The 72,089-nt window shown below is 34.7% G+C and overlaps 5 protein-coding genes across 7 annotated transcripts; 3 read left to right on the forward strand and 2 right to left on the reverse strand.

Moving 5' to 3' along the window:
* The first annotated feature begins 9,364 nt into the window (after positions 1-9,364).
* LOC108342934 (E3 ubiquitin-protein ligase AIRP2) lies at positions 9,365-11,752 on the forward strand. The gene is made up of 5 exons (XM_017580849.2): positions 9,365-9,751; positions 10,193-10,355; positions 10,770-10,836; positions 10,967-11,207; positions 11,284-11,752. The coding sequence occupies exons 1-5, from the start codon at positions 9,663-9,665 to the stop codon at positions 11,492-11,494; spliced, it is 771 nt and encodes a 256-aa protein (XP_017436338.1). The 5' UTR covers positions 9,365-9,662; the 3' UTR covers positions 11,495-11,752.
* A 5,383-nt stretch (positions 11,753-17,135) lies between these two features.
* LOC108342938 (probable mediator of RNA polymerase II transcription subunit 19b) lies at positions 17,136-22,827 on the forward strand. 3 transcript variants are annotated; one of them, XM_017580865.2, is made up of 5 exons: positions 17,136-17,242; positions 17,572-17,685; positions 21,486-21,772; positions 21,889-22,089; positions 22,630-22,827. In XM_017580865.2, the coding sequence occupies exons 2-5, from the start codon at positions 17,655-17,657 to the stop codon at positions 22,675-22,677; spliced, it is 567 nt and encodes a 188-aa protein (XP_017436354.1). In that variant the 5' UTR covers positions 17,136-17,242; positions 17,572-17,654; the 3' UTR covers positions 22,678-22,827. The 3 variants fall into 3 exon arrangements, with proteins under 3 accessions (XP_017436354.1, XP_017436364.1, XP_052727593.1); XM_017580875.2 differs by having other exon boundaries at positions 17,142-17,242; positions 17,618-17,685; XM_052871633.1 differs by lacking the exon at positions 17,136-17,242 and adding an exon at positions 17,320-17,338 and having other exon boundaries at positions 17,618-17,685.
* Positions 22,828-30,545: 7,718 nt separating this feature from the next.
* LOC128195025 (uncharacterized) lies at positions 30,546-32,826 on the forward strand. The gene is made up of 3 exons (XM_052871869.1): positions 30,546-31,817; positions 31,925-32,335; positions 32,398-32,826. Exons 1-3 carry the CDS (start codon positions 30,546-30,548, stop codon positions 32,824-32,826), a joined length of 2,112 nt encoding a protein of 703 aa, XP_052727829.1.
* Positions 32,827-39,465: 6,639 nt separating this feature from the next.
* Positions 39,466-39,783, reverse strand: LOC128195027 (uncharacterized). The gene has a single exon (XM_052871879.1). The coding sequence runs from the start codon at positions 39,781-39,783 to the stop codon at positions 39,466-39,468; it is 318 nt and encodes a 105-aa protein (XP_052727839.1).
* A 4,770-nt stretch (positions 39,784-44,553) lies between these two features.
* Positions 44,554-54,785, reverse strand: LOC108342925 (hydroxyproline O-galactosyltransferase GALT2). Its single transcript, XM_017580836.2, has 7 exons — positions 53,470-54,785; positions 52,771-53,003; positions 52,105-52,395; positions 46,081-46,209; positions 45,777-45,950; positions 45,058-45,165; positions 44,554-44,945 (listed from the first exon to the last, which is right to left on the reverse strand). The coding sequence occupies exons 1-7, from the start codon at positions 54,374-54,376 to the stop codon at positions 44,736-44,738; spliced, it is 2,052 nt and encodes a 683-aa protein (XP_017436325.2). The 5' UTR covers positions 54,377-54,785; the 3' UTR covers positions 44,554-44,735.
* Positions 54,786-72,089: the final 17,304 nt, after the last annotated feature.

The following is a 72,089-nucleotide window of genomic DNA, read 5'->3' on the forward strand; positions in this document are numbered from 1 at the left end:
AAATTTGAATTAATGTGTGATGCTAGTGATTATGCAATAGGAGTCGTGCTTGGTCAGAGAAAAGAGAAGGTGTTTCACACAATCTATTACGCTAGCAAAGTTTTGAATGATGCTCAGTTGAATTATGCTACTACTGAAAAGGAGTTCCTAGCTATAGTGTATGCTTTGGAGAAATTTAGACCTTATCTCACTGGGTCTAAGGTGATTATCTACACAGATCATGCAGCTATAAAATATTTGTTGACAAAGCCATATTCTAACACGTCTGATTAGATGGGTACTCCTATTGCAAGAATTTGATGTTGAAATCCGTGATAAAAAGGGGAGTGAGAATATGATTGCTGATCATTTATCTCGGTTGGTTAACAATGAGGTTACTAGCAAAGAAGCAGAAATCTGGGAATCTTTTTCAGATGAAACACTCATGTACATTCAAAAGAGGTCGTGGTTTGCTGATATGGCCAATTTTAAAGCTGCAGGAGTAATTCCAGAAGATCTTAATTGGCAACAAAGAAAGAAATTTTTGTATGATGCCAAGCAGTTTATTTGGGATGATCCTTATTTGTTCAAAATTGGAGCAGATAATCTTTTGAGGCAGTATGTGACCAATGAAGAAGCAGAAGGAATTCTCTGGCACTGTCATGACTCACCTTATGGAGGACATTTCAATGGGGTAAGAATAGTAGGAAAAGTTCTCCAGTCAGGTTTTCATTGGCCTACTTTATTTAAAGATGCTCATAATCATGCTAGGAATTGTGATAGGTGTCAAAGAACTAGGACTATTTCAAGACGTCATGAGATGTCATTACAAGGCATTTTAGAGGTTGAAGTCTTTGATTGTTGGGGTATTGATTTTGTAGGACCTTTTCCATCATCTTTCAACAATGAATACATATTGGCGGCAGTGGACTATGTGAGTAAATGGGTGGAAGCATTGGCGTGTCCCAAAAATGATGTCAGCACTGTGATTAAATTTCTAAAGAGGCAGATCTTCTCACGCTTTGGAACTCCAAGAGTACTTATTAGTGATGGAGGTTCTCATTTTTGTAATTATCAGCTAGCAAAAGTACTCAAACATTATGGTGTGAGACATAAGGTAGCTTCACCTTATCATCCACAAACCAATGGGCAAGCTGAGGTGTCTAACAGAGAGATCAAGAGAATCTTAGAGAAAACAGTTGTTGCATCAACAAAGGACTGGTCACAGAAACTGGATGATGCTCTCTGGGCATACAAGACTGCAATGAAGACATCTATGGGTTTATCACCTTATCAGCTACTCTATGGGAAAGCATGTCATTTGCTAGTGAAGATGGAGCATAAAGCTTTGTGGGCTCTTAAATTTTTGAATTTTGATTCTTCTGAAACTCAAAACAAGCGCAGAAGGCAGATGCTGGAGCTGGAAGAGATGCGGTTGCATGCATATGATTCATCCAAGAGTTACAAAGAAAAGGTAAAATTCTATCATGACATGAAATTGATAAAAAAAGTCTTTAATTCAAGGCAGCAGGTGCTATTGTTCAATTCAAGATTGAAACTTTTTCTTGGAAAGTTGAAGTCAAAATGGTCAGGACCATTCATAGTGAAAAGTGTGCGTCCACATGGAGCAATTGAATTGGTTTATCCATCTGCTAGTGATCAACATAGAAGCTGGATGGTGAATGGTCAACGTCTCAAGCATTATTTGGGAGGAGAAGTAGAGCGGTTGTCCACAGTGATGAAGTTGGTTGATCCTTGAACTTTATTGGGTCAAGCTAGTGACGTTAAAAAAGCGCTTGCTGGGAGGCAACCCAGTGATTTAAGAACTTTTATTTTTGGTTTGGTGATGTAATTATGAACTTTTGGTATTTTTTTTAGTTATAAACTTGTTATAGGGTTTACATCTACTGAAGGATGTTAGGTGGAAGAGTATCTACTAAAGGATACTATGTTCGTTTACACCTATTGATGGGTGTTGGTAAGAAAAGATTTGCACTTACTGATGAGTGTTGGAGGATTTTGGGTCAGGCTCGTGACGTTAAACAAGTGCTTACTGGGAGGCACCCTAGTGTTCTAAATTTTGTTGAACTTATTTGCTTCTGTTTTTAGAATAGGGTGAGATGTACTCAGTTTGAAAATTTATCTGCTATGATGGTTTGCTTGTGACTTATGCATGATGAGTAATGCTTGATGATGCTTGGATATTGATTGATGTTGAGATTGTGGACATTATATGTTGAATTACAGGTGGTGGTTCATGAGCTATGTAAACAGATGCATGATATTGTGATTGTGATTATGATGCTAAGCAGGATGTGTATGTGGAATGTTGAATGAGCCTATATGTGAGGTTTTGAACTCCAGAGTTTTTGTGAATGAATGCTATTACATTGAAAGCATGAATGACTTTGCCCAGGTTTCTATGATTGAATCACTTGCTTGTATGTATCATATGATCAAGGCCATCTGTTGTTACCCTTTATTAGCCAAATGATTTTAGCCCAATAAAAGAGAGCACAATGTGTTTTATCCTTTGAACCCTTAGCTTTGAACATGATGGAAAACCTTTTTTTTGAAAAGCTTTACCTTAAGTTGAGTGTAAGATATCTTGTGGTATTGATAAATGTTCAAGTTTGGGGTTGTTGGGTGGTTTAAAAAGGGGAATATGAAAAGCATTGAGCTAAGTATGTGAAAAGTAAAGATGAAAAGGGAAGAAAAGAAAAAAAAAAGAGAAAGGCTCAATGCAAAAGAAAGTTGGGAAGAAGGAAGAATGGTTGTGTTTAGATGATTCACTTAACTCAAGGATTTTGTGATCTAGAAAAACCAATTTTCTTGTTAGCCCAGCCACATTATAAGCCATGGAAAAGTCCTTGTGATGATACTTGCTTGTGAATGTGTTTGATTATGGTTAAATGAAAGGCAAAGTTAATTCATGTGACATTGTGATAGTAGAGTGAAGGAGTGACCTCTTATACACTTGTGTGTTTGAGTGAAACACTTTATCTAGTGAGGAAAGATTCCATGAGCACATGTTTACATCTATGCTTAGTTGATTGATCATTCATAAGAATAGAATTTATTGAATATTATGTGATTATGTGAACACTAAAGCATGTGTGCATCTTGACTGAATTCTTTGTGTTGAGCTGATTTGAGTAATTATTTATCTTGAAAGAAGGAGTTTTAATGTGGTGAACCATTGTATGGATTGGTGGAAGATTGAGTTACATTTTGTTTGCTTGAGGACAAGCAAAGTTCTAAGTTTGGGGCTGTGATAATAGTTGAAAAACTGTTATTTTTAGACTTAATTTTGACCTTAAAGACAACCTTTATGACTTAGAAACTAGCTTGTAATCATGTTTTTTCTTATGTTTTGGAAATAAGAGAGTTGGACGGGTTTTCTGCTTGGTTTTCCTTGTTTTTGCATGTTTTAAGATGAATTGAATGGAAGAAGTGAAGTAGTCATAAGTTGGAGTCAGAAAAGGAAGAAAAAGTGCATAAAAGAAGAGTCGCAAGTATCGCTCAGCGGAAATTACCGCTGAGCGGCACTCTGAAGTCTCGCATTCACCGTTGAGGGCCAAAACTGCAGCTGAGCGTCAAATAGAAGAACCGCACTTACTGCTAAGCGGTAATTACCGCTGAGCGCCATTTTAATGGGCCTTGGGCCACTTTTCTGTAATCTTTAGGAGTCTATATAAGGTTTTAGTCGACCTAGGGTTAGTTTCTTTTGGCATAACGAAGCAAAATCACACTTTCTTCACCCCTTGGAGGAGGATTTTGGATGCTCAAGCTCCACACTTCAAATTCTAGGGTTCTATCTTTCATTCTTTCATTATTTTTCATCTAGTTTCACCATGATTATGGTGAACTAAACCTTCATTGTTGTTGGAGAATCAATGTAATCCTTTGAAGCTCTCATGTATTGAATTGGTTCTTTAATCCATATGCTTTCTTTCATTAATTGTTAGGGTTTTTCTTCTATACTCTATGCATGCTTTGTTTAACTCATTCAATTGCATGATCATTGATTTTATTTGTATGGACACATATAGATAAATCTAGACATGAAGAAATTCTCCCAATAGTAATATTGCCTAGACATAGGGATAGGAGGATTGGTTGCCTTTAAGCTTCTGTGCGAATGTAATGCATGAATAATTGCTAGGAAGACAAGACAATATAAACTAGTGATTAGGAGTAGGCTTTCTTCACCAAGACATTGGGTTTAAGGTAAATTAGAAAGTGGCATTAACATTAATGAAGAAGATGAATTCTTGAATACGAGTGGATAGGATGAATTGAAAACCCCAAACAACATTATCATTCCATATATTTCAATCATGTTTTGCTTCTTTTGTTCAATTGATCAATACATGCATTCATATTTACTTTTTAGTATTTGCATTTAAATCTACAAGAATTCTTTCACAAGTCTAATTTAATCAACAAATCACATGATTGTTTAGGTTGTGAGTCATTTGGGAAATGATACTTGGTCTTACCATTTATTATTACTTGATACGATTCGGTTACACTTGCCGAGGGTTAACAGTCACTGGTAATTGTTACTAATTCGTCCTCAACAGTTTCTTGTAGTTCTCTTATGTTCATTGCATAAAAAACCTCACACTTTGGCAATGAAAAGTACACTAATATTATAAGTTTTTTAATAATTTATTTTTTGTGTACACATAACTGATTTTACTAAGTTCCTTAGGACTCATTTCAATGTACATTTAACATTATAGAGTGGTTGAGGCATATTCAAGGTTTCAGGGAACACATATCGTTTCTAGAAAGAAGTTGTAGTTCATTGCACCAACTGTAAGTAGTTAATCTTTCAAACTATAAATACAATTATAAATTTTATGATACTTTATAAATTTAACTTGTAGTGCTCACGTTAACCGAGAAGCTTTTAGTGCAAATATTATGTCATGAGGCACATGCAGAAAATTATATCTGCAAATGTCGTTGACTCATGGAAATTGGTAACGTAAACATTTTATAACTAAGATCTTAAGCCATTAATATTATAACTTGACTCAAACTATGTAGATATTTGATGACACATCTCCAATGGAGCAACATGTCATAAAGGATGTTCGGGAGCAGTGGGCTACATTTCTTTTAACCATTTGTAAATGATTAAATGTTTCAATATTACATTTTGAGTTTAGAACTATTTTATGTGTAACTATGTTAAGTAACTATGTTAGGTAAATATATTTAGGAACTTTGTTAGGTAAATATTACATTTTCATGTGTTAATAGAAACAATATTGATTATTTTAGTCGTTATTGATTATTTAAACAGTATTCTAGGATTGAATTTTATGCAGGTCTGAATATGAATAGTAACACATACAAATCAAATAATTTAAAAAAAAACTCACTTTTTATACTGGTAAAAAGCCTCATTAGGTATAAAAAGTCTTGTTTTCCACATCGGTTATAATACCATAAGACATAAAAGTAAAATTCTTTTATACTTATTATAGCAGCAACAGGTATAAAAAGAGAGTTTTTTGCTCTAGCAACAAGATGGGACTTTTATACCTATTCCCACAGTACCAGATATAAATATAAGACTTTTATACTTGTTACAAACAGATCAGGTATAAAAAATAAAACTTTCTACACTGGATGTAGATCAAGTATAAAAATTCGAAAACTTTCTATACCGTTTACTTATCTACCTTCTTAGAAATATGTATAAAAAGTCATTTTTAACAGGTATAAAAAACATTTTTTGACATAGTGATAAGTAGGAATTAAAAGCATTGAGAGCCGAGTATGAAATCATTCAGTAAAAGAAGGATGGTAAATGTCTTATGTCATCCACCTCAACTCTCCTAGGACCAACTAAACAACCTCGAGAGGGGTTAGACCGAACAATCGAAGCTAGTAGCTCTATTGCAAGCAAGGACCATCGCCACTTCTTTACAATGGTTAACATGACCGACATTCTATCATTCATTGCAAGGGTTATAAAGACCTATTTACCTATGCTGTCATTTTGTGCACACAACCTCTTCTAAGGTCACCCTAGGCTAGAGCAACCCAAATAACCTTCTCTAGCAACCTTCCTCCAAGAGTTGACCCAACCTCTCTTAAAGAACCCTAAACACTTCATCCTTCACCATTCAATACACAAAAATTGTGAACCTTCTACCTTCATCCACCACCATTCCACAAATCTCCATGAAACGATGAGCTCCTTCGTCTTTTGGCTTGGTTACTTCTAGGTTTGGCTTGTCCTAGCTAGAGCATTGCCATCAAGGTAGCAATGCCAAGTTGAAGGCTTGATATGCGAGATAAACTGCCTTGAGAGAACATGTTTTTTAGGTCATTCCAGATCTCTAAAGCTTGTTTTGATATAAAGTGAACGAGCCATGAGACAACCATATTGTTTCCCCAATTCCAAGAAACATGTTTAGGCTTTTCTTTTTTAGGTGGACGGACATTGTCAAGCACAAATTCAATCTTGATTTTGCCATTCAGGGCAATCAACAATGAACGACTCCAAGAATAATAGTTTGTATCGTCAAGGGCCGACGAAACTAGAGCAACATTGAAAAGAAATGTCTACAAAACTGTCTTTTATCATGACAAAAACAAGAACAAAAACAAAGAAACAACCAAGTTAAAGAGAAGAGGATAAAGAAAGTAGAGTTACACATAGTAGAGCTCTTCAAAAGAAGAATAATAGCATATGTAGTTTACAATATCAAGCATGTTCACAAAATTGACAATGAAAACCATATGATAAAAACAAAAAAAAAAGGTAAAAGTGTGAAAAAATAATGGCAAGAACCAAGTAATAAGACGTAGAGAGAAATCAGTATGATGGAATATGAAAAGAGAGAGAAGCGTATGTGTTCAGAAACCTATGTGATAAAAGGGGATAAAAGAAAAATAAAGCAAAAGGAGAAAAAAATAAGTTAGTCGAACTTCCTTGTGCAGACCAAGATATATGAATTGTCAATCTATGAAAACATAAATCCTGAAAAAAGTATCTTCGCCAACTCATTTTCCTTCATATTTGAAAGGTTTTGTTAAAAACAATATATGAAAATAATGAATTATAAGTTTTTGTTCTAAATCAAAAGTCATTCGCTACAAAACAAAATAATATAACCTTAACTTTATACTATAGAGAGTTGATTGACATTTTTAGAGAATTAGATAATCATGAATTTATAATCAATCCTGTCTATATTTATTTTATTTTATATTTCAGCTTGATGGAAGGAAAATACACTTTTATTTGTCTAGCAAATACGTTACGTTTCTTGTATATAAATATTGCTGTCGATAGATTGTAGAGCAATTATTTTTATTATACAGAATCTTCATTGGTGATTCGATCATATTTTGACGAATTGTGTAATAAAGCACGTAATGTGAATAATGCAATAATAATGGCATTTTGTCAAAAAGAAAATATTTAATGATTTGCTTCAGAGGTGATAACATATTGAGGCACCTCTGAGAAGAAAATCAGGATAAGATATATGATTTAAAAAAATCAAGAAAAGGATGTATTTAATATTTCTTCATCTTAACTAATTTACAGAAACAAGTTGAACTCCATAATATTTTTTTAAACGAATTTGTATAATATATACTTTAAATATTCACCTCATGTGTTACATGTGCATATCTTAATAAGACAGGGTTTGACTGCTATTATCTAACTCCCTCTACCAATTAAAATCAAAAAACTAATTCAAACTGGGAGAGAGGCAAAGAGAATGACTAATTCTTAAGAAGATATTTCTTAATTTATTTAAATAAAATGGTTAAATAGCCTTTTCTTTTTCTTTTTATTAGGAATTGTGTTTTAATACTGCTCTATTTTTAAATATTTTTAATTTAGTTTTATTTATTTTTTAAAATGTGTCAATTTAGATCTTCTATTTATCAAATTGACAGTAATGATATACGTAATACAAGTAATAAAAGTTGCTAGTAATATATTTATCATAAATATTGATGATAAATACTACTTTGACTATTTTTTAAATAAAATGAGATTAAAATATTGAAATTAATGAAAGGAAATTACAAAAATTATCATGGTAGAAAAATATTAAACTTAACAAATTATATGATGGATTTTCGTAAACTCCAGAAAAAAATTAAAATGAAGTTTTTTATAAATTAAAATTAACTTATTAATTAGTTAATTTCTAGAAATTTTATAATATAACTTTTTATTGTTTTAATATAAGTCAATTTTAAGTTATAAATAAGTTAGTTTTATTTTTTTCTAATTTTTATTTTTAAACAGCTTACAAGGAAGTTTACCCTTAATGAGCATAGAATACTCTACTTGTTTTTCTTAATATATATTATTATAGTATATTGCATATTATCGATACTTTTTTTTGTTTTCATGTATCATTTAATGTAATAATACGCATTAATAAAAACAATTAATATGTTTTATTTATGGTATAAAATTTATAATTTCTGAATATATTCTTCGTATGTTTTGGTTTTGCTCAGATATTATTTTTCCTAAATTAAAAATAAAAATTAATAGTACATCCAAATTTGATAAACGTTAAATGATTGGCCATAAAGTAAATTTCCTTTAAAGTGGGATTGACATTTGAATATATTTTATCCTTTTAAGTTCACTAAAAGATTCTGATGCGTTATTAATTTAATCAAAATCAAGGAATTTATGACCAAGAAAACTCACTCATGACTGTTTGGTAGTAAAAGTCAAATGTTTAGTTTCTCAAGACTAACAAAAAACTTATTTTTCATTTTTGGTTTAGTTTTTTAAAAATATTTTTTGAAATCATTTTATCATGTTTTTGACAAAAGTATTCTCACAAGAGCTTTGTGAAATTCCTTTTGTAAAATAAAATAAAACATCTAGAAAAAAATACTTTCGTTAGTTATTTAATATGATAACAATGTAAAAGAAAATAGTAAAAAAGCACACAAAAAACAATGTATATGTTTGAGACCTATAATGTTCTTGTTCAAGTCTTATCCGTAGATATAAATTTAAAATATGAATTTTGTAAGATTTTTTTCGTCAAAATAAAATGTCACTGTTTAAAATTTTAAATAACAATACGAATTTTGTAAGATTTTAAAATATTTTGTAAAATTTTAAATAAAAAAGCAACTGTCTTATAAAATAAAAAATTAAATAAAATGTTAATTAAAAGTTAGATTATAAACTCTTTCATTAAAATAAGATACAATATAAATCTCGTATAATTGATTTTACTATGAAATTAAAATGTAGGTATGAAAATGAAACAAGCCTGTGTGTCCAGTTACATCATATGACTCAGCATTCCACATAATCGTAGAACACAAGAAAACGCAACACCTCACAACGTCATACGACAATCTGTTTGGTCGTTTCCTATTCATTCTTCCTCCACTTTCCTTTTCTCTGTTAAACTCTGTCACCACCACAAAAACGTGTAGGGAAAATTCAACAAACTGCCAAATCAAAAGCCTTTTTTCTGCTCCATCATCCTCAGCAATTGGATTCAGATTACCGGGGCCCTTCAAAACAGGAGATTCTTCATTATCCACACACAGAGGGCCAAACAATACTGGGGCTGAAGGAAGTGAGGAGTTTTTACTCTTTACTCTGACCCTTTTGATTTTTAGTTTCTCCTCTGCACAAGAAATTGGGAAGAAAGATGGAAGTGATGGCATACCAGTTTTCTCGGTTACCATACTCAGATTCCCTCAAACTGCTAGAGGCTGATATACAACAAGCAAATGCTTTGTTAGTTTCTTTTTCTCTTCACCTCTCCTCTATCTGCTCATTTTAACATCTTTCGCTCTTCTAATTATGTGTGGTTAAATTTTATTTTATGGAAACTGAAAAAAAGAAAATGGGGTTGTGTAGAGAAAGAGTTTTGACTTGATCAAATGCTTTGCGACTTGAAATGGGGGGTCATAATCATTTGATAAGCATCTGTCTCTTACTGATTGGGATTGATCATCTTTAATTGTTATCTAGTGGTTAATGAAGTGGGAAAAAATATGTGCTTTTTCGTCGAGTTTGTGTCATGGTTTTTGATGATTAACTTGATTGTGAAATTCCTTATTTTGGACTATGAAATACTATTTGTTTTGTGTGTGGAAATGGAGTGGTGTGTGTTTCCTTTCTTACTTTCGTGTTGTGTAGCCCTCTAAATTTCAATACTGGGTCTGTGCTTTATAGGGCTGCTGAAATAACCAGGACAAAGGGTGGGACTCTTCTCCAAATGAAATTGGCTTACAACCATTTGGCTCCTCTCTTTCTATTGTTGCTACAGTGGATGGATTTTTCTTGTACATGCTTACTACTCAGATATCTTGACCTCTTTCACATAGTTGTATCCAAGGTAAAACACCTATTCTTGGAAATATTCGTTTGGTTGCTATAGTTGTCTCTATTTAAAGCTTTAGTTCTCTTCCGAAGAAATTGTCAATTTAGTCTCTAAACATACAATGAAGTTAAATTTTGGTCTCGGGTGCTAATACCAGAGAAGAGTTTCTAGTAGTGTAAACTGTAAAACCGCTATAAAACTTTCTGATGGTGAGAAAGCACAACTAAAATTTACTGTTTTTTTGGACAGAGACTAGAACTTAAAAAGGGACAACTATAGAGACCAAGTGAATCCTTCAACCTTGTAATAAGCTTTCGATTGCACAAATTTTATTTTGTTTTGGTATAGGATTCTAAAGTTTCTTCACAAATGACCGTTGTTTTCATTTGTAATTGTTGTTTCTCTTCTATTTTTTGTTCTTTACCAAAGGTACACAACGATGGTAGATCAAATATGACTCCTCCTGGAAGAAAAGCAACCATCAGGGAGTTTTATGGTGCGTGAATCTTTGAATTTCAGAAAGCAACTTTTATTTTAGTTCTTTCGGCCTAGGAAAATACTCACTTTTATGGCTGGTTTTACTAATTATTTCTCACTGTTTTCTGGTGTCAATAAATGAATTGTAGCTATTATTCTGCCATCTCTTCAAAGACTTCATGGTAGCATGGAGAAGTTAAACATTTGTAAGAGCGGACATTCTAGCATAGAAAGCTCAAGTTATGGCAAGAAACTGATTGAAGGAGATGCAAAACCAATCCATGTGGATTTGGAAAGAGAAGATGAATGTGGGATATGCTTAGAGCCTTGCACCAAAATGGTTTTACCTAATTGCTGTCATGCCATGTGTATCAAATGCTACCGCAAGTGGTATGTATTTACATTAATGTTCACATTGGTTTATAATGAATTGTAACACTCTTATGTTGGTCTTTCCAACCTGTAGGAACAAATTGTCAGAGTCTTGCCCTTTTTGCCGTGGTACCTTAAGGAGAGTTAATTCTGAGGATCTGTGGGTACTAACTTGTAATGAAGATGTTGTTGATGCTGAAACAGTTTCCAAGGAGGACTTGTTACGTTTCAACCTTTATATCAACAACCTACCAAAAGATCACCCGGATGCACTTTTCTTAATGTATTATGAGTATCTGATTTGATAAATATATTTCAGTGTACATATAGGGAAATCCAGACTGCAATTGTAAATAGAGTCTCGTAAGAAATATTTCTGATCATGTAAGGCACAACATTGCAGAGATATATGTGGAATTGTTGTCCAGAATGTAGAGTACTATTACAACCTACTTCGAACCAGTTGTTTGAGTTCAAGTTACACTTTTTCTAAGAAGCTAATTAAGATGTACTGATCCATTAACTGAAGATTTCTATTAAACTATTTATGATGTATTGATTCATTATCCTCTTTAGTCTACATGTACGTTACTTAAGTTGAAAAAAATTATGGAAACTGGGAGACGAGAAGATTATTAGGAATACAAGAGTGAATGTGAATATAAGTTTCATATCATATAAAAATGAGAAAGTTGAGTAATATAGAAAGGAGACTTGTAAATTTATTATTTTAAGATTGTGGATTGGAATAGATGTTGATTTTGATGGAGTTAAATATGTTTTTATTCTTTAACTTTCAATAAAAATTGGAATTAGTTTTTTTCTGAAATTATAATAAATGCGTGAATTTAGTTATTTTCATTTAAATTGTTATTTTTATTTGACGTTTCAAATGCATTTCATGACATTATTTGAGTTGTTTACACTGTTTGACATGTTGAAATGTCAAATAAACTTAACAAAACTAATTCTAATTCTCAATAAAAATTGGAATTAGTTTTTTTTCGAAATCATAAGAAATGCGTGAATTTAGTTATTTTCATTTAAATTTTTTGTATTTGAGTTGTTTACACTGTTTGACATGTTGAGATGTCAAATAAACTTAACAAAACTAATTCTAATTCTCAGTTAAAGTTAAGGACCAAAAACATATTTAACCCTTATTTATTTAAGTTGGACTTATATTTTAATAGTATTGTGTCCCAATGAAACAAACTTGTGTCACTTTCCATTACTCTCCCAAGAGCAGCGACGAAGTTCACTTTCGGTATAACTATGCAGTGTTACTCTTCACCACATTTTCGTTGAGTCACCACACACAAGGATACATTTATGTTTCCAAACAAGTACATAGTAACATGTCATTACAATCTTACTAAATAACATCTACTCCATAATTTAGACTCGTAAAATAATACATCACATACAAACACAAGAAGGCAAGAAAGAAAACAAGTAAACAAGAATGTAAGTTCCATCTACCTCTTACTCTTCACTTCTTCTTTCTTCCTTGACTTCCAAGTGTTTTTATTAAAGCGCTCCCTCTAAGCTTAATATGTTTAAGAGAAATACAATATTTTATTCTCAATTATTATTATCTAATATCTCAAGATATCTTTTAATTTGTAACAATATAAAAATATCCAATAATATTAACTAATATCTAACAATATCTTTTATAGTTAAATAATTATTCACTAAATCTTATTTCTTAGTGTTTCGGTTTAATTGGGGTCTAAGGTTGTCCGTCTTCAATCCTAGCCTCTTCTGCCTGCAAAAAATACTCTGACGCTCAAGTCAGAAAAAAATGCCCCTTATGTATTCTGATAGTCATTTTGAATAAGATAATTTTACCTGAACATTAATATTGTATTTTTTGGCCTCATAATTGTCCAGCCCATTAATTATATTAATTATTCATTAATACAATATATTTATGCAATATAATTTGTCAAACACTCATAAATACCATATATTTGCCTTTGATATGGTCATTAAATATATTAACTGGTCATTAATAACATCCGTCTTACCTGACTCGCGATCATTGGATTACCGGTCGGTGCGGATAACACTCCCCTCGAACGGTCGGCTACCCGGGTATAGTACACTTAGAAAATCTTTTAAAATAAAATAAATATTTTAAATTATAACTAGTATTTAGTTTCATCTTTTACTTAAAATATTTAACCACATTTGTATATTTTTCTAATTATTAAAATTTCTAGGATTTCATAGTTTTCAAGAGAGGTATGGTTTCATTCCTTATGGTTTATCATTCTTTGAGTCTTTGTAGAGAATGTGAGTTTTTATCTTGAATATGATTTTTTATGTTTCACTTAGAATTAGTGGATGTAATATCAAATTCAATATAGTAATTTGTGATGACTTTATTTGAAGTAATTATAATTGAATGTGAAATTTGTTTTGATTTGAACCAAACGTGTGACTTTCTCTATTTCTTATTCTCTTTATTCCATTATTTTTGAGAAAAAAAATAACTTTTTAGGCATTTTCTAGAAAATTAATATTCTAATATTTATTACTATATTTTGATATAAGCTTAAAATTTATTAAACAATTTCATCTTTTACTTAAAATATTTAATCATATTTGTATATTTTTCTAATTATTAAAAATTCTAGGATTTCATATTTTTCAAGAAAGGTATGGTTTCATTCTTTATGGTATTTTAAGGAATGTATTTTCATCCCTTGTGGTTATTCAAGAAAGGTGATTTATCATTCTCCCGGTCTTTGTAGAGAATGTGAGTTTGTATCTTGACTATGATTTTTCATGTTTCATTTGGGTTGAGTGGTTGTAATATCAAATTCAAAATAGTAATTTGTCCTCACTTTATTTAAAGTAATTACAATTGAATGTAAATTTTTTTTTGATTTGAATTAAGTGTGTGTGACTTTCTCTATTTCTTATTTTCTTTATTTCGTTGCTTTTGAGAAAAATAACTTTTTTTATGCATTTTGTAGAAGATTAATACTCTAATATTTATTTTATTACTACATCTTGATATAGGCTTAAAATTTATTAAACGCAAATTTTGAATAGTTAAAAATTTTTAAAAATTGAAACTATAACTTCAAACCAATTCACTCTCTTCTGTTTTGTGCAACCTCCTCTTTTATTCTAAACCAGTGTCATCACATCTTTTTCTAAGTGATAAAGATCAATTGTCATTAAAAGGATAAAAGAGAAAGAGTGAAGGCGTTCTCGCTCATGCCAAAAGAGCTCACACTTTAAAGGATGTTAATTGTCTACCTTGAAAAATATAGTAGTAAATCATGACTCTATATATTCTAATCTAAAGAGAAAAGCTTGACAAGCAACTACTTATAGGCAATAAAGATCCCAACCTCCCTCCCATACCAATTAATAAAATATGTCTTAGCCATAACTTTTATTGCAAAGACTATCAATGGATTGGTTTTGTGACTATTATTCATATTTCAATAATTTTACTATAAAGTCATTTCTCATAGTAGAATTGAGTGATCCATAATGCATCAACTAAAAGTGATGACCATGATTCCACAAATGATTTCAACCGCCCAAAATTCATAAACCAAAACATTGGTTTAATGTTTCGGTAGTGTTTTTTTTCGTCCAGAATCTTAAATAGGTCCTTACTTATTAGTTGTCTCGAGTTCTTATTTTTGAAAAATTGAAACAAATAGAGGCTTGCCATCAAATTGGACAAACGTCATTTAAGAGGCCATTACGTGGCATGCTGATTGTATTGTTTTAAATGATGTGGCAGTGGCATGCTAATTATATTGTTTTAAATGATGTGGCAGTAAATGCATTATTGTACGTGTATTTTGTAATTTATGAATTAAAAAATTGAGGGCAAATTGAGAAAAAGAAATTAAAGGCAGTCTCTTTCTCTACAATTGAAAAATGCGAAATTAGGGTTCGTGGGAAAAAACATTTTTTTCGATTGTGAAATTAGGATTCGTGGGTGAAAAACACTAGATTTCGAAAGGAATCAAAATTAACCAAACCCTAGATTTAAGATACACGGAGATTTAAGTGTATGAGTTCTTTAATGAACCTATTTTATCACACATCCTCTTTCTCATTCATTCAAAATTTCAAAATTTTCACTCCTCTCTCTTATTTTGCGCGCTGCCCCAACATTTCTTTTCAAATCTTCATCTATGTAAAATAACTTTTTTTGCCCTATGTCAATAGCAACTTCCAATTTCTCTCAATTTCTCTCTTCGAATCTTCATCGCTTTCAATTGGTAATGAGTTTTCCTTTGTTCTCTTTGGTTTTTGAAATTTTCTTCACTTTCCCGTTAATTTCTTACTTTGCCCTTTTTAATGTTTGTTTCTGTGAAGAGATTTCTTCTCAGACGCTGCGTTTTCCCAAATTTGCGGTGCGTTTGAGACCAACTGCTTTCCGGATTCAATGACTCTATCCTTGCGTCGTAGGTTTGGTGCTTCGAGTGTTCGTCGTTGTATAGTAGGTTCCGATGTCAGCTTCCATGGTGTCCATCACCGTTGCGAACCCGGGGGCACGTCGGAGGCTGCGTTAGAGGCTGATGCTCGATGTCAAGAGGAAAACCGCAACCAACATCGAGCTCCTCGCCAACGACGTCGCCGCCTCCCCTGCAGTCACGACTTCCGACAAAGGTGCCACGGGTGCTGGGCGCGACCTTAGCCACCACAAACCCTAATACGAAGCTCCACTCACACTGTCTCTAATCTGTTTTTACATTTCTCAATGGCAAAGAAAGAGTCTGTCTTTACAAATTTGGCTAATTTGCCCTCAACTTTTTAATTCAGAAATTACAAAATATACGTGACAATAATGTATTTACTGTGACATTATTTAAAACAATACTATCAGCATGTCACGTAATGATTTTTTAAAAGATGTTTGTCCAACAACAAGCTTCTATTTATTTCAATTTTTAAAAAATAAGAACTTAAATGAGACAGATAATAAGTAGAACCTAAGATTCTGAAAAAAAAATTTTTTACCGAAACATTAATCCCCACAACATTCAAACTCAACACATTATCTCATTATTTCAGTACTATGACTTATGGTAAAATATTCTGAAAACCCAAATTTCATCACTTCAATCGAAGTAATAATTCATTTCAATGGCTATGCACACGTGCTACCATTAGTGATAATCTTAATGGTTACGATATCAAATACATCCATTTTCAATTATGAAAAATGTACTCAAACATGTATCTTGATTGACCTATTCTAAAAGGTCACAGAAGTACTTAATTATTTAGATATCAAAGAAGTTACCAAAATAAAATACTAATGTTCGGTTTGAATTTACAATGCTAAAGTTTACATAAAATAATTCACTAAAAAATTGATGATAATATAACCCAAATATTCCACTCTTCGTACATAACACAAAACTTTATTGTATAAAAAAAACACAATACATAACATCCATGTTTTAATTATTGATAAAAGATTATTAAGTTCTTTTGAAAATAATGAATTAGAAAAATTACATTGATAACAATACATTTGAATATTAAAAACATATTATTAATGATAATTTATATAAATTTTTTATAACAAAACATATTAAAATTTAATTTTTTATATGAATAATTAATAGTTGTTATTACTCAAATTTATTTTATATTATTAATAATAATAAATTTTATTCACAAAGAAATTTAACAATAACATTTAATAACATTTTAATATTTTTTTATATTATTAAAAATTTAATAATTTATAGATAAGTAAAATTGAATTAATGATACTAATTATTAATATTAATAGTGATTAACTTCTTTTCAATTTATAAACTTATTAATAATAAAAAATAATTAGTATTTAATTAATTTAATTTAATAACTTATGTAAAATCATCAAATAAATCATTTAAAAAAATAAATATTTCTTCATTCTCTGCTCTCGAAAGAAATTAAGAAAATGAAGCAAAACAAAATTCAAGCTGAAAAAAAAAATAGTATCCTTCCTTTGCAACCAATAACCATACACCATCTCCGAACCCTAGCACTTTCTCTCTCTGCTTTGTTCTCAGGTATTTTTCCCTGTTCATTTCCCGAGCTTTGTTTGGGGAAGGTGTTTGATCGGGTTTACGTCTGTTGCCCTTTCATTTTTAATACACTCTGACCGTGTAAAGTTTTTAACTTTATTACATGATAATGCATTTAGGTATTGGGGCGATCTTTTTTGAGATGGAAAGACCGTTTTCTCGATGGGTTTATTGTTTGAGATATTTGATGCATTCTTTTACATACTTCAAGATGTCATGTATGTGTTAGATAGGGTGCTATAGTCTCAGATTTTGTTAAGAGTGTACAATTTCAGTGCTTTGAAACTTCCTCTCTTGTCCATATTTTCTGCCAGTAACTTCCAGTTGGTGGTTGATGTATTTGTTAATTATGACTGGCAGATGCACTTGAGGTGCATGTTGTGAGGTTACTCGAAAGATGGATATTGCAGACAAAAGTTATGGAAGGGGTAAGAACTTGAGATGTAGCTCATTGATGGTTTGTTTTTCTACTTTTATTGATAATGTGGATGTGAAAACTAACTGAAAACTGGATCTTTCTGTTGTTGTTGTGATTACCTTCTTAGAATAGATGAGCTAGAAACCTGTGAAAGCATATGGTTTACTGTGGAGCATATGCACTAATTGGCTTATTCACGGAATGAAAATTAGTTTTCTTTTATAATTCCTATTAAACCAAAGGATTTTTAGAAACAGAAGATTGGCAGTTACCAGAGTTTTCTGCGGCACAGAAAATGTTTACAGCAGAACTTTCCTGATTTCATTGTTCACTGTTTATTGGAGCCTTACGAATAGAGAATTTCGTGAGGTTTAAAGTCAGTGATATAGCAAATAGAGCTTATTGGATCTTGTGATCATGAGATGGTCATGTGTAAAATCCCTGTTGAGGGCTTGCTCTAACATTTGTAAGTTTGAATGGCCCAACTTTTTTTTTTTAAATTAGGTCACTGATGGCTAGATAATGTGTGTCCATGCTCTATTATATATGCTAATTTCTTATTTATCCTCAGTGGGTTATTTGATAAACTGTTCACTATTCCCACATTCGCTTTCTTATTACTATGCATGTATGGCCGTTTGTATGAGAGCTAATATGACTTATTGTTCTTTATTTTCTAGAAAAAACTTCAGAAATGTTCAGTTGACTGGTATGATTAAAGTTTGAATGTCTTTTCCCAGCCTTCCCCTTTCAATTTATACTCCTCTTCTCAACAACTAACATCAGATTAATTTCCTTATCTTTTTAAAGATTAAATAAAAATTGTTTGAGCTGGCATTTTCCATGTCTTAAATTTGCAATGTTATTATCTTCAGGCAAGATAATTCTCTGTTAATGATTGCAGAGAGAATAAGTTACTAATATATTATTGCACACCATTGGACATATTTTCTCTATTATATTTTTCTTTCTTTCTTGAGGAGGAGCTAAATCGTGTGTGGAAATAGGCCATCTAAAACCTGGAATTAGATGTTTTGGTAAAGCGCCATAGATGTTATTTTTGTGCTGAATCTTTTGACTTGCAGACCTGTTTTAACTTGTTTTCAATAGAGTGTTTGACCTTGAGTATTCCATATTGTCATTATGTATAAAAAAACATATTACTAAATTGGAAGGAAAGAAGTACAAGAGGTTATTAAAAATCCTCCCAAGGAAATCATAAAGCTGAAAGGTAAGATTAATCATAAGAAATGAAAAAATAAATTATTGCTAAGGTTTTGGATGCGACTCACCTCATAAAACTTACATGGTAGTACCTAAAAGCAAAGTTCAAGTTAATCTATAACTGAAGTTATGTTGAAGCAGCTCATGATGAATCCCTTTCATGGAAGTATCTAAACATTTTAGTTACTTAGTAGTTAGTACCTTTAAAGACAGGGATTTGCTATTAAACATGGTAAAATGCTACATGTTGACAACTCCAAAAATGTCTGTTCTTGCATTGAAAACCATATATTGTCGCTTGAGCATTTTCATAAGTTGTGGAGCTAGAGCTTTCTCTGGACTCTGATGGATTTGATAGGCAATAAAATAATGCTAACTCCTTTTACTCACGGATGTCCTAAAAGATGATTCAATATTTGTTAGAATAAATATTAATTGTAGGTAGAAAGTAGTTATGTTGGGAACTACTACTTGCTGTACCTATGAGTTGTACCTAGTTCCATAGCTAGGTTCTTAATTCAACCTTTTGATCTTTCATTTTCTCATTGTATCAGAATTCTATCATTGTAAATATGAGATCATAAGAGGGGTCTTTGAAGCCCTCTAAAATATATTTTCTCGATTATTAATCTCAAGTTAGTATCAGAGCGGGTTGATCCCGTTTAATTGGTCTCCGTCTTCTTTGCCGTTGTTTTCATTGTTGCCATTTGCCACTACCAGATGTTGTTGTTAACCATTGTTGCTGGCCGCTGTTGCTGGCCACTGGTTGTCGGATTTGGAGATTTTTCTCAAGCGACGACTAACCACACCTGTCCTGGAGCCATTCTCTGCATCATGTGTCGCCACGCACACGAGTTCTCCTTGCCACTGCTAAGTGCATGAAGTCCACGTGTCGCCTTCCTCTCGTGGAGCATCGTCATGACTCCATGTCAACGCATGTTAGACCTCCTCCTTGCTTTTTTGGTCCTTGTTCATTCTTTTTCGATGTTGTTAACAAGTTTCTTATTCAATCCTAGGGTTTTCTTTATTACTATAAACATTGGTTGTTTCATTGTCCCTACTGGTTTCCTCAAACTCCAACTAAATGTCTATTGAACCTATCTTTCATGGTTTGCCTCGGTTGAAATGTGGTTCCTTGGCCAAGTTTACCATGATCACCTTCAATAAGATGGGAGTAATATGCCTTCTGAGCAAGCTGAACAGTGGAAGCAAATTGATTTTCAACTTTGAGCCTTACTATAGTAGTATGTGGAACCCAAATTGTTAGGTACTTTCAGATCTTTTAAGACTTGTAACTTGTTTTGGATAAAGGCTCAAAATATTTTGCAAATGATATTCAGCGACTTTATGACTATGCAAATAGACTTGTCTCTCTCAAACAAACTGATAATGACATGATGTTTTTCATGAGTGAAGCTTAATCTACGGTTGAAGAATTGAAAATGTTCTTGGAGGTTGAGTCATTGGACAATAACAAGAAGAAACTAGACAAATACTACATGGTGATGATCCTCCATGCCCTACATCTTGACTTTGATCATGTCAGACATAAACTTTTAACCGGTCATGAAGTCCCTTTTCGTAGAAAGCTTGACCACATGACTCCTTCAGGTTCCAAATCTTTGAAGCAAGGATGTTCATGAACATGTGCGACGTTCTATTGTGGTTTTCCCATGAGGAAAAGGACACAATACTAGAGGAGGACATGGTAGTCAGGGACATTTTCAATGCTGGTACTGTAAGAAAATGGGTCACATTTCCTAACAAGACAACCAATGTCTCTAAAGCTGAAGCTACAGACCCCAAATTCTCTTATGAAGAATACCTGCATTTAGGACTTTGCACATTATGTCCAATTCAATATTCATGAGAGAACTAAACAGAGATTGATTATCATTTATTTGAGAAAAATTGTTATTAAAAGAAATTTGTATTGAGTTTGTCGGATCAAATGATCGACTTGTAGATGTGTTAACCAAGTCCTTAAGAGGACCGTAGATTGAGTTTGTGTTCCAAACTTGATACACACAACTTTAGGAGGTGTTAAAATAAGTATTAAATCTGGGTAGAAAGTAGTTGTGTTGGGAACTACTACCTGTTTGTACGTATGTGTTGTACCTAGTTTTGTACCTAGCTTCTTAGTTTAGCTTTTTTTATCTTTCACCTTCTCATTGTATTAGAACTTTATCATTATAAATATGTGATCATAAGAGGGGTCTTTCAAGCCCTCTAAATTATATTTTGTCTTAAGTGTTAGGATTGTGAGTTAGCTTGTAGAATCCTTCAAACCTGTCTTAGCATGCCCAACAAGGCAATCAGGCCTGATTTCTGTGTAATAATAATCTCGCTGTAATCCTATAAGTTCTGTCCTGTTCTATCACCCACAACTGTCACACTCATGGTTGTAAAATTCTTGAATTAACTCACAGTTTTATAATTCTAGGTAGACAAAACAAGTTCATTCTCAATCAAATTCTTTTTTGGCTCTTCTGTTTCTTTTCTGCTTTTAAAAACATGCAATGGATGCATGAAAATTTATATTTCTTCAAGTATATTTTATTTAGTAAGGTTATTTCTTGGAATTAGGTAACAGAGAACTTGGAGGCACTTGTGATCTCATAAATCAATATAGACTTTGGCCCTACTATGAATTCTTTTGCAAGAAGCCACTTCCAGTGTCAATCTCCGAGACACATTATCTTCACAATGTGGTTGGTGACACAAAAGTCAGGAAAGGAGAAGGAATGGAACTGGATCAGCTCTGTCAGAACCCTGAACCAAGTGAGAAAAAAACTTCCTTATGTCCTTTTGACTTGGATGTACTGAGTGAAGCTTTCCATATGAGGGAAATGAGTCCATTCCACCTTTCTTCAGTAAGATTTTGTCTTTTTTCTGGCTACATTTGATCCTTTTATTAAAGAAAACTGAATAATTCAAAATCACGTTTCATTGTTATGACAAAAAGACATGTTATGCCAATGTGCTGTAGGGGCTCCTAAATGCAGTGCTCAAGTCAGAGAACCAATCTAGAGATCACGAGAAGAAGAAAAAAAAGGTCAAAGATAAGGGTGAAAAGTACAAGAAGCAGAAGCACAGACTACATCGAGTAAATAATGGAAGTTGTATAGAAAACATCAGAGTCAAATCCCATGATCCCCATCCCTTGCAGGTGAAGAACCAACAAAACAAGGTTTGTTCTTTATGTATTGTGTCTAATGTTAAATTTCACGCTAATTTTATCATTTACATAAATTTTACCACCTTGTTTATATGCCATAGCAAGGTATAACCAACAAAAGGAAAAGGTCTGGTGTTCTATAATATTAAAGTTTGATTATAACAATCAATTTTTAACTACGTACATCCAATTATTCTTGGTTAATTGAGATTCTACATTGACTATTTTTTACTTTTGATCTCAAATTTCAGTAATTTAGGTAAAAAAAGGTTATTTTTGAATTTGATTTGTAGGATTAATTGATATTAACTAACTTCCTTCATTGGCTTAAAAATTAGTTAATTTAGCTTATGTTTGAGTTCAAAGAAAGTAGTATATTTCATAGTATCTCTTTGAATGTGAACAGTGAATAGTTATTTCCCCAAGCCACGTTAAGACATGATATTGGTTACCATTTCTAATTGTTACTTGTGTCGTGTTTTGTTCTTTTCATGTCTTGAAGAAATAGACTTAAATTGCACTAAAATCTAATATTATCTTTATTTAACTCAGAAAAGGAAGACAGATTCAAGCAAAGATCCTTCTGCATGCAAGAGATAAAAATGCTGTAAAGAGAGGCAGAATTTGACTATTTTCTCTGTGAAATATGTGATCAATTCAGAAGCTGACAGTAAACTCTATTTTTTGTCTTATTTAACATTTTATGTGCTCTTCTCCATCCTTTAATTTCAAATATGGCTCGCCAGTAAAGTTAGGATGTCAAAATAGGTTATGGGCCACCACTCAGCCCGCATTGGCAAGTCTTGCCTAGTTTGTTGATTTTTTTTTTAAATTTAAAAATTAGTTTTTTATATTATATTATTTTAAAGATATAAATATGCAATGATATTCCAATTTAAATGATTAACACTTAGAAATTAAATTTTAATTATTAATTATAAGAGTAGTTTAATAGGTAAATATAAAAGTTATTTGAATTTATTCATTAAAGATAATAGTTAATTAAAAGTTTAGAAAATATATATGATTAAATATATTTTTAATGCATATATAAAACAATTTTAAAATTAAGTTTTTTTTAAAAAAATTGATAAGCTGACCTATTTATCATTATAAAAAAAAATCATTAAATAGCAATCAAATTCAAAGAAAAAAGTAATTAGTTATTATATTTACTAAATTACATAACATTTTATAAATTAATAGTTATTGGTACCTAGGATTGTTCCCTTTTTTGGTAAATATTTGTCATCCTTAAGTATAGAGGTTTTATATTAGATGGGTTTATAGCTATGCATGGACAATTGGCAATTTCTTCCAACACGCTACAATATAAATATAAAGGGAAATACTCAAATACACTTCATCAACGAAGAAGAGAGAAAATGTCAAAACTCATATTGGAAAGTTTTTGAAAGAAAATATTTAATTATTGACATAATTTGTATCTATTTTATGATTTTTATATTCATCACTAGTGCACTTTAGTTTTGATTGACTTTTTCTCCAAACTCTTATATGAAATATAAATACATGTTTAGATATATTATCTTTATTTTATATTTATCTTTTATCTTTAATTAGTTTGTTATTTTTTTTTGTATTTTGGCCTCAGCCTATTATAAATAGAAGACCCTATTATAAATAGAAGACCCTATGTGTATATTCAATATAAGGGAGATTAATCTTATATATAGTTTTTCACTATATTCAACATGGTATCTAAAACCAGGTTCTTTTGAGGAAAAAGTTTCTGGTGCCTCTATAGCTACATCTGTCGTGGTTGGCGGTGGCGCCATCTATTGTCGTCGTCGTTGCCGTCGTATATCGCTATCGTCTATTCACTATCGGATTTTTAGTTTCGATCGATGATCACATGGATTTGATCGTCTCGGTCAGGCAACCACCATGCCATTAACGATGCCTTCATCAGAACTCTTATGTGCTCTCAGTGCCTTTTGAAGTTATGAATTTGGCCCCTTTTCCATCGTACATGGTTGCATGTTTAGCAGCTATTCAGAACATCGATGTTGCTTTTTTTTTTTTCTTTTTTCAAGTGCCTTGATTGAAGAATCTTGGATTTTTATAATTTCTCTCTCCTATTCATCCATGACTTCTTCCACTGTTGTTTCTTCTGACCTCTCTTTTGTCACCATTGCGTTTGACCCATTCATATATGATTTTTTTTCCATGGAAAATATGGTTTTTGTTAGTTTATTTATAGTTGTGGTGGCTCTCCAACAATTACCTCTTTATCCACTGGTGACATTCCTCAAGGGCAATTTGCAAGAAGAGATTTACATGGAGCAACCTCCCAGATTTGTAGATTTGTTGCTCAGGAGGAGTCTTCTAGGTTGATATTTTGTCTTTTATGTCGTCTTGCAAATCATTAGCAATTTGGTGTCACTCGAGTGCAGAAACAAATAGTTTCACTAAGTCTTTATGAATTATATTAGTAACAAGTTTGGTACATACAATATTTATGCACTAGCCCGAGGGGTGTGTTAGATATATTATCTTTATTTTATATTTATCTTTTATCTTTAGTTAGTTTGTTATTATTTCTTATTTGTATTTTGGGCTTAGCCCATTTCTTCTATTATAAATAGAGGACCCTACGTGTATATTCAACACAAGGGAGATTAATCTTATATATAGTTTTTCACTATATTCAACAAACATAAATGCATAAATACATAAGTACATAAATACATAAATACATAAGTACATAAATACATAAGTACATAAATACATAAATACATAAGTACATAAATACATAAATACATAAATACATAAATACATAAATACATAATACATATAAATACATAAATACACAAATAAATAAATACATAGATATATAAATACATAAATACACAAATACACAAATACATAGATATATAAATACATAAATACACAAATACGTAAATACACAAATATGTAAATACAGAAATACATAAAAACATAAATACATCAATACAAAAATATATAATAAATACATAAATACATAGATAAGTAAAAGCATAAATACACAAATACATAAATACATACATAAATAAATATATACATATATCAATACATAAATACATACATGTATAAATACATAAATACATAAATACATACATAAATACATAAATAGATAATTACATAAATACATAAATAAATAAATACATCAATACACAAATATATAATAAATACATAAATAGACAAATAGACAAATACACAAATACATAGACAAGTAAAAACATAAATACACAAATACATAAATACATACAAAAATAAATACATAAATACATACATATATAAATACATAAACAGATAAAAGAACTACACTGCATCATGCTTAATAGCCCAAGAATTAAAAGAAGGACAAGGGACAACAGAGTGACTGGCAGGAATCTCTTCGAAATTGTATACCAATTACTATAAAACAACAGAGAAGCATGGGTGCACCTGATGATGTCATGGTTTAGTAAATAAAACACAAATCATATGCAGTAAGGCATGGCCAAGCCAATGACATCCTAACCCTCATACAAACACCATAGCAAGTGAATTTTATTTGAGGCTCAATTCGATTATAAATCAGGCAATGATATAACCAATGTAAAGGTATTTGTAATTTGTAATTTACCATTTGGTAAGACTCTTATAACTTATTTTGAGACTTCTAAACTTGATAAAGTAAATGTTCATTTAATTCTAATTCTAATTTTTGTTTTTGAAATTTAGTAGGACCTGCCAACTGAATTTGTGAAGTATATTCGCAAATGGAGGTTCACCAATTTCGTCCTGAATGGAAGTAATAACAAGGTCACATGCAAAATCTTCGTAAGAAATGTTCTCAAGAAGTCTACTAAGATTGATTGAGGTTGGGAGCTTTTTCTAGGATTCATGCACTCAATGAGGAAAACGCAATTATGTGTCACGTGATGTACGAAATGTATGACATTCGTGAAATTATATTCCATGTACATATTAAAATAATTTGTATTACATATGTTTGATTTGTATTACTTCATATAAAAGAAATGTGATTTAAATTTTGATTAATAACAGAACAAATCAATTTTATTTGAACATAAGTTTCTATTTGTAATATTTTAATTATGGTGAAAAATATATTCATAATTTAAAATGTTAAATCTAAAAAAAAAACAGCAAAAATATGGCAACAAAGTTTGAATAACAAGAAAACAACCAAGAGTTTCTATCCTGAAGGATAAGTTTATTTTAAAATAAAGCATCGACTAATTTGAATGAGTCATCAATATTCTTTCAATATGCCCTTCCTTAAACTGAATTGTTATTTAAGTAAATACAGTTAATTTATCTCTTCAATACTACATATTTCAAGTCTTTCTCTCAATTGCATGAACACTTCGTCTCAAGGTTTTGGTGACACTGTCAGTCAACTAATCCTTAGTACCACAATGTACTAATTCAATTTTCCTTGATTGGTCAATTCCCGAAGAAAGTGAAATCAAACATGAATATGCTTACTTCTATCATGTATAACTAGATTCTTTGAGAGTTTAATAGTTGAACTATTATAACAAATAATGCACTTATTTTGTTTAATCCCCAAACTCTCAAGTACACGCATCATCCAAATGCTTTGAATGACACATCCTACTGCAGAAATATGTTCAGGCTTAGTGGTGGATAATGATATTATAGGATGCTTCTTAGAACTTCAAGCAACTAACCTATTTGACATCTTAAAAAGATGCCTTGAGGTACTCCTTTAATCATCAAGGTCTTCCGCATAATCACTATCACAAAAGGCTACCAAATGCTCATCTCCTTTTTCTTTTCTTTTATAAAACAACCCCAATTCAGTGGTTCCTCTCAAGTAGCGTAAGACCCTTTTCATCACTTGTTGATGAACATTCGTTGGAGTACTCATGAAACGAGCCACTAGACTCAAAGCATACATCAGGAGCATACATCAGGTTTGGCCTAGTGACAGTTAAATACATAAGACTTCCCACCATTTGTTTATATGTGGTTGCATCAATCTTCAATCCTCCAGGATCTTTGGTTAGCTGACACCTTGGAACGATTGGGTTTTTTTAACTGAACAATTTTGTAAGCCGAATCTCTCCAGAATTATATTCGCATACATTCTCTGACAGATAAAGATTCCATTTGAAGTGTATATGACTTCGATGCCGATAAAATATCTCATGCATCCTAAATCAGTTGTTTTGAATCTTCATTTCATTGAGCTCTTGAATTCTTCGACCATTTTCCCATCGTTTCTTGTAAAACTAAGATAATCTACATATAAATTCATAATAAGAATATCTACTCCTCCATCTTTCTTTGTAAATAAGGTGTGATCACTGATGCTTCTTTCGAAACCTCTATTGACAAAATATCATTCTATCTTGTTGAACCATGCTCGAGGTGTCTGTCTAAGCCCATAGAGAGTTTTCTTTAATTTGTAAACTTTGTCTTCTTCACCTATCACCTCATATCCCTTTGGTTATTCCACGTATACTTCCTCCTCTAACTCTCCGTGGAGAAATGCGCTCTTGACATCGAGTTGGTAAAATTTCCACCCTCGATTAGCTACAAAGGACAGGGTTAGTCGAATGATATCCCATCTTGCAACTAGTGTGAATACCTCAGTGAAATCGATTCCAAGTTGTTGAGTATACCCTTTTGCTACAAGACGGGCCTTGCATTTGTCTACTTTTCCCTTTTTGTTTATCTTCATCTTAAAGACCCACTTAACACCAATCTTCTTTGCTCCTGTTAGTAGAGTTGTTAGTTCCCATGTTATGTTTCTCTCAGCAATCTCATTCTCCATTGCATCCTTCTATACTTGACTTCTAACTGCTTCCTCAAAAGTGGTAGGATCTGTGAGATCATATGATGCAAGCATAGCAAGTTGTTGCATCTACTAGGTGAGCTGCTCCACCTCCTGTTCCATTCCCTCTTCTTCTTCTTCTTCTTCTTCTAATAGCCCGACTCCAAACTCATAATCTCTCATCCGTGCTGGTGGCCTTCTTCTCCTTTTAGGAACCTTATTTCTTATGATTTCTGTTGTGCCGTCTTGAATTTTAGATTATAAATCCTTGTTTTTCTTAGTTTCTTCCTTTCATTCATATATAAGGTCAAGAGAATTGGTTTCTCCTTACTTCTTCCAATCTTATTTCTCCATTTTATCAAAAACTACATCTTGATTGATGATAATTTTCTTTGTCTTTGGATCATACATCCAGAAAGGTTTGGATTCTTCACTGACTCCCATGAATACGCATTTAATGTTTTCGGCATCTAGCTTCTTCCTCGTGACATCGGGAACATGTACATATCCTATACATCCAAACACCTTGAGGTGTACAATTGGTGGTTTTCTCTCATTCCAGGCTTCTTCTGGTGTCATGTTTGGCAAGGTTGAGGTGGACATCTATTTAGAACATGAGTGGCTAGGTTTGCTGCTTCTGGCCAATACTCTTTTGGAACATCTCGAGCTACAACCATGCATCTCACCATATTCATCAAGGTTTGGTTCATTCTTTCTGCAACTCCGTTCTGTTATGGTGAATAACTAGCGATGAGTTGTCTTGCAACTCCATTAGTGTTGCAGTAGTCATTAAATTCTGATGAGGTGAATTGTCTTCCTCTGTTGGTGCACAAACATGTTATGTTGTACCTTGTTTCCTTCTTAATTGATGACTTGAACCTTTTGAATGTATCAAAAGCTTCAGAATTGGTATGTAGAAAATAGGACCAAAATTTTGACTATAATCATCTATAAAAGTAATTATATACCTATAAGACTGTGGGATGTAGGAATAATCGAGCCACATATTTCTGAAGGGATGAGTTGTAGATGTCTATAAGCTCTTCAAGTGCTCTTCTTTTGAAAAGGATGACGTTGGTTCTTTCCTGTCATACATATGGTGCATAACTTGGATTGGTTCTTTGATATTGGCAAGCCTTGTACCATCTTCCTATAGGCAAGTATCTATAGTCCTTTAATGTTAAGGTGACCAACCTTTGATGCCATAAACTCGTGATATTTTCAGAGGTTACATTGAAACAATCGACATTTGATACATTGGTAGAAACAAAGGGAATTAATGCTAAAAAGACAAACATATGGTTTAGGGATATCATTGTTTGTATGATTAGTCCTTTAATATCATGATATATACTACAACATTCGCTTTTAATTTGTATAGACAAATTTTGTTCTTGAAGATGACCAATGTTGAGCAAATTTGATTTGAGATCCAGAATGTAAAATACCTCTGTGATGACTACAATTCGTCCATCTATTTGCATTCAAATGTTGCCTTTTCCCATGATTGTTAGTTTGAAATCATTTCCCAACTTAACACTGTGCTTGAATGATTGATCAAGCTCAGTGAACCATTTCTTGTCCCCACTCATGTGGTTGCTACATCCAGAATCCAAAAATCATACTCCATTTAGTGCGGCTCCTTGTATTTTCATATATGGCATAAGCAACATCTCTTCTTCTTCATTAGCATTTGTATGTTCTACATAATTTAAATAGGTGGGGCATTTGTATTGGAAGTGTCCTAGCTTGTGAGATCGATAACATTCGACCTTGGATTTGTCAAATGTTCTACCTCAACCTCTGCCTCTGTCGCCTTGATATCCATCACGCCTTCTACTTCTGTTGCTAAAATGTTCAATAGTTGCAGTTCAAAGAGCAGTGTACTATAGGATGCCTTATCCTACAGCGGTCGACCGATAACCCGGGCGACCTAACGACACATAAACCAAACGGTCGACCGATAACCCAGGTGACCTGTCGGCCGATAACCCAGGTGACCTGACGACAGATGTCGTGGATGTCTTAATGTCATATGATCACAGTTGCACATTGTCGTCGACCACTTGGTGCTCGACAACCAAAATAGTATGTCGCGACACGAAGCGCTCATACGACATGTCGCCTATCCATGTCGACACACAGAACGATCGACATGCGGCGTGCGATATTTTAGCATACGGTTTAGCGGTTGCAAATAAGCAGTTAGACATGTTAGCTAACCAACGCCGTAAATCACGGAAGCAATTGACTCAGTATCAACACACAATCTAGCAGTTACAACTTCTACACAGTCCACTTCGGTAACTGTCTGGATTTTCAGGTAACAGTTTGTTTTACTGTTTTAAATATACGAAACACAAGAGAAAAAAAGTACGTTTTTTTCCCATAGAGAAAATTAAGAAAGATTACTCCTAATCTGATTGATCATATCCCTTTCTGACTTGAGCGTCGGAGTGCCTTTGCAGGTACCCAACCCATCTTTACTCAGAGAAGCAAAGAAGAAAGAGAGAAACAGAACAGTAAAAGCAGTACAGAGAAGAAACGGTCCAGAGTTGTTAGGTTCGAATCTTGGTCTCCACATCCCTACTGAAACATTTTGGCGCCCACCGTGGGGCCCGAGATTTACTATCCCAACAACGCCACCGGAGCAATGGAAGATTTCAACACGCGTGAATTGATCAGGCAGCTGCAGGTACAAATTGAGACACAAACGCAAACTATAAAGGAGCAGCAAGAAGTCCAACGCAAACAGGCGGAAGAGATGGCGGCGTTAAGGGCACAGCTCCCGCCACCAGAATTGTCTGCCTCAAACAGACAGGAGGAGAACGAGGTCAGTCATCATGGTGAGGCTTCTCACCCCGCTGGCGGGGGTCGAAATGGGCCTACTCCCATCCGCCTCACCAACCTCCTTCCGTTCACAGAGGCCATTGTGCAAGCAAACATGCCGGACAAACCTCCCCCAACCTTAGAACGTTACAATGGTTCCGATGACCCCGACAACCATCTACGCAATTTTATAGATGCCATGGCATTCTATACTGACAACGACCCGGTAATATGCAGAGCTTTTTCTTTATCTCTTAAGGGTGAAGCTCTGGAGTGGTTCCATAACCTTCCACGGAATTCAGTAGATTGTTTCGCCACGATCGAATCCTTATTCCGCAAGCAGTATGCGGCCAACAGAAAACCTGCGGTGACCGCTGCGGAGCTTGTCCATACCAAGCAGGAGAAGGATGAGACCCTGAAAGCTTTTATGCAACGGTATATCGAGACGGCCCGGCGCGTCAAGGATATCACTCCCGCTTTCATCATCAGCAACTTATCGTCCTGCTTAAGGCCGGGGCAGTTTGCGGAACAGTTGTATGCTGATCCTCCCGCCTCCATGGAAGAATTGCAATCCACTATTGCAAAATTCATCCGCATCGAAGACCACCGTAACTCCCGAAAGAAACAACACCAGGATATCTCCAGCCAGGAGACAAGGAAACCAGTTAAGCGATCCACTAACGACTACAAACCGGACCGACCACCTCGGAAGGAGACAGGATGGATATCTAAGTACGATCGTTACACGACTCTCAATGCACCACGGGCGAGGGTGCTTGAAGAGGCCTTGCACGTCGAACTCTTGACCGTGCGACGAAAGGCCACCCCGAAAAACGCAGACAGTAACAAAACCTGCCTGTTCCATATGAACCAGGGACACGACACAGAAGAGTGCAACATGGTGAAAGATAAACTAGAGAGACTCATCAGGGCAGGTTATCTTCAGAATTACATTAAGGATAAAGTCTCCACTAGAGCTGCCACCCCTCGCCGAGGAGATCCTTCTAGGCGAAGCCCCCAACGATCACATCCTAGAGATGATCGACCCCGAAGACGATCGCGTAGTCCGCCTCGCCGGACAGAGAGGGAGCGCTCGGTCCGAGGCCGCATTGACACCATATCTGGCGGTTTCGCCGGGGGGGGGGGGGGGGGGGGGGGGGGGTGTCAGCTTCAGCAAGGAAGCGACATTTGAGACAATTGAAGTCGGTTCACATGGTCGAACGCAAATGCAGATCGATTCCTGACATCACCTTTACAAACGCCGATTTCCATGCACCCGACCCTGATCATGATGACCCTATGGTCATCACAGCTAGTATCGCTCGGTATGATGTCGGCAAGGTCCTAGTCGACCAAGGGAGTTCGGTCAACATTTTGTACTGGTCTACCTTTCAGAAAATGGACCTATCTGAGGATCTCATCGCCCCGTTTAACGAACAAATCGTAGGATTCTCAGGAGAAAGAGTGGATACCAGAGGATACCTAGACCTGCGAACTCGGCTCGGAACAAGTCGGGAAGCACCTGAACTTCGAATTCGATTCCTGCTGGTCGAGGCAAATACATCTTATAACGCCCTACTAGGACGACCTTGCCTGAATGCGTTCGGGGCAATTGTATGCACTCCTCACCTCGCCATGAGATTTCCGACAGAGCACGGTGACATTTGTACCGTAAGGGCAGATCACGAACAGCCCGACAGTGTTATGTGGCGGGGCTAAAAGTAACCCCTTTCGTTCCAACTAGAAGGACAACGGGAGCCGAGGCAGCAGCAGTCGACTTAGACCCCCGAACCAATATAGACGAGCGTCTTCTTCCGCAAGGCGAAGTCAAACTCCTCTCCTTGACAAGTGACGCATCTAAAACTACTACCATTGGCGGGGACCTCACCTCAAGCGATGAACGCGATCTAGAGCGTATACTACGGAACCATGCCGATTTATTTGCATGGACGACCGCCGACATGCCGGGAATTCACCCCGGGGTCATGGCCCACAGATTATCCATCTTCCGGGAGGCACGGCGTGTCGCCCAGAAAAAGCGACGGTTCGGGGAGGAGAAGCGCAAAGCCATTCAAGCGGAGGTCGAGAAGTTGATGAACGCCTAGTTTATCAGAGAGTTAACTTACACTACGTGGCTGTCAAACGTAGTCATGGTTAAGAAGTCAAATGGCCAGTGGAGAATGTGTGTCGACTTCACAGATCTCAATAAGGCATGTCCCAAAGACTCATATCCCCTACCTAGTATCGACCGTTTGGTAGATGGAGCTTCAGGTCATGTTATACTGAGTTTTCTCGACGCTTATTCAGGATACAACCAGATCCCAATGTACAAACCAGATCAAAACAAGACGGCCTTCATTACCGAACGCGCTAATTACTGTTATGAGGTAATGCCGTTTGGATTGAAGAATGCCGGGGCCACTTACCAGCGCCTCATGGATAAAGTATTCCATCATCAAATAGGACGATGTATGGATGTGTATGTCGACGACATGGTTGTTCGCAGCCATTCTATGGAGCAACACCTGCATGATTTGAAGGAAGTTTTTGGCCAACTTCGACGGTACAGCCTGCGCCTTAACCCTTCCAAGTGCACTTTCGGCGTTCCCGCAGGTAAGTTCTTGGGCTTCATGCTCACGCGTCGAGGCATTGAAGCAAATCCGGACAAGTGTAGAGCTGTACTCGACATGACGGCTCCGCAAACTTTAAGGGATGTGCAGCGTCTGGTGGGGCGACTTACAGCTTTGTCCCGATTCATCCCGAAGCTCGCCGAGCACATCAAACCCATCCTGAAGAATTTAAAAAAGGGCACCACCCGACACTGGGACGATGATTGTGAAGCAGCATTCGACACTGTCAAACGCATTCTCACAAGTCCTCCGATTATGGCTCGGCCGGACGATGGATCTGACTTGCAGCTGTACATTGCGGCATCCCACCACGCTGTTAGTGCTGCCTTGATACAGGAAGCACCCTCCCTTAAATTGATATACTTCGTCAGTCGTACGCTGCAGGGGGCCGAAGAGCGCTATTCTCGAATTGAGAAAATTGCCCTGGCATTGCTCACCGCTTCTCGACGCCTCCGCCCGTATTTCCAAAGTCATCAAGTGATAGTCCGCACAGACCATCTGATAGCCAAGATCCTTCGCAAGCCCGACTTGGCAGGAAGGATGGTCTCCTGGTCCGTGGAACTGTCAGAATTCGGACTCCGCTACGAGCCGCGGGGGTCCGTCAAGGGTCAACACTTAGCAGACTTTGCGGCTGAGTCGCTACCCCCCAGAGGACTCAATCACCAATTGGCTACTCAGTGTAGACAGATCCTCCGGCAAAAAGGGGGGAGGAGCCGGTATCGTTCTAGAAGGACCAGATGGACTAGTTATCGAGCAAGCCATCACCTTCAATTTCCCAGCTAGCAATAATCAGGCCGAATACGAAGCCTTGATTGCTGGCCTATCCCTAGCCAGGGAGCTCACGGTTGATCGTTTAGAATGTCGGATGGACTCGAAGTTGGTAGTCGGCCACGTGAACGGAACCTATCAAGTCAAAGATAATCAGCTATTACGTTATTTCCACAAGGCTCAATCATTACTCCGAAATTTCGTCGAGGTTAACGTCATCCATGTACCCAGGGAGCAAAACGCAAGAGCAGATCTCTTGTCTAAATTGGCTCATTCCAAGGAGCGAGCACAGCTGTCCTCAATCATTAAGATGACGCTCGATAGTCCTGTGGTGGAAGCGTTCGTCACTAATCTATCAACACCTACAACAGATTGGCGCCAGCATATTAAGGATCTTATGGAAAAACAAGACAATGGAGACAACATTTCTGTGGTTGATTCCAAGCGCATTGCACGTTTTGTGTGTATAGGTGACGACCTATACCGTCGCGGCTATGGCACTCCTCTGTTGAAGTGTATTTCAGAGGAAGAGGCAAACTACGTACTGCGCGAGTTACACACCGGGATATGCGGGTTGCACTCTGGCAAACGGACCATGAGAGCACGTGTGCTCCGCGCGGGATATTATTGGCCTACGCTCGCCACGACTGTGAAACATTCGTCAAGAGCTGTATTTCCTGTCAAGCCCATGGTCACGACATCCACGCACCTCCAGAAGATTTACACCATATCGTCTCTCCCTGGCCGTTCGCTCAGTGGGGTCTCGACATAGTTGGACCGCTGCCGATCGCCAAAGCGCAAAACAAGTTCCTCCTAGTAGCGGTCGACTACTTCACAAAATGGATAGAAGCCGAGCCGTTATCGATTATCAGTGCCCAACGAGTACAGAAGTTTATCTGGTGTCTCATCTGTCGATTCGGCCTCCCTAAGAAAATCATCACTGACAACGGTCGCCAATTCGTTGAGCGTAAACTAGAAGATTTCCTCAGCCAGTTAGGCATCCAACATGTCACCTCCTCCGTCGAACATCCTCAAACTAACGGCCAAGCAGAGGCCGCGAACAAAGCCATACTGACAGAGTTAAAGAAGCGCCTTGGTGAAGCCAAAGGTCTATGGGTGGAGGAACTACCAGAGGTTTTATGGGCGTACAGATGCACACCTCACGGCTCTACAGGGGACACCCCATTCAACCTGACTTACGGCACTGATGCCATGCTCCCCGTCGAAGTTGGCGAGCCTTCATTAAGGCGCAATATCACTGATATGTCCCTTAATGAGGAACAGTTGAGGATAAATCTCGACATCCTTCCTGAACGTCGAGAGGTTGCCGCCATTCGTGCAGCAGCGCAGAAGCGAATGCTATCTCGCCGATATAACACCAAAGTCAAACCCAGAACCTTCAAAAACGGAGATCTGGTATGGCGAAAGCGGGGAGAGGCTAGGAAGAATCGAGCACACGGTAAGCTTTCAGCCAACTGGGAAGGACCATTTCGAATTATAGAAGACATGTCGAACGGAGCATATCGCCTCCAGCTTCTTGATGGACAACCAGTTCCCAACACCTGGAATGCCACTCACCTTAAATACTATTTTAGTTAATTTTCATTTGTTATTGGTTATTCCTCCCACGTTTTCTAAACTTGTTACGAAATAAAGAGTACTTTTCATTATGATTCATACTTAATGCCGTTTATCACTTCTAGTGTCGAGTCCCAGGGTCGTCGTCTCGAACATTTCTACACACAAACGAATTGGGAGCAAGCCGCCTGGTAGATGTTCTCTCCTGAACACCCAACCTATACGGGATACACTCCCGCTGGTAGATGTTCACCCTTGAACACCCAATCCGCTTGGGATACACTCCCTATGGTAGATGTTCCCTCTGGAACATCCAGTATTTACCTCACTCGACCATCACTCTCGACGGTCGCACATCGCGTTATCTATACACTCCACATTGATACTTAGCGGTCGTCACGGCAAACAAATCGCAAAATCAGCAAATTTAAACATTCAAAACACAATACAATTCAACATTCACAATCATTTCAAAATTTCAGCTAATCCAAGTTCAAAGGTATTATATCCACAAGCATATAGCAAATCCTAATCTATTACAATATTGGGCGTGTCGCCAATAACCTCTTCGACAGTATCCGCAGCAGGTTCACTCACCTTGACCACTCCATCCTGTTCAGTGTTGGCAACCACCTCTTCTTCCTCTTCACCCTCCAGGACAACATCTTCAGGTATTTCGTCCAGAGGTTTAAGTTGATCCTCATACACGTCCTTCTACACGTCAAATGCCACTCCCTCGGTCGACACTTGGAGCAAGTGCCTGGCTTGCCTCAAAGCCTTCCGAAAACCTTTGGTATGTTCACTCATAATTGCATCCTTCAGCTCTTCTACCAGCTCATTTCTTTCCGAAGCCTCCGCCTTCAATTCGTTTCTCTCACGGGCCAGCACCACCATTGCCCTCTTGGTTTGCTCCAGCTCGCTCGCCAGCTGATCGCGTTCCTTTCGGAGAGTCGAGCCAGCCTCCCGTGTAGCGTTCAGCAATGTCTCGGCCTCTTTCAGAAGTTGCTCTGCACGCTTCTGATTGGCATCGCAAGCAGCATGAACCTCGGTGAGTTCTTGCAGCTGAGCCCGTACCTTCTCCCACTCAGCACGTACCTTCTCCAACTCAGCCCGTACCTTCTCCAACTCAGTTCGTACCCTACCTCTATCAGAAGCATAGGCTAGATGCCAAGCCAACGCCTGTGCCCGTGTTGTCATCTCCAACATGGTATCGGCAATTTCTTGCTCACTCATGTTTTCGAAAACCCTTTTCTCCGAGGCGTCCATCTGCAGGTCCACCTTATGACCCAACGTGAAAGCAGGATCCCATACCCCTTGGGGGAGGGGACGATCAGCTTCCTCGACTACCACCTTCTTCTTCTTTGAAGCTTCGCGACTGATGTCGACCGCCTTTGTCTTCCTTTTACGCACTAGCGGCACTTCAGCAGCTATTGTCTCGTCGGTCGACGCCGACAGTACCACTGGTACCGGCTCGGTTGTTACCACTGGGGGGCATGGCTGCCCAACAACCTGTACGGCAGACGGCCCTGAGCGACTAACTTCAGTCCTCTCCTTTCCGATTAAGTGAAACCAACTTTTGCCACTTCCTTTTCTCCCCATAATCTCTGCAAAAACCACAATCCATCCAGAACAGTCAATAACAACAATGCAATCTACAACGACAATAAGCAAAGACACATACCAAACACCCTCGCCTCCGCGTCGTCGAACTCGAGGCAATCTATAAGCTGACGGGAAGAAAAGGGGCGTGGTAACGCGGTCAACACACCCAACGCCTCTAGCTCTTCAATCGTCATCTTGTCCTCCGGCCAAGAAGTGAACCTCAGTGGGTCCTGTGTCCAATACAAGGGGAATCGGGGGTTCCCCTCGCCATCGAAAAAATGCCGCCGACCGGCTTCGGTAATCGACACCTTAAAAAACTTCTCTTTAAAATTCCTATATGACTGCAGGTAAAGCTCTAACAATGCATTACCCGGCTCAGATATCAATGACACCCATCCCTTCGTGGCCACCGGTCGACATCTAAAGAAATATAGAAACAAACCTACAGTGGGCCTAATTCCTAACGCCCGACACAGCAACCCGAAAGCCTGCACGTAACCCCAACTGTTAGGATGCAACTGGCTAGGAGCAACATTCAAGGTGCGCAAAACATCCATTTGGAAACCAGTAAACGGCAATCGCAAATACAAATCGTAGAACAACGCAGCGTAACAATAAAAAAATTCATCAGAAGCATTCTCCCTCCCATAGCATACCCTCTCATCGTCTCGGCAAGCTATCAACTTTATACAGGTTTGATATCCTAGGGTTCTCAACACACAACTATTCTCAATCCAGTTTGTTATCACAGCCCTACTCCTAAATTGACTTCTAAGTTCTTTAACCTCACGCGCCGCCCAGCCATACTCATCTCCGCTAATCGGAGATATTACACGTCCCCCTGGACCCTCACCGCACACATTTCCATATACAAATGCATCATCACCATAAGGTATAGTGGTAACTTCAGGGCACTCCGCCGTTGATGACGGCCCCGGAACATCGTCACGGGTATTCTGCCCCCTTTCTTCCATGGTCAACACTAAACACACTCAGACGAAGGAAATTTTGGGTTACCTGGTAAAGTCTCGTAGCAGCGTAAGCACTGATGATGGAGAGGAAACAAACTCGCTCACGATAAACTCTGTTCTTCCACTGAAGTGACAAACCCCTTTCTGAATCGTGTAGAAGAAGGCAAAGCGTTTAATCGCCCCGCGCCGTAGGATTCTTTTTAATCCAAGGGCTACCAACTCGCGTCCCCTCGCTTCCCTAAAAGAGTGGGAAAACCCTAAAAAGCGTAACGTCAAAACGGTGCGCATCACTTTCCCTATCAAACTCGCGTCCCCTCGCTTCCCTACACGAGCGAGAAACCCTAAAAAGCGTAACGTCAAAACGGTGCGCATCTGTATCCCTACCAAACCACACTCAACGTCCTTCCGTAACTTCGCCTGCTAATGCTAGGCTCAATTACTCGGACTCGGGGGGCATGTACTATAGGATGCCTTATCCTACAGCGGTCGACCGATAACCCGGGCGACCTAACGACACCTAAACCAAGCGGTCGGCCGATAACCCAGGTGACCTGACGACAGATGTCGTGGATGTCTTAATGTCATATGATCACAGTTGCACATTGTCGTCGACCACTTGGTGCTCGACAACCAAAATAGTATGTCGCGACACGAAGCGCTCATACGACATGTCGCCTATCCATGTCGACACACAGAACGATCGACATGCGGCGTGCGATATTTTAGCATACGGTTTAGCGGTTGCAAATAAGCAGTTACACATGTTAGCTAACCAACGCCGTAAATCACGGAAGCAATTGACTCAGTATCAACACACAATCTAGCAGTTACAACTTCTACACAGTCCACTTCGGTAACTGTCCGGATTTTCAGGGAACAGTTTGTTTTACTGTTTTAAATATACGAAACACAAGAGAAAAAAGGTACGTTTTTTTCCCATAGAGAAAATTAAGAAAGATTACTCCTAATCTGATTGATCATATCCCTTTCTGACTTGAGCGTCGGAGTGCCTTTGCAGGTACCCAGCCCATCTTTACTCAGAGAAGCAGAGAAGAAAGAGAGAAACAGAACAGTAAAAGCAGTACAGAGAAGAAACGGTCCAGAGTTGTTAGGTTCGAATCTTGGTCTCCACATCCCTACTGAAACAAGCAGAATTGTCTCCTGTAACCTTCAATACTTGTTCAATCATTTCTTGTCATTTTATATTGTGTTCATGTATAAGCAATGAGTTGTGCAGCTCATCTACTGTCATCTTATTGATATCCTTCAATTCTTCAATTGAGCATACGATGTAGTTGTATTTGTCGGACAATGTGCTCATAATTTTTTCAACAATATGCCCATCCTCCATTGTTTCTCCTACTCCTCTCATGTCATTTGCAAGTATCATGACTCGAGAGATATAATCATTCACGGATTCGCCATTTTGCTTTTTTGGAATTTCAAATTCCCTATGAAGCCTTTGGAGTTGTGCTCGTTGAACTCGAGCATTCTCCTGAAACTTTTGCTTCATTGAATCCCAAAGTGCATTGGAGGTAACTTTGTTGGTGATTGTTTTCAAAATATTCTTATCAATAAATTGAAACAGATAGTTCTTTGCCCACAAATCATTCAGTTTTTGCTCCTCCAAGGTTCAACGTTATACTCTTGTAAGTAATTATAGTGTTTTTGGCTCGTCATAGCCTTACTTTACTACGCTCCAGTATTCTTTTGATCGCAACAAAATTTTCATTAGCATTGACCAATGATCATAGTCTCCGTCAAACTTTGAAATACTGAAAAAGCAAGTAATTTTCACTCTATTATGCTCTCCTGTGTTTGCTAAGTATCAGACCCTTGTATGAACTCCGATACCACTGTTAAAATAAATAATATTAATACTTAATGTAGCTCTCAAACTTGTTTTATTCAATAGAATGATTTGCTTAATATAACAAATACATAAACAACAGAAAACATAAATGTAGATTCATGATTATATCATGACTATTTTTACAAAAACATAAAAGAAAACAGCTAAGATTTCTTATATATTCCTGAATGATAAGTTTATTTTAAAATAAAACATCTAACTAATTTGAATGAGTAAGCAGTATTCTTCCAATACTTTCTATATATCCTTTCTATATAAAGTTTGATTTGTGACGGTGCAGAATATAATTTGTTTGATCCAAAATTTTAAGATATGGACTGAATTCATTGATGCACTCCTCCATAAACCACTGATTACAATTTACGATGTTTTTATTTCCCGCACAATTTCTGCATGCACCTTAACAAATTTTCAATGACCATTTTACTTTCTAAAAAATATGATTTTCAGAATATATATTTCAAAAACTTTCCGGAAATTGTGAAATTTCTGGAACACAACTTTTAACATAATATTTTCAGAATAAAATTTTTGAAATAGAATTTTCGAAATCAAATTTCTGGAATGCATGGAATAAATTTTGAGAAAAAGTTTTCAAAATAAAATTTTCTATATTAACTTTTCATAATGCATATAATGCCTTCTGGAATGACTTTTTCAGAACATTCATACATAAATGCATTTTGGAAATAATTTTCCAGAATATATTCTGAAATACTTTTTCGCATTTTCCCTTTTTAGTCTGTAGTTTTCTCTTTCCTCTTCTTCTTTCTCTGCGTTGACAATGATAATAAAAGTGAAACCGGCAACAATGCTGTCATGAGTTAGTGAAGGGCGTTTGAGTTATTTTTTTTATGGTTAATAATGTTTTTATTTCCCCAATTTATATGTAAAATTGAATTTTTTTTCTTAAATATAATATGGACCAAACTTTAAAGTTAGTGAATATATTCATAGTGTTAACTTTTTTAGGATTTATTAAATGAACTCATGTTTGAGTTACAATTTATTAAAATAATATACACAACTGTCATTCTAAAACATATTTAAACATGTTGAAAAAAACTTAATATAATTGAATTATAAAGATTATAATTATTTATTTTTAAAGTTTGAAATTAAAATATATTAAAATTTAAAAGAATGAAGAGTTTTAATTTTGCATAAATTTTAAATAAATATATTTAACTGTATTTTTTTTATTATTGAGCTGCAGTGATTATTAGAGGTGTCATTTGAGCCCCTGGCCCATGGGTTGACCCTAACCCCTTCTAAAATCAAGCCCCAATTTTCTAGCCCCCTTAATAGGGGACTTTTTAAAAGCCCCAACCCCTAAAGCCCCACATAAAGTGGGTTGGGGTAGGGTTAGGATGGGGCTAGCCCCCAAACTAAATTAATTCACTTTTAATGTTTTTTTAGTTATTTCATTTATTTACTTTACAAGTTCAATAATTTTCAAAATTTACATGATATTTAATATCTTTTTAATTAAATATAAATGTATAAATATTGATTTTATAAAAACTTATTTAAAATAATTTTTTAATTATAAGTATATTTTAAATATATAATTTTATTATTTTGGAAAGTTAAAAAAGAAAATTTTTATTATTATTTTTATTTAAAAGAAAATGAAAAAAATTTCAAAAAAGAAATTATAAAAGTAACACAGTTGAAAATTTGATTTTTCAATAATCGAATTCTGATATCTATATTAATATTTGAAATATTAATTATGGATAGATTTTAAATTCAAATCTACTGATTGGATGAATTTTTAATATCGGTGTAAAATTTTTATTTTTTATAGTTTGTCATATAAAATTCTTTTGTTGAATGTTTTGTATAGATATATATACATTAAAAAATTAAACCACAAACTTTGTAAAGTTTAAAATTAATTTCACGTAATAAAATAACTAACTTTTTAGTGAAAATCCTTGTTACGCAAAATTCTTATGAATATCATATATGTTAGTATACAAGATCTAGATGTAATCCCAGTGGTTATAAAATCATATTTTTTTTTCTAACCTTTTAGATTAAATTAATATTTTAAAATCATACTTATCTTTATCCAACAAAGATCGTTTTTATTGAATTATTTATCATAATTGAGCCGATTGTAATAAAAAATAATTAAATAATAGATACAATATTTTTAAATAAATATAATATTATAATTTATAATACTAAAATTAAAATTATTATTGTATTTAATTATTAACATATAAAATAAATAAAAATTATAATAATTATAATAATAAATAAATTACATCAATGTCTCTTAATAAGAAACTAATAAAAAAGACAAATGAATATAATATAAAATATATGAAAAAGACATAAAAATATATAAATTGATGTAAATGACTAAATTATACGTTTCATAAATTTTTTTTAAAAGAATTATATAACTTTGTAAATAATAAATATTAATTTTATTAAATTTGGAAAATTAAAAAAGTTAAAAAGTTATTAAGTCAAAATTTTAACATGTTCACACCAATTAAAAATAATGTAATTTTGATCACAAATCTTAATCGAATGATATTGATTTAACCTAGTGACAAAATAGATTATCATCTATAAATAAATTCGTTAGTCCATCAAAATTTTACAAATTAAATCAATTTTTTTAACTTTTAAACCTATTTTATGTGGATATCTCTAAACTGTCAAATTTACAAACCAAAATTAAGAAACCAAAATTAAGATGAAAAAATTATCAAAACAAAATTTGGAAATTAAGGAATAATTGTATAAAAGCATTATTATTAAACTAATTAATATAGAAACAGTTATGAAGTAGAAAATTAATTTTATTGGTAAAAAAATATAATTATACATGAATCAATTATGGTTATAAGTTATTACTAACAAAGACAAAATGAAAGCTGGATAAAAAATACATATGATTTGTGATTACTTGTATGATGATATTATGTTTCTGGACTTAAATTTTGTAAAAAGGAAAGCCCATGGGTTGGTCCTGACCTATAGGGCTTTAGGAATTTTTAGTCCTGTGGGCTTTTTTAATAAAGAGTTATTTTGGCCCTGTGAACTTTTTTGGCCCCAACCCACATGGGCTAAGGCTAAATCTTATTAAAGAAGCTCATTTGACAGCTCTAGTGATTATAGGGGTGCAAGTAACCTTTACAATATGATAGCACTCGTCCATATAGCAGTCAATTTTAAGCCTTTTGTAAATTAGTATATTATTTTTATAGAGCTCCAAACTATGTGATAGTGTAAAACTTTATTTAGTAATATCTTACATTATACTTTTGTCTAGAGTTCTATGATATGCTTACATCAACACATTATATAACATGTATCTCTACTTTTCAACTGACCTTTATTTTATTTTATTTTTCTTCATTCGCACAACTGAAAGATACCTAATAAATCAAAGTAACAACAAATCTTAAAATTGTTATTCAAAATGCATGAATGTTGTTCCCTGTGTCCTTATAGAATTGAATACAAGTAAAATATTTCTTTAATATATGAAAACAGAAATATTAAAGGATTTTAACTACTATTCTAATCCATATGGAAATAATTTAGTATGGAGCTAGTATGAAGGAAAAAAAATCAATCCATTGAGGTAATAAAATTTTGATAAATTTTAGAATAAATTATACAAACATTCTTCATATCAACTTTACAACAACATCCTAGTTTTCTTAAAACTCTACCGAAATTTTCAAATTGTGGAAATATCATTATTTACAGTTTTTACGAGGTAGGTGCACACCCCTTTTAACATTGCGCATGCACATTTTTCAGACACATCATTAACTGTAATAATTACCATTACTTCTTAAGTGGAGAAACTATTTGTTTAAAGTTGTATTACATTTGGAGGGGCTGCATATGTACTTACAATACACAAACTATACGTTAACATTAATTTAATATTTTTAGTGTTATCCACTCATTTGTTGACATACACATTCAGGCTTCATTTTACCTTTACTTCCTTCTCCTTAAAATTCTGAAAATCTACACATTTAATTAATTTAATTATTCTAAACCTCAGGACTTGGTAACCAAAACATGAAATTTCACCTAAAGATATACCAAATCTTCTTTCAAATCTTAATATATAATTTTTTTACTAAATTTCTAGCCTAAGCTTTTAAAACGATTATATATTCCAAATTCATGATAAGCTCCCAAATATTTGAATTGAAAATAAGAATTTAAGATAAAAGTAGACACAGAGAAGGACAAAATTAGTTTAATTTTAAAAATAAAGGGACTTACTTAATGGCAAAATAATCAAAGAATCAAATTTAATTAAAAAATAAAAAAATTATTTAAAGTTAAGTCCTAATACACAGATGTAAATAACAGTGGCAGCTAATGACTCAGCAGACAGAGCTTTTATGAAAAGACATGGTATTAGGTACAACTTCTACCACTACACTTTCATTCATTTCTTGCAAAATTGAATTTGTTATAACTTTTGTTGTCATCGTAGTTTTCTCCAAATATTAACCTAGGTGAACTAAGATCGGGACAAGGATATAAAGAATACAAAGATACAGTGGCAAGTCAAAGAGGTAAAGTTGTTATACTTGCGGTCATCTGAAGTTGCAGCAACGAGCTCGACCTCTTGATAATTTGTCCCACAGACAGATCATCTGTCTTGGTGATTGGTAATGTGCAGTGAAGTATCCCTCCATGCATCCATACTGACAAAACTTCCAGTTGTGGGAGTACTGGACTGGAGCAACAGTACTATTATATCTCTCAACCCACATTCCCATGCTTACATCCTCCATTTTAAAGAGCTGCCATCAGAATATATTTCAGTCATCAATGAATTTTATTGATGTGGCAACTTGGAAAGTGAGGAGGGAGGGGAGACTGCAAAGCTAAATGAAAAATATAAGGTTAACTAACCCTTAGCCTCCTATCCTTGTGTTGAGATAGGATGAAGGTAACAATATCACTGGAAATTACATATGCAGGTCCATTTGCATAAGGAGGATATACTTCTTCTGGCCACTCCTGGAACAACAAAACACAATACCTCAGAATACAACAAAAAAAGAACAATTTATAGCATTCCCCGCATTATGTGTACTTGTCACCAAATGTTTAGACAAGCACAACAATTAAGGAAAAAAGAGTTCAACAAAAAAAATGTAATAAAATTATGAAACGCTACTGCACAAGTTCCAGTCAAAAGTAAAGGAGTAACATTGACAACAGGTTCCAATTAAAGAATTGAAAACATCTAAATCATATTTGTACTCCTACGCATATAACTGGTAACTAGTAGTGATCATATTGCAGAAGCTCCGGTTTTCAGCTTGCCATTTAAGGAACCTATTTAGGTACATAAAAAATATTACCCACACAAGTGTCCTGACTAATGGCATCGAAGAAGTTCTAATGTTTTAATCCTCATGTTTTCAAGACCCTATATATGGGAAAACAAACTTCACTCACATCTTAGAGGGTAGGATGCACGGTGAACTAAAACACTAATCTCTAATATACTATGTTCGTATCATACTATTTTAGGTCCGAGGAGAGCTGGAAATTGATTGTTAAAATTAAAAAACAAGAAAAAATAAAGCATACAGAGCTCATGTATGTTGTCACTATCATAATACCTCATAAGTGACTGCCCATTTGCCATTTCTTAGAGGCCGATGTAAGAGATTGAGATTGCCCATATAAAGGGACTTTTCTGGGGCCACCTTCTCAATTTCCTTCAAGACGGTTTTCACCCTAATAAATGTATCGTCATCAATTTTCATGACATATGCAGCTGTCACATTCTGAATCTGCATAGATGAAAATTAATTTATATCCTCAAGATATTTAAGAGTTGAAGCAGGTTTAAGCAATTGAAGGAAAGAATTAAATAAATTGAAGGGAAAGCAGTTTTCAGTAGCTGAAAAGAATTGAACTCACCCCATATTCACAAATGGCTACAGTTTTAAGAACAACAAGCTCATAGCGATCCATAAAGGGCAAAATGACAATATCACCAAAATAAGCAGCCTCCTTCTTCAGCACTGCATTCACTTCCGTCCTTGTATTCTATAATTGTTATTTACAACAGGCAAGAAACCAGAAAATTTAGCCATATAATATCACTACTACGAGGGAGAGAAACATGAAACAAAAATACACAATACCATCTACAAATTCTAAACAAACCCAAAACTCAGATTTTCATATGTACACATTGATTGCACATTTCAAGTACTTAAGTATAACTAATAGTGTACAAATTTTAACAAAAGATGTTCTTTTCAGTAATTGCATTATATTTCAAACAGGTATTTCAGCATAGAAAGTATCTCATGAAAATCCAACTTCTTAGTGTATATTTGTGATTCTATCACTATGCGTACTGTAGAAAATCAGTGTAGACGTTAGGTTTCTTGATAGAACAAACCCAAATATAGGGAAACACACACCACCCAGCACGTAAACACACCAGAACATACACTGTATGTACCTGGTTTTATTGCATTCATGAAGAAACACAAGGAATTACAAGAAAGATACTTGGCCTAGCCACGCTCTCCTTCCCCCACAGGACAAAACTTTTTCAACAACCCTCAACGAGCCCCCAGCCCACCTATAAATAGTCTTCCTTTTAGAAAAGACTATACTCTCTTAACCTTTCAACTTACAGCTAGTTTGCTATTTTTCTTTATACACATTCCATTTCCTAACATTACTCTCCCTTGGATAAGCAACCTTGTCCTCAAGGTTGAAATCCGGGAATTGGTATTTCATAGTTGCGGTATCCTCACATGTGACTGCCTTGGGTCCTCCATTTTTCCATTGAATCAGCAACTGTTGAACCTGCCTTGGGTCCTCCATTTTTCCATTGAATCAGCAACTGTTGAACCGGTTCTCCTTGTTCCGGTTGTTGTACAGTCCTTCTATCTAACACCCTGCTGGAAAGACAAACTGAGGAGTTTCCTTGCAGCTCCTCTGATAAATCCTTCTCTACCTGGTGTGTTCCACCAGCTTGCTTCAGTTGTGACACATGAAAAACAGAATGTATATGTGCTGTCTCAGGAAGTTGTCGTAGATAAAGGGCCACCAGTCCACTTGTCTTAGCACCAAAAAAGGACCATAGTACTTAGCTAATAGTTTCGGATGTAACCGTTTTGGCATTGATACTTGTATATGAGGATGAATCTTCAAAAACACATAATCCCCCATTTTAATTTATGATGGCTTACAGTGTCTATTAGCAAATTTAGTCATTTGCTGTTGTGCTCTAGTTAGATTAAACTTGAGCTGTTTAAGCAGCTAATCCCTAGACAATAGATCTTGTGCCACTGCTCCCATTACTGTCTCTCCCAGTACAAATCTGTGTAGGGATGGAGGAGGTCTGCCACAAACTACCTCAAAAGGGGTGCTTTTGGCTGCTCCTTGAAAGATGGTATTGTATTAGTATTCTGCCCATGGTAAAAACATAGACCATGCTTTCGGTTGCTCAGAACTGGAGCACCTCAAATAGGGATGTAACTATATTTTATTGGAATAAAATGTCCATACTTACTCAACTTGTCTACCACTACTAGAATGGAATCATATCCATTAGACTTGGGGAGGCTGACTATAAAGTTCATGCTGATATCTTCCCACATTGCATTGGAAAAGGCTGCCAACAGCCCTTGAGGAGAAGAAGCCAAATATTTGTGTTGTTACCAAGCAAGTTGCCACAAATTCTGTCACCCCGTTCTTCATACTGATCTAATATAAGGACTGTTCAATCCTCCTATATGTTTGAAAGACCCCGGAATGATCCCCTGTAGGTGTTGTATAATATTCTGCTAGTAATTTCGGAATCCAGGGAGACGTGGATGAAATTACAAGCCTGCCTTTATGGTGAAGGTGGGCGACCCTGCTCCAGGGTAAAATGGCCATGAGACTCGGGTTTATACATTAAATCCTTGACAATCTTCTGCAGAACATCATCATTGTTGACCTCCTTAGTTATGGATTGGAAATCCTGCCAAAAAGGTTTAGATAGGACACATAACTCTTATCCTCCTTATTTATATCCTCCCACCTTCTGGACAGTGCATCAGTCACCCTATTGGATGTCCTTGTCTTGTAAACAATGTCAAATTCATACCCAAGCAGTTTCGCAAACCAATTCTGCTGGTTCTGTGTTGTTATCCACTGCTCCAAGAGATACTAAGGCTTTTTTATCAGTAGAAACAGTGAATTTCTACCCTAGTAAATATGGTCTCCAATGCTGAATAGCCAACACCAAAGCCATTAGCTCCTTCTCATAGATGGCTTTGTGAGAGAGGAGTCAGACAAGGCCTTGCTATAAATCGTGATAGGCTTCCTGTTTTGGGATAACATAGCCCCTATCCTAGTTCCCGATGCATCTCATTCAATTGTAAAAGGCTCGGTGAAATCTGGCAACTCTAGCACAGGGGCGGTTGTCACAGCTTTCTTTAGGTTTTTTAAGGCCTTGTCACTCTCCTTATTCCACTCAAACTTCCCTTTCTTCAGTAATTTCATAAGGGATCTAGCTATCTTCCCATAATTTAGTGTAAAACACCTATAGTAGGCGTGGGCCACTGGTATATCATTGCCAGTTTCTCAGTGTGCATCTCAACTCCCTTTAGGGAAATCATATGTCCCAGATACTTCACTTCCTGCTGCCCGAATTTACACTTTTTTCTGTTGGCAAAGAATTTCTGTTGCAGCAGTGTTCCCAGCAGTTGCCTCAAATGATTTATATGATCTTCCCAAGACTTATTGTAGACCAGTATATCATAAAAAAAAACCAGGACACACTTCCTCAAATATTTGTGGAGGATGGTGTTCATGGCACATTGAAAGGAAGCCAGGCCATTAGTTAGCCCAAGGGCATAACTAAAAATTCATAATTCACGTGGTGAGTGTTAAAACCTGTTTTTTGGATATCAGCCTCATTCATGCGTATCTGGGGATAACCTGCCTTGACATCCACTTTTGAGAAGAACTTGGTTCCATGAAATTCATCTAATAATTCTTCAATAATAGGCATAGGAAATTTATCCGGAATGGAGGCATTGTTGAAAGCCCTATAATCTATGTAGAACCTTCAGCTTCCATCCTTCTTTTTGACAAGTACAATTGGCTTGAGTTTGGACTGTTGTTGGGTCTGATTATTCCCATCTTAAGCATTTCTGAAACTTATGTTTCTATCTCTGATTTCAGCAAGTGCGGGTACCTGTAGGGTCTTACATTAACTGGATTCTCCCCTTCTTTGATGGGAATCTTATGATCCATTGTTCTATGTGGGGGTAATTCCAGAACCTCCTGGAAAATGCCATTATACTCCTCCAAGACTCCCTCCAATTCAGCTATTTGCCTTGGGGATAAATCTGTTTGTCTCTCTTCATTTCTCTCCACATCCGCAGCCGTTAATTCCCACACTAACGTGACTGCTTCTATCTTTGTTTCCTTCAACAAAGCCTGGGAAGTTACAACTCTTTTAGCGAGGGTGGGGTCTCCCCTTATCTTTATTTGTTGTCCCTTCATATTAAAACACGTGGTTAAGGTCCTCCAGTTAACCTTAACCTCTCCCAAATATCCAACCATGCCATACCCAAAATCAAATCAGCTCCTCCTAACTCAAAGAGGAAAAATGTTTCTTTCACCTTATGTTCTTCCAGCTGCACTTCTATATCCCTGCAGCACCCCCTAGTCTGTTTCTTATGGTCGTCTCCCAGTTTGACACGGTATGGAGGAATGTCTTCCACCTGCAAACCCAGTTCTGCCATTAATTTTGTGGAAACAAAATTGTGGTTGGCCCAACTATCTATCAGAATTAGAACTCTTCTCCCATTAACCCATCCTTGGAGCTTCATGGTATTGGTTGGTATTAACCTAACAAAAAACCGGTATAAGGTGAGACTTACTCCCATTTATATACTCTAAATTGATCTTATCTCTAGTTGGTGTGAAACTTCCAACTCTAAACTGAGTATTGTATGTTTCTTGGAGATAGTCTGGTAACATAGAGGAGCAAAAAGAAAGATAGAGTATTTCCTTCTAATGCAGAAGCTGAATTCCGAGCTCTTGCACAAGGGGTGTATGAAGGACTCAGGATGAAAATCATTTTGGATGACCTTAAAGTCAAGGTGGACAACCCTGTGCAACTACATTGTGACAATAAGTTTGTCATGAACATTGCCCATAATCTAGTACATGACAGGACCAAACACATTGATATTGACAGACATTTTATCAAAAATAATCTAGACAGAGGCTTTGTGATTACAACTCATGTCCTTACCGAACTTTAGATAGCAGAGGGCTCCCTCTGGGTAGATTTCAAGATCTTGTAAGCACGTTGGGAATAATTGATATTCATTTACCAACTTGAGGGGGACTGTTGTAGTTAGAGAAAATATCTATAAAATCTTCTTAATTAGAGAAAATATCTATAGAATCTTCTTAATTAGAGAAAATATCTATAGAATCTTCCTAATTAGAGAAAATATTTGTAGGATCTTCTAGATTATTTTTCAATATATTGTTTCCTTATTTCCCTTTTCTTAGAAGATTAGATTGCCACAAATAGAGGTAAGGAGAATGTAATTGATATAAATGAAAATAATAAAGTCACTCTCTTTTTCAAGTTGTTCCTTCCCTCCAAATCTCCTATTCAAAGCTATGGTTAATTCCTCCCAAGAAGGGTTCTTGGTCTTTTGCTTCCAGAATCTGAACCAATGGTTGGCATTACCTCGTTTTATTGCATTCACAAAGAAACACAAGGAATAACAAGAAATATACTTGGCCTAGCCACGCTCTCCTTCCCCATAGGACAAAACTTATCCTGTCCACCTTCTCTCAACTTTTTCAACAACCCTCAACGAGCCCCCAGCCCACCTCTATATAGTCTTCCTTTTAGAAAAGACTATACTCTCTTAACCTCTCAACTTACAGCAAGTTTGTTAGTTTTCTTCCTTCTTACATACACATTCCATTTCCTAACAGTAGACCATATGATCTTAATGACTCTAATACCAAACCATTAACCAATTATTCAAAAAGCTTAAGCTATTAGGAGTGTGGAAAGGCATATGTATGGTTGGTATATGAAACACTACTATGCATTGAGTTTATGGTTTAACCATATATGTCAGTCTCATCTAATGCATTAGCATGTGAATTATAGCAACAATATGCGCTGAAGTTTGGAAGAATAAAAGTTGTACTTGCAGACATCTTTTTCAAAAAGAATAGCTTCACAGAACCCAACCCAAAACAGCTTAGTCAAGGTGCAACTATCCCAACTCCTAAAAGTCTCTTACCATTTACATAGCGTTCTTAAGTCACACACCAAGGTCAATGGGTTCCATTGCCAATGGGGATCAAATAGCCTGTATTGGTAACGAACTTCGGTCCTAAAGTATTATTTTTTTCTGCTAAGGTAAATTCAGTAGTAAATATCAAGTCAGGCATCATTTAACCGAAACAAATTTCATTAATTACTGTAAAACATAATCACTCCTTCCACTACCCAAATGTAAATTATAGCACGAAACTCCAAACATAAGTATAATTAATATGCTTGGTTGGTTAAGTGAAAAACTCATGGTAAGAGCTCAAGTTTTCTTCTGATTTTATTATATTTGAAAGATCACACCGTTGCCTATCAAATGAATTTGATACAAGATCTCTGACACACTAATCCTGATGTTGTAACTCCAAATTCTATTTGCAATAGATAACCAATACATGCTTGATGTCAAACCAGATGTTCTATCATTTCCTCATCATGATTTAAACACAAAATTTTCCTTAGAACTTCCAAGAAATAATCTAGGGAAGTTGTTTTTCCCTTGTACATGAAACGTTTAATGTACCCTATGACATTCTTGGTATCAGGTGTCTATTTGTGCTCATGTTGTTAGGGAATCACTATATGCCAGATATAAATAAAGATAAAAACCTTACCAGTGCCACAAAGAATCGTGCTACTACATTTGAAGACTGGATTGAAGCAGATTGCATCCATGTCTTTCTAACAGCCATGCGTTCTGCAAAGTGATTTGAAGCCGAAAGAACTCCAATGAAAAGTTTAATAGGATGTTTTGGTAAAGGTCTGGCTTTCCAGGTCTCTGACATTTCCAGTACTCTTTGAGGTGAGAAACTAGGATGGGAAGTTGGAAGAGAAGTAGCATAAATTGAATGAACATCCAAATCCCCTTTAACTGCCAATCCTGTAGCATCCTCAAGTGTAAATCCCTGAAGAAAAATAGAAAGAAAATAATGAGACGGGAAAAAAATCTGCTGACCAACAGCAGCAGATTATAGAAAAATGGGAATAAATTCCAGGTATTCTCAAAGTTTAAGCTATGGGAGTCACCCTTCAACGTATATAACATGAGCTATTACCATTAATACAAACTGTTGAGGGAAAACCAAAATTCTAAATCTACATGTCATAATATACGTAAAACAAATTCACCAAAAAATTTCAAACTCACTAAAGCAAATAAAAAACACATATCTCACCAGATTATGATCATTAAGAAGCTAGATATGCAATTTCACACCATATGGATGTTTAGCACAGTCATTAAATGAAAACACCTAATATTATCTCATGAAGAAACTTACAGTCCGATATGGAAATGAAGTTACATGGCGACCTCCAATATTAATATGGTATCCATCAACACCAGCACGCAGTGTAAGGACAAACATTCTGCCCTCTATTAAAGGGAACGGCCAGGTCATTTCTGGCTTTTGCTCACGTCCTATAAAACGCTTAAACCATGATGTTGTCTTGGTCTCTTTAGAGTCTATAATGTCATTCCGCATCCATTTCTCACACCGTCTGTATCCATCAACTGTCAAATAAAATAATATAAAATTACAAGGATACAAACAGATATATGCCATATACATCACCAGACTACCACCAGACTCACCATAAGCAACTGGAATATCATAAAAAGTAAAACAAAAATATTCATAAAACTACTAAAAACTGAAAGATATAAGACCCTCCAAAGTTTCATCCATTCTAGCAATATAACTTAACTGCAATAACCATTACATTTTTTATATTTTACAGCTTTATTAAAATAGACCAATCGGGAAGGTAAAAATTATTACTCTGATGATCACGTAATAGCCAAGTAGTAAGGTGCACCTATTTTCATTATTTGTTAGAGTTTTCTAATTCCACATTTACAATGATATCAAATGCATTTTATTTTAAATAATGCCAGCGAGGGATACTCAATTCTGCAATACTTTTTTTCTTTCTAAATAACTTGCTTCAAAATGAATATGAAATATGATACATCATACCAAGCATTTCTTCTTCATCCCCAGATGGCAGACCATCACATCTTTGAGAGGCTCCCCAGTGCATTCTGTAACAGGTATTATGCTCAATCACAGGTCGTTTGCTCCAATCCCCCCTAATTCGAGGATTCAAGTGGAGGATCTTTGGAGGATCCTCCCCATCCACTGACTTAAGCCCTTGCAATTCAACCATGAATTGTGAAACGGAAACCAACCCTCCATCTTTCTTTTTCTTGGAAAGCTGTGGAACATACTCCTTATGAGCATAATGGGGTGTCCCAACCACAGTGATCGAAGAACCAGCTGCAAGACCACATGGAAGAAACATTAAATTATCTCCTTTCATCAACTCGTCCCCATTAATGGACACCCAAGAAGGGCATGACTCAGGCTTTCCATCAAGCACAGAACTTTTTACCGGCTCCTTCTCATCAACCTTATCTACTTCCTGCCAAGCCTTCAACCCCAATATCCATGCCTCCTCCTCCATCTTCTCAAGCACAGACAAATCGTTGGTCCTCTTAAATTCCTGCATTATCTTCCCAGTTATCCTACCATATCGAGGGGGAATATGCATCGTAGACTCTGGAAGACGCTCTTCCTCCTTCTTTGGCTCCGTGTTTGGCCTCAAGGGGGCACCCTGGTCCCTACTATCTTCCAATCTCCTGTGAAATGCATCTCTATAAACAGAACTCACAATAGACTTGCTCAAATCTGAATCTTCAGAGTCCAAAACAGCTGCCCCCTCCAACTTATTATAACTCTCATCCCCACTTAACGTTGACACAATTCTTAAAAGCTGTGGAAATTTACATGACACAAACAACAAGTACAACACCCCAATGCCAAACAACAAGTGAGACAGTCTAAACCTCCGCATGTTGGGAGGATCACTTTTCGTTTTCTTCATCTCCAACAAAACAACACTCTACAAACACAACAACAATCTCCTCGCCCCACAGACCAAATTTGGAAGGCAAACCCACACTCAAATTCTCAACAAAAATATAACGGTCCTACGTTAGGCAACAGTGCCAGACATTTTCAAAGGAATCAGAAGAATCAAACCTCAGCGATGCGGGAGAGATCGAGCTTCGGAAATCAACCAATGTAACAAGGAATCAACAAATTGGGAAGAAACCCGTTTCAATTGGACCCGGAGAACCATTAAAGCTTCAAGCTTTAGACAGAACTCCGCTAGAAAGTCGATCTCCACCCTGAACCCTAATGCACTACCCTGTAACGTGAATGCTATGAGCCTGGAAATGAACGCTGTAATGATGACATTTGAAAACAAAGGGGAGCGGACCCAGAATTTAAAATACTGATAATAAATAAATAAAATAAAAGAAGAAGAAATCACTGAGGAAAAAGAAATTAATGTTTGTCACTTTATTTTATTATTTAATTTCTCATAACCAAACTCCGATAATAACTATAACTAGGTTCCTTTATAATGTCCTGATTTCATTTCCAAGGAGCATTTCGAATTTTGTACTGTTGCGCTTAGTTACTACCCAGGACAACAAATATTAATACTGACATAAATAATCCTATGATACAATATTTTACAGTTTAAATTTACACAAATGATTAATGTTAACATCATTTTTTTTCATTTGGATTGGACAAGAAACACTTAAAAAGAATATATGAGTTGTTTTAATAAATATCAGTTTGTCATCCAACCTAACAGAATAAATCATATTAAGTGTTTTTATAAAATATAAGGATTATATTAAATTAAAAATAAATAATAAAATAATTGAACGATAACTATAAATATAAAAAAAAAACAAAAAATGCTATTAAGTCTAATTTTTTTCTTTCCACTAAGTTGAGGATGTTTTATTTAATTGAAAATATTTTAGCACAAATGAAAAAAATTGTTTAATCGAAATAAATATATTGGTAATGGAGATATAAAGAAGACAAAATATAAGTTGATTTCCATTATTAAGGTGAAAAATGATTGAAATATGTAGTTTATCTAATATATATATTTTTGGTGAAAGGTTTTTTGTTTTGATCGTTTTGGGCATATGTGCCTTGCTTCAACACTAATTAGCTTTTGTCGAGTGTTTGTACCTTGTGCAACTTTCTTTATTAGTTGAGGGAACCACGTTCTCATCATTTGCCGTCCTACGTTTCTTGTTATCTAAGAAGTTTGCATCAGACAAAGTAATACATTAAAATATCCATTAGCTCAATTTTCTTCATCCATCTTTGGTTACCAAATTCACAAGTTTATTCTTTACCTATGTAACATTAAAGTTAGATGCTAACTTAAACCTCATCGTTCATCTATCCTAGGTTTTCTTTTTTCTCTTTTGCAATTGGGACTGTCCTTCTATAAAAAAAGCCTTGTTTACAAGTTTATATCACAAGAAAGTATAGAAATATGTTTAAATTGTTATATAGTCAATAAATTATATGTTTAAATGCCAAATAAATACGTTAGCTTATTACTTGAAATGCTTTTTAAAAGCTTAAATCACTTTTCTACTGACAATAATGATATTTCTTGGTGACTAACATGGACCAACTTGTGTGATTGGAAAGAGTTTTCTAGAAAAATAAAGAATTTATGTTTAACATTATAGGCAATCCACTACACTATGTAATATAGCTTAATTATTTTTAAGCTATATTTAAATCAAAAGAAAAAAAATAGTATTATTTAGCATTGTTAAAAGATTTACAATAGAGTTTTTCAGATAATATTTATTTCATTTTAATTCAATTTATAGCTTTATTTTAACTGTAAAGTATTAAATATAATAAAATACTCTTCATTAATTTTTGTCGTTTCCTTTTCTTTTCCAATAACATAATAAAAGTGATTCATCCTATATCATGAAAATATTTAAATTTGTATTTATTTTATTACACCTATTATATATATATATAATATTTTCTTCATAATTTTATATTTTATAATTTTATTATTAGTGTTTGGTGTAAAGTGTTTAGTAAAACTTTTTCATGAATTTAGCATATTTCATCTCAAAGTATGTTAATATATTTTTGATGTATTACTTCTTACTTAAAAAAAATTCTTCAAAACTTAATCCTTTCCAATTTTCATTTCAAAATCTTCTCAATTATATTTATATTCTTCATCTTAATTTTAAAACCAAATAATAAATTTAACTTTTTAAATTTAGTCTTGTCACGAGATACCATCACCAACATGTTAAAAAAACTCACCATTTTTCACCTCTTCATAAATACATAGATTATAAATACTTTTGTTGTGTATCTTAAGATATGATAAACTGATTAAACCTCTCATTGTCTAGAAAATTGGTTAAATTTGTACAACAACCCTTTTAGCTTACTCATATACTCTTCCTTATCAACCACATCGAAACATTCTAGTTAACACATCAAAATGATTTTCTCCAATTGGTCATGGAGGAAACGAATCATCACATTGAGTTGTTCAAACTCCATGTATCAACTTTCTACTAAAGTAAGCAAGATCCTAATGGATGTGTCTTTGGTTACCAATTTAGCCTTGAACCACACAAATTCTAATGTAAGCATTTTAGCATATGCATGATCACAATCTTATTGTTGCCTTGAAAACAGACAACTATATCATGAAACATGGATGGGAGAGACAACTCCATACGATGACTAGCACATAGGCCAAAATATCAATCAACTATGATCTTAAAAACTGACATTTTTGCTTGAGACCTTTTAAGCAAGGCTTTAGAGTCAAACAATTATTATCAATGTAGTAACTAATTGGTGCATCATTCATGGATGTTACAAGTCTATAAAGTGATTCCTTCAAAGAGAACTATTGTAAGACCTAGGAAAATGAATTTATGGAAGGATGGTTTGGATGTCAATTATGCTTATTAAAATAAGAAATTTTAAACAAAAGTGAAGTGTAACATACTTGGTTAGAGCTCCTTGTTATGAGTTGATGGTCATGACTTTGATTTTTGTTGTGTGCATAAAATTGTTTTATTTTATTATTTTTTTAACTAACATGTTACATGTGCATATATTTATATGGTTTGTTATAGAAGTGAAGGATTGTAGGAAAATGCATTGAATATGAACACAAGAACAATAGATAACAAAAAAATTAAGGACAATTAAGGTGGTTTTAACGGTGCAATATTTTTTTTAAGCATAAGTTTTAGGTGTTGAGAATGAGTGAATGTGCAAAAATAGTCTAAGGGTGAAAGACATGAGTTAGTGTTGGCTTTGGAGATTTTTTACTTTTTTGGAGTGCGAGAGGAAACAAGGGATTGTGCTATGCAGTTAGGAACGTAAAGAGTTGAAGAATTTTTATGTGGATTTAGGTAAAGGGTACTAACCTTTATCTTTTGTTATGTGAAAAGATGATGACATGATCATGTATGGATTGGACATGTGTTCTGAGTGTTGTTTAGAAATGTTTGTAAGCATGTGTTGCTATGTTAAGCGTGAATTTTTCATTATTGGTTATATTTGGCGAGTTTCCATAACTTTGTTGGATGGAATGTATTTTCAGTATTTTAGGGTGCATAATTTGATTTCAAGAGCACCAAGACCATGTATGTGATCATCCTTTTAGTTTAAGAAAATTCTACTTTTTTATGTAATGGAATGATTGTAGTAATTGACATTGTTGAGAGTTGAAGTGTTTATTGTTTCTGCTTCAAAAGAAATGTATACATGTTTTTGGTGCATAGTTTTGGATATGGTAGTGATCAATTTAATGGTTCAGCAATGTTTAATGGTCATATTTTGTGGTTTAGTGAATAAAATATGGACCGTTATAATAGTTAAGTCTATGGAAAATTGGTTTTGAAAGTTGACACATGGTTTTGAAAAGTGATGCTTGGAAATAGTCTTAATGTAGGGATATGTTTTGGTTAACAATAGTCTTGGTGTAGTGGTATTTGTTTTTTGTTAAAATAAAATTGAGTTGTGTTATAAGAACTTGAATGTGCAATCTGTGAAGTGTTGGTCTGAGTAGATGTGTTGGTGTGTTGCTTTTATTGACATGAGGAGTAGTATGTGCATATGTATTAAGCTTAAAAATAGAAGAAGTCATGGGGTTTATGTGTGTGAATCATGTTGTTTAAGAGTGGATAAGTGCTGGAGAGAATTAAATTGGTGTTGCTAAGGGGATTTTAACGAGTTGTTGGAGTAATTTGTGAAGTTTAGTAATTAACAGAACCTATGCTGGATTATATTAAATGGAATTTTTTTTATGGCCTGAGTTGTGATGGATAGTTGAGGTGTTAAAGTGTTTTAAGTTGTTCTAGAATTTTAATTGAGTTGAGTTTTGTAGTAATATGTTTATGAATCATATTGTGTATTTTTTAGAGTTGTAAGAGTATTATGCTTTGTTGTTTAAGGTTGACGTGTTATTGTTGTTTTGGTCGAGCCTCTTTGTGCCTTTGGCTAGATTATGTAAGATGTTCTTCAAGTTATGCATGTGTTGCAAGTTAAACATGTTATTTATGAGTTGTGCATGTTGTTTTTGGGTTGTATGAATTGATGGTCGAGTTGTGTGTGGGCATTGTTAGAAATAAAGAAGCTTGTTTCTCAACACTAAGAGGGGCGAGGGGTGAATTAGTGATTTATAAAAACGTGCACTTTTCAATTCTTTTTGCAGAATTAGAATGATCTTTGAAACTTTCTTGTGCAGTAAGTAAAATGTGTATGCAATGAAATGTAAAGAGATAGAGAAAGAAGATCAAACACAATTTTTATCTTGGTTTGCCTCAATGCCTACATCCAGTCACCCTCCCAATCAACCACTGATTGAAGGATATTTCACTATAATGATTGAAGAATTACACCAAAGGTTTTATAGTGACACACGCTCACAATTTAAACACCTTTCCCACTCAAACAATCAAATATAGAAACAAATACACCTGCACACACAGAACCACACATTCTTGTTACAAAATCCCTTTAAGAATCCCCTTTCAAAGTCCAAGAGCTTCTCGTTCTTCTTCCTGTCAACCATGTATAGGGAAACACCACAATCACCGATTGCAAAAACGTTTTCTGATCACAGCAAATACACTTAAGTAGTGCAAATTAGATCAGTTAATGCAGTCCACTAAGTGCCTCTCAAGAATGTTTCAAGATTCTTCAAATTCTTCACGTTCTTGATTCTTGAAGCGTATGACAATCTGTAAAACTATCTTAGATCAAGTATATAAGATATGAAAGTGTAAAAATGATCAAGTGTTCTACATAAATACAAGCAACGCGTCAATTTATAGTTTCTATCATAACAGACGCATAATGTAATCGATTACATAATAAAAAACCAAATATAACAGAATTACAACTAACTCAGCTCTTAATTAAATGCACAATTAATGTAATCGATTCTCATTTAATGTTAGTCAAACATATTTAAAAAATATGACCGTTAGAGCATTTTTGACAAAGCTGGAAACAATTTTCAAAAGATAACAAACTTAATTGATTACATAAAATGTGTCGATTAATATTAACACTTAAACAAATTTTGAAAAGTTTTTCTTCAAAAACTCATCACAGCACATTTGAAAAAGATACATGCAAAGACATGAATTTTAATCAATTCACCAATTAATATAATCGATTCTAACTTGTTGTTTGTGCCACAGTTCAAAACATAAGCTTTTGTGCTTGTGGTTTTTTTTACACAAAAAACATACAATATGCATACAGAGATATAATCACATCATAATCACAATAGTATGCATAAACAACAATATATTCAACATATGCATTAATCAACAATAAACATTTATATATCCACATATGTATTAAACACATAAAACACATTTTTGTGGTGTCATGACAACATTTGTGTTGCTATAGTGAATGTGTTGTCATCATCAAAACAAACACAGGATTTGGGTTCAACACTCACTCATGGTGATGAGTGCATATTTATGCCCACATTTATGCTTTAAAATTCAATTTTTTGATGAATTCATGTGCTTGAATGGGTGATTTAAAGAGGATTTGTTATGATTGGATATATTGTGTTCGGAAATAAAAGGGACTTAAAAACTGATTTTAATTGCATAAATTATTCTTGGAAATTCTTACGTTTATTTGTGCAGCTGAAATTATAAGTTTTATTGGTCCAAATGGCAATTCAATGCCCAAAATAAGATTCTGTTGCAATTTTGGAGAATGCTGAAGGGGCTAAAGTGCAGATAGAGAAAATTTCAGGGCATTTGTGCAATTTTGAAAAGTCAGAAAAATTAAAAGATAAAATTCAGTGTTGAAATAATTTAATTTGGGAATATCAACAGAAAATATCTTCCAAATAATTATCTAAATCTTTTATTTGGGAATATCAACAGAAAATATCTTCCAAATAATTATCTAAATCTTTTAGTTATTTGGAAGATATAAGATAAAAGATTCTGTCAACTGAATATTCAGAGTCCAAGCCCAATCAAGCCCTATATAAAGAGACCTAGGGGAGGCAGAAAAGGGGACTTCACTTCACTTCATTCATTCATTCTCTCATACTCCTCTCACTTTTCTTTCATCTTGTATTCAACTCCATTCATGGAGAGCTAAGCATCTAGGGCTATTCTACTGTAATTCCATGATGGATTTTGAGGTTACGTTCAGTTAATGCAATTGTTTATTTTGATTATTGATTTAAGTTGTTCTCTCTCTATGTCTTTCATCTCTCTATCAAATTAAAAGCAAAGATTTTTGCATCATAATGTGTTTGAATCTACATGCATATTGATTATATGAGTTCTAGGGTTTCTAGGTTTAATTGAGAATCTACTTTGATTTAATTTAGGAACTTTCATATGATTAAATGGTTTTTACTATCAATTGAGAATGTACTTTGATTGGTAGTAATAATTTCAACTATAATCAATTGAGAATTTACTTTGATTGATTAGCTTTTAACTTGATTAGGAGATTTAAGAATAGACATGATTAAACACAATAGAATTTGATTGAGAATGTACTTTGGCTGAATTTATTGTGAATAATCTAGAAAGGTTTTACATTTGATTGAGAATTTACTTTGGTTAAATGCATGATCGCCTTCAAATTAATTAAGAATGTACTTTAATTAATTTGAAACTTAAACAATAATCAATTAAACAATTATCCGTGAATAACCGATGATGAATCTATCTTGGAAAAGCCGTGGAATTAGCCTATTTAATCATAACTGTTTTTAAGTTTCTTATTTGTTCTTTAAACATTCTCCAAACATTACTTTTATTCTTATTGCATTGCATTCATAAGATTGAAATATTGAAAGGCAATTCCGTATTCATTGGAAGACGACTCAGGGTTACTATAACCCTATCTACTTTCTTAAATACTACTTGGCAATACTGAAGTTGCCTTGAAAGTAGTATTAATTTGATAACTTCAACGATAACTTACCACATGGCTCTCCCTATCAACAGGCATGACTGATTGTAAAGTTGGGGTTTGGTTCTTTTTCGCTTGAGGTTTTTCTAAGCCGAGGAAAAAGAAGGTTGATCTTGACCGTAAGGTTTTGGGCGTAAATAGAGTAAACTTGTAGGGCTTATGGAAATGAGCAGAGAGATATCTGATCGTAAGGCTTTGGGCTTAAGCATAGTGTTACTCGAAGGTATATGGAAGCAGACATGGTGACTCTAAGGTTGTCAGAGTGACCATATGTTACGGGGTGAAAAAGACATAGCTTTTGTTATTGTATGATGATATAAGTATTGGTGATTTCATGAATATTGTTGATTCATGTTTTGAGATTATTGGTTTGGGTGAGTATGTTTAATGTGTACTTTTTCATGTTTATATTTTGGTTAGCTCACATTTGCATTGTATGTTTGTTTGGTAATCGTATAACTCGTGTTATTATATGACAGAAAATGTAGTTGCAGATGACGCTATAGCTAGTTAAAGTGACAAGAAGAGTTGTGAATTGTTTAGGGTTTAAGTTGTAATTTTAAACATTTTGGAGTTTTATTTTATAATAACTACAAACAATTTTTGAAGTTTATGTCAAAAATAAAGTTTTCCCAGTTGGTTGGTGTTTTTTTTCAATTTCGTTTTTAGCGATGGTATTAGAAAATGTTGGGTTTATAAATTATAAGTGTCATTCCAAACAGGGGTGTTACAACTATATTTCTTCTTGAATGCCCTTTGACTCAACAAATGCTTCGCTTGTTTCCTTCTTAAGTTTTGTATGAATCATAGACATTTTATTAAATAGAATGTTTAATCACACATTTATCAAACGATGAACATTTTCTACAACCTTTATGGGAAAACAAGGAATAACGCAAGAAATAAGGGTTGAATTGTGTTTTTATCTTTTTTTTTAACTTTATACAAACAATCGTTTGGTATCAGTAGTGATCAGTTAGGAATTAACATTTATTGAAGTATATCAAACAAAGACTTGGACTAAAATGAATTTACTTATTTTGTAGAAAATTTTCATCAAGTTTGTTTTCTAACGTCTCTCCTTGTACATTAGCATCAACAATAACATGCAAATTAAATAGATACGAAGAAAGACAACATACACATTATTTTTATATTGGTGTGTCTGAACACAGACTACATACAATTCTCAATCAACTTATTGAGTTTCACTAAGTATACTAATGTTGCAAAATACAACAAAAGTATTGTTTGGGCTTATAGTCACTCCTAGCTAACCTCTTAAGTATTATTTCACCAAGCCACATGTGGCTCAACTGAGTATTCTTTCTTAAGCAAGTTTTGGCTCAACTAAGAATTATTTCCTAAGTCATCCCTCCCTCACTCAACACAAGTATTGTTTTTGGTTCTAGTAAAGTTCTGTTTCGAGAATTTACTTATTACTTGAGCAAGTACATTTTCATAATCATTTCTGGTTTAAATAAGTATTCTTTGAATAATAGCCACTTCTACATAATAATCGAGTATTCATTACCAAACAACTATTAAGAGAAGATCGTCTAGAAAGACTAGACCATCTAGCAACCACAGTTTTGAAGTTTAACAATAATCATTAAACGAAATATCCTCCCGGTAAGAGAAGTGCCTACTTGACCTGTAACGTCTAAGCACTTTCTCAAGTCAAATGAAAACTTAAGGCTTTATACGAGAAGCTACGTAAATTGTTCAAATGCTAATCCACAATCTTCTCAAAATAAGAATATAACACAACAATGTTTCTCTGAAGTCTATATCGTTTAAACATGTTGTTTACAGGAAGATCTGGTCAATAAGAAAAGTCTACACGAAAGATTTAGAGATAGCATACCTAAGAATTTCTACTCATGTAGAGACAAAAGGAAAAACATGTCATGAGAGTGTTGTATCAAGAATGTGTAAAACAGTAAGATATGCTCTCAAACTCTCAAATTGAAATATCTTTTATTAAGAATCATAATAACATTGAAGCTTAAATGAATTATATCAAAAAATAGTGTTGTAAACGAAAGTATCCATAAGAATATCGTCTAATGAAAAGCCCACTAAAATATACATCTAAAATAGCTTTTCATAAGAGTTTAATGTCTTACGTCGTCTATTGTCAAAAAATTTATACATCGTCCAACCCTTCTTGAATGATATACTTGAACGATGCGTTAATTACTAACAAGACGTATAAAAAGATGTTTTGAACAAGCAATACAAATTAACGGCTATAAACATTCAAAACATGTTAATGCATGAAGTGTAAAGTGTTATTTTACTTGCATACCTTGTCCTTGTTATCTATGCAGAACAACAATACACAAATGATTAATCACAACATATGCACATGCTGGATAAAGACATTGAGAGAACTAAAGAACATTCAGGATTAAATCACTTGAAGACTTCTACTTTGAAAGAGCGTATTAGCTACTCTTAAATGAAGACTCTAATAAAGAATTGTACATCTGTTGAAAAGACTAAAGTGCGACCTCTCACCTAAAGGCTCCCTACTTTCCTAAAAATCAACTCAGCATCCAACAATCATCTTTCAAAACGACCTATATAGAGAAAATCAACTTAAGAAAAGAAAGTTGCTGCTATTGGAAAGATGTAAAGGAGCAGCTGAAAATATGAAGAGAGAAAAGGTGAAAAAAAGAGAGAAAATAAAGAAATACATTCAATAATAATTTACTCTACTTCACGTCAGTGCATATACAGTCTAATGCTCTTCAAATCAATATTGTAATTAAGACATAAAGAGTTGAAGAAGAAGAGAGAAAAGAAGAACAAAAGCCTTGTTGAAGATTTGCTCTGAAGTTCATCTTTACACACAAAGCATTAAAAACAAATGCTAAAAAAAGGAAAGAGAGAGAAGGCAACAAATCCACATCAAATCTGTATGTATCAACGTCTCGCGCATCGGAATGTTTTTAAGAGCGGAAAAGCGTGTTACAATTAATAGCCAAGATGAAATGGTTCTTTTTAAGATCTTGATTTTCTTTAAATATTTTTATCAAATAGTTAGAATGCTTAAGAGATAGAGTTAAAGAAAATCAATACAAGAAATTTTATCCTGGTTCGAATCAAAAGATTCTACGTCCAATCGTTAATCACTATAAATAGTGATTAACTTTTTCACTAAAAATATCTTTTTACAACTACAATCAGATAGATAAGAACAGAAAACACCTTCCTTTGACAAACGAACGGAAGGACCTTGCTCAATCAACTTGAAGAGAATCGCATCGACCTTAGACACACTAAGCGTAAGCTTCTCCTATTCACAAGAGTTGATTTGAGAACCTCTAACACTTGACAACTTCCTCATAATGTATCTGTATTCTCAATTGGCTTAGATGTATTTCTAAGAGGTTTGATAAAGAGTATATATAGCCTAGAGGTCTGAATTTGAAAAGACAACTCCCAACTTCCAATGATAATCGATTATTACAAGTGATAATCGATTATTCGTGTCCGTTATAGAGTTTTCAAAATGTGATAATCAATTATCCCGAGGAATAATTGATTATTTGCGCGACTTGGGCAATGCTAACTAGACTGAAATAATCGATTATTTTTAGCAATAATCGATTATTTACGCGAGCAATGCTTTTTCAAATAAGCTCGTGATAATCAATTATTACACCAAATAATTGATTATCTGCGCAAACTTTCAAAAGACAGGAAAACTTCTGAGTTTTTACATTAACAAAGTTATTCCTATTACAATTGATTCTACATAAATGCTTTTAAATAAATACATGAGTTCTTCAAGTTCTTCTTGTAGCATCATCAAAACTATAATATCTTCAAGACACTGATGCTCCTCATTGGTAACAAAATAAAGTGTTTTGCTTTGAGCACATATCATCTGATGTCTCCAAATAGAGAGAAAAAGAGAGAGAAATTACAAGAAGTGGGAAATATTTTGTATTGACTAAACATTCTCTTTAAAAGAGTTATTTCCATCTTGTAAACAAACACTTGTAAACCATGAGTGGTGTAACAATACTTGTAACCAAGAGTGTGTTATACTCGGATGCCAAAAGTGACTATAATACTCAACCAAGTCGGTCTAGACAGTTATCTAGGGATAGATCATGGAGAGACTAAACTTGAACTAGATGTGTTGTTTAGGGGTGTTAGGAATGATATAAAATACTCAACCAGGAGTGAGTTATTGATGGAAGCAGCTCCACTCTTCAAGTTAGAGCAGCTCCACGACTAAATGTGACGCAGGAGAATGAGATGATGAAGGAAAACGAAGGTGCACACCAGGTGTTCGATGGAAGGTTTGGTGCGTGTTTGGTGTGTGTTTGAAGCCTCACATGCTTAGAAGGCCTTCTAAGAGGGAAGGAAGCTTGAGGAGAAGGTGTTGAATCAAGCACAATAGGGTGAACTCGAAGAATATAGGTCTGGAGTAATCTCAACAGCACTTCAATATCTCATTCAAGTTCCATTTTACAAAGGAGAGTGCCTCTCTTTTATAGGTGAAGAGATGGCTCTATACTTGATCTACAAATCTCTAAAGAATGCCAAAAGAAGTGTGTTGAAGACGCAATCCAAGCTTGGGTCGCAAGTCTCGCATGAAACACATCAAAAACGTGTTTTAAATGCTGAAAAATCTGGTGCAGAATGACTGAGTGTGAGCAGCAGATGGCTGAGCGAATTTCTATTATGGAAGCCATTTTCCTTTGTATTTCTGTTTCGGAAGCCAACTGTTCGAATCCGAAAATTGCTTAAATTCTTCTCTTCTTTGCCTCCTTTGCTCTCTTTAGCTTGGCAAGCATCCTAGGATGCATAGGCATGGTTTCCAACCTTTATTTGTGAGCTACAAAACAATACAAATGCATTTAGTAAAGAAAATCCATCTAAGACTTAGATTAGGAAAGAACTTTTAGAAATCCTTATTCGACTTCCCTTTCTTTAGTCTTAGTTTAAGTTGTTACTTCTTTGGATGAAAAGTCCTAAAGGAGTTGCCATCAGTTATACTTGGTACTAGGAGTGGTGTAAGAATACTCGGACAAGACGTGTTGTTTAGGGGTACCAAGAGTGTCATAGACTACTCAACCTATAGTGAGTTATACTCGGATACCAAGAGTGGCTAGAACACTCAACCAGGAGTGAGTTATACTTGGATGCTAGGAGTGGCTAGAATACTCTACCAAGAATGGGTTAGACTCGGATGCTAGGAGTGGCTAGAATAATCAACCAAGAGTGGGTTATACTCAGATGCCAAGAGTGGCTAGAATACCCAACCAGGACTGGATTAAACTCATTGTAATCTTGAAAAAATTAATGGAATTTCTTAAGAGTTCTTAAGAGAGAACTGAATAAAGCTAATTTGAGTGAACTAGTATAAGTATTGTGCCTTAGTGCTTTCTTCTTTTTAACTACTTCTAAATCTTTTATGTCATTGTTTGAAAGAGTTTATATTTTTTTATCTTAAATACATGGCGTCTAAACATAGTTCACGTCTACATTCTATTATTACAATCCATTAGATGCTGCTTTGCAAAAATAATTTGAAAACATTATATACCCCTCTCCCCTCTCTAGTGTTTTCCTGTGTACTTCAATTGGTATAAGAGCCTACCTTAAAAGTCATGTCTTAACAGAACTTGAGGATATGATCCTGATCGCATTGAAAAACATAGGATGTGATTTTAAAAGCATTACTTTTGAAAAACTTTATTCTCCAAAAAGACAATGAAGGATCACTAGACATGTATGACATTGTGATGATTGAAAGTCTCCTTTCAAAAATGAGTTGGATATATATTTACTCAATTTTCAAACATATCATGTTTACGATGTTTTCTCCACAAGACACAAACATGATCTATTAATGATTAGTCAATATGACAACAAATACATTTGAAAAAGCCTCACAAGACAAAGCAACAAAGACAAGCCTTACCTGTTACCAATGAAAACCATTAATGCTTTGAAGAGATTTTGATGATGATGCACTTGAAGACTTGGAGAAACATCTACATACATTGTTAAAAGCATTCTTTGTAGAAACAATTGTATTAGGCTTTAACTTTCAATTGTAAGCATTTAAATGTCATGTCACTTCTCTTAAGTATAGTTTTCTTTCGGCAATAATCGATTACCACAGGGGATAATCAATTATCAGTAGTAAAATTAAAAAATGCTTCGTCTCGGTAATAATTGATTATCACTAAGGATTTTCGATTATCACTTTTGGTAATCGATTATATCTAGCAGTTGGGAGTTGTTTTTTCATTTGCTAACCCCTGGCCTATAAATAGAAGTCTCCTAAACCTTTTGAAGGTTACTTAAACTATTGAGAGTACAAAATTTGTTCTGAGGAAGCTTTTGTGTTTAAGTGATTGCTTAATCAAAGTCTTAAAAAAGGAGAAGCTTGTTGTTAGTGTGTCTACAATGCAAGCAATTCTCTACCAAGTTGTTCAAGCTGATGATCATTCCCTCGTGTGTTGAAGGAAGGTGTATTTTTACTGTTTATTTTTTCATTCATTTGTAACCTCAAATTGAATTTAGTGAAAAGTTAATCACTCATTTTATAGTGACTAACAACTAGACGTAAATTTTTTTGATTCGAACTAGTATAAATTTCATCTATGTGATTTTCTCTATCTCTTCATCTCTTTAGTCTACTTTGTTCAAAGAGAATTTTTAAAAGGGAATAAACAAATTTTAATAGAACCACTTCACACCTCACGTATTGGTTTTGTGTTCGTTTACACGCTCGTAAACATTCTGCTATGCGATACCAATTCCTACAATTGGTATCATAGCTTGCTTTGATAGTTTTTCAAATTTTTTGAAAATGGCTGGACAAAATCAAGTGTATGCTGAAGGTGCTTCCATCAATAGACTACCCCTTTTTACTGGTGATAACTATGCTTTCTAGAAAGTCAGAATGCATGTTTTTATGGTTTTTATTGATAGAGGCATTTAGGAAGCTGTGGAAAATGTTCATATAATCCCTACTCAAATTGTTGATGGTATTGAACAAGAAAAACCATATTTATCTTGGACTACTTAGGAAAATAGGAGAGCTCAATTTGATATTAAAGCTCATAACATTATTTTTATGTTGTTGTTCTTGATGAGTTTTATAGGATCTTTGTTTTTAAGACAGCTGAGGAAATGTAGGAAGTTCTTCGTGTAACTCACGAAGGTACAAATGATGTCAAACGGGCAAGAAAGAGCACGTTGATCCAGGAGTATGGAATTTTCATAATGCAGTCTGGAGAAACCATAATAGACGTGAAAAAGCGTTTTACTCTCATTGTCAACCACCTCACAAAACGAGGTAAGACCTTTAATACTGTTAGAATTAGTGGACTTTGTTTCTCAACACCAAGAGGGGGGTGAAAATGATATATCCAAACACACGAGTTTTAAAAACATAACAGAATTTTGAAAAATTTTCTTTCCAAAGACTCGTCACAGCACATTTGAAAATGATATATGCAAACACACGAGTTTTAATCGATTCAATAACTAATGTAATTGATTCAAACTAGTTGTTTTACCACAGTTCAAAACCATAAGTTGTCTGATGACCTTAGTTGATTACTACAACACTGTAATCGATTTTGTCATTCATATATGCTTTTTGTGCATGTGGTATTCATAACACAAAATCATACTTTGTGCATACACAAATATAATCACATCATAAACACGATAGTATGCAGTCACATTAGTATGTTCAACATATGCATTTATCACACATTTTATGCAATTTCAAATTAGCATATGCATTCATATAACACACAGAAACTCCTTTCTATTGTGACTTGACAACATTCATGTGTTGTTATTATAAGTGTGTTGTCATCATCAAAAACCAACATAACAGGGATTGGGTTCAACTATCACATTGTTCTCCCTATCAAGAAATACTGATCAACTTAATGTGCAAAGTTTGAAATCTCTGGACAAAACTTGGTAACCCAAGGTGACAACAATTTTTGAGTCACAAAATCTATCCTCAATGTCAATGGCGATATTGTTTGGAAAACTCTGTGAGCATGAGCTTGAGCTCAATAGACTAATTGCTGGAGAAGACCAAGGAAAAAATAAGACCTTGGCATTCAAAACATAAGTCTCTAAAGGAAAGAGCTGAAGAGTAAATGATTACTTTGATGATGATGAGCATATGAGTCTCATGATCAAAAGGTTTGCTAAGTTCATGAAGGCCAAGGGAAAGGATAAGATCAGATGTGAAAAGAAAGAAAATCAAGGATCCTCCACAAGTTACAAATGCTATGGACGTGGAGAAAGAGGACATGTCAAGGTGGACTATCCTAAAAACAAAAAGAGTAAGGAAAAGAAGGAAAAAAAGTTTCACAAAAAGAAGAAAGCATACATTGCTTGGGAGGAAAATGACTCATGCTTATCTAGTTCAAGCGACTCTGATGAAGAATCAAACTTGTGCTTAATGGCAAATCTTGATGACACTGCAAGCCAAGTAAGTTGTTCTAGCTTTGAAACTAGTGAGATTGATTTACAAAAGGCTTTTCTTGAATTGCTTAATGAGTTTGAGAAATTGAATATTGTGCATGAGAAATTGAAAAATGAATTTCATGATTTGCAAATTAAATATGAAAAACCTTTATATGAAGAAGTAATTTTGAGAAACAAAATTTGTAATTTAGAAAAGAAAGAGTCTAATGTTATTGATAATCCTATTAAATGTTTATCATGCAAGAGTCACGTGTTTAACATTGACATATTAGAAAATTTCCTTAAGAAAGCAACTCAATCTGCATCTTGTATGAAAAATGAAGTTAGGAAGAATACATTCAAAAATAGAAATGTTCATAATGATTATAAGAAAAATCAAAATAGGAGAACACGTAAAGTTTGGGTTAAAAAGGGAACTATTTTAAAAACCAAACTGCATAATGTTTCTTGCTTCTATTGTATGAAACAAGGTCACTCCTAAAACAAATGCAATATTAAGCACTTTGATGTACCTAACTGAAAGTATGTTTGGGTTCAAACTATGAAAGAATTTTTCTATTTTACTAATTGCAAGGACCCATAAGAAGATTGGTGATGGCAACCCCTTTAGGGACTTTCCATCCTAAGAAGTATCAACTTAAGACTAAGAAAGGGAAGTTGAATAAACAAAAGTTCTTTTCTTTCCAAGTCTTAGAATGTTTACTTTACTAAATATATCTACATTGTTTTGTAGGACAATAATAAGGCTTGGAACCATAACCAAGCAGCCAAAGAAGCTTGCAGCCGCTGCCACTCACCAATGTCCAAGTTTGAAGCACATGTTATATATGAAACATAAAGCAACAATGTAGTTTCATCTCTTTTGAGCACGTTTTCAATGTTGTGCACATGAAACATGCAGCTTAGTCCGTATAGCTTCTCCAGCACGTCTCTCTTACATTTCCAGTAGCTTGCTAGGCACGTTTGAAGGCCTCTCTTCATCTATAAAAGAGAACCTCAATCCATTGTAAGAATAACTTGAATTAAAGTAAAGAAATGCTGCCAATTTCCAGCTATTACTCTCAAGTTCACCTCTGTGCTTTGTTATCTAGCACCTCCTCTAGCTTCTTTCCCCTTTGGAAAGCCTACTGAGCTAGAACTCTACCAAACAGCCACTCTAAATCACCTCCAGCATATTCACAAACACCTTACGTGCATCCAGAACTCCACTAAATTCATTCAATCCGCTGCCACTTCTCTGAGTTTTGGAGCTTCTTCTGCATGTCCTGGAGTAGCTTCCATCATTTGGCATCAAGAGCCAGGTCGTCCACGCAAGTCTCCAAGAGATAAGTCACGTTTTCATTCATTTTTCACTTCCGTCATGTGCTGTTCCAGTTTTTCCACTATTTGATTTTTTTTCCTCACTTTTCTGATTTGATTTCGTGTTTGTTGTGGATGTTTGTGTTCATTCACTGTTCCTTAGTGTTTGTTCTTCATTTTAATCGATGCACTTTGTTTGTTTGAGTTCAAATCCAGCTTTATTCATCTTTTCCAGTTTTGTCTCAGTCATGTGCCTTATGTGCAATGTTATTTCTATTTCAAATGTTTGATTCTGTTCTAGCTTTCAATTTTCATTTTCAAACTGTGTATTAGATGCACGTTTAGCAATGAATCAATCCACAAAGTTAAAGAGACAATGTCTAGCCTGGATGATATGAGCTAAAGCATCCAACATTTGCTTCAGTTTTCACAAAATTCTGCACAAT

The sequence above is a fragment of the Vigna angularis genome, chromosome 1 (assembly GCF_016808095.1).
Source record: "Vigna angularis cultivar LongXiaoDou No.4 chromosome 1, ASM1680809v1, whole genome shotgun sequence".
NCBI classification, from domain to species: domain Eukaryota; kingdom Viridiplantae; phylum Streptophyta; class Magnoliopsida; order Fabales; family Fabaceae; genus Vigna; species Vigna angularis.

What these genes read in the sequence shown, in the direction of transcription:
- LOC108342934 (XM_017580849.2), top strand. Translation starts at nt 9,663, where the DNA reads ATGGAAGTGATGGCATACCAGTTTTCTCGGTTACCATACTCAGATTCC. An exon ending in TTCACATAGTTGTATCCAAG is followed by an intron (nt 10,356 to 10,769) that starts GTAAAACACCTA and finishes TCTTTACCAAAG; the next exon opens with GTACACAACGATGGTAGATC. An exon ending in AACCATCAGGGAGTTTTATG is followed by an intron (nt 10,837 to 10,966) that starts GTGCGTGAATCT and finishes AATGAATTGTAG; the next exon opens with CTATTATTCTGCCATCTCTT.
- LOC108342938 (XM_017580865.2), top strand. Translation starts at nt 17,655, where the DNA reads ATGGATATTGCAGACAAAAGTTATGGAAGGG. An exon ending in AGACAAAAGTTATGGAAGGG is followed by an intron (nt 17,686 to 21,485) that starts GTAAGAACTTGA and finishes TCTTGGAATTAG; the next exon opens with GTAACAGAGAACTTGGAGGC. An exon ending in GTCCATTCCACCTTTCTTCA is followed by an intron (nt 21,773 to 21,888) that starts GTAAGATTTTGT and finishes AATGTGCTGTAG; the next exon opens with GGGCTCCTAAATGCAGTGCT.
- LOC128195025 (XM_052871869.1), top strand. Translation starts at nt 30,546, where the DNA reads ATGGAAGATTTCAACACGCGTGAATTGATCAGGCAGCTGCAGGTACAA. An exon ending in GGACAGAGAGGGAGCGCTCG is followed by an intron (nt 31,818 to 31,924) that starts GTCCGAGGCCGC and finishes AGACAATTGAAG; the next exon opens with TCGGTTCACATGGTCGAACG. An exon ending in TGAATGCGTTCGGGGCAATT is followed by an intron (nt 32,336 to 32,397) that starts GTATGCACTCCT and finishes TTGTACCGTAAG; the next exon opens with GGCAGATCACGAACAGCCCG.
- LOC128195027 (XM_052871879.1), bottom strand. Translation starts at nt 39,783, where the DNA reads ATGAAGCAAAAGTTTCAGGAGAATGCTCGAGTTCAACGAGCACAACTC.
- LOC108342925 (XM_017580836.2), bottom strand. Translation starts at nt 54,376, where the DNA reads ATGAAGAAAACGAAAAGTGATCCTCCCAACATGCGGAGGTTTAGACTG. An exon ending in CACGATTCTTTGTGGCACTG is followed by an intron (nt 46,210 to 52,104) that starts GTAAGGTTTTTA and finishes TAACAATTATAG; the next exon opens with AATACAAGGACGGAAGTGAA. An exon ending in ACAAGGATAGGAGGCTAAGG is followed by an intron (nt 44,946 to 45,057) that starts GTTAGTTAACCT and finishes TTCTGATGGCAG; the next exon opens with CTCTTTAAAATGGAGGATGT.